At 43.8% G+C, this 66,697-nt stretch overlaps 1 protein-coding gene across 3 annotated transcripts; it reads right to left on the bottom strand.

Annotated features, from left to right (window-relative positions):
- Positions 1-21,388: 21,388 nt before the first annotated feature.
- Positions 21,389-53,477, bottom strand: sys1 (SYS1 golgi trafficking protein). 3 transcript variants are annotated; one of them, XR_011954617.1, is made up of 6 exons: positions 53,202-53,474; positions 49,389-49,706; positions 42,511-42,578; positions 32,436-33,046; positions 31,786-31,914; positions 21,389-22,340 (listed from the first exon to the last, which is right to left on the bottom strand). XR_011954617.1 is itself a non-coding variant. In XM_072556889.1 (4 exons), exons 2-4 carry the CDS (start codon positions 49,548-49,550, stop codon positions 32,806-32,808), a joined length of 471 nt encoding a protein of 156 aa, XP_072412990.1. In that variant the 5' UTR covers positions 49,551-49,706; positions 53,202-53,474; the 3' UTR covers positions 31,994-32,805. The 3 variants fall into 3 exon arrangements, 2 of the variants coding, with proteins under 2 accessions (XP_072412990.1, XP_072412991.1); XM_072556889.1 differs by lacking the exons at positions 21,389-22,340; positions 31,786-31,914 and having other exon boundaries at positions 31,994-33,046; XM_072556890.1 differs by lacking the exons at positions 21,389-22,340; positions 31,786-31,914; positions 32,436-33,046 and adding an exon at positions 40,819-40,928 and having other exon boundaries at positions 53,202-53,477.
- Between the last annotated feature and the right edge of the window lie 13,220 nt (positions 53,478-66,697).

Raw genomic sequence — 66,697 nt, 5'->3', positions numbered from 1 at the left:
AATCTTCAGGCAGGCTTAAAGTCTGAAATGCTAGATCAATAACTGGAAGACATTGAGTTCAGTTTAAAGCATTTTATTTTACACCATAATGTGAAGTCTACTTGTACTAATATAACTGGACACCTATATTTCAAGACCAAATAAATTGATGCTTTATTTTCAATTCCTGTGCAACTTAATGATTAGCATAAAGCTTTATCAGTAAAGGATTGGCAAGGTTTACCAGCAAGGTTGCACTTGGGGGGGTGGGATGCTCTTCAGTGGATCAGTGCAGACTCGACGGACTGAATGGCCTGTATCTGCACTGTAGAGAGTTTATGATTCTATAAATCCAGCTGTTATAGTTTTGCCCATTCAATGAGTTTATCAATATCTCTTCATTATTAAGCCTATCTTTCCTTTATTGGTCAGAGTATTGAGTACGGGAGTTGGGAGATCATGTTACAGCTGTACAGGATGTTGGTTAGGCCACTGATGGAATATCGCGTGCCATTAGGAAGGATATTGTAAAACTTGAAAGGGTTCAGAAAAAATTTACAAGGATGTTGCCAGGGTTGGAGGATTTGAACAAGAGGGAGAGGTTGAATAGGCTGGAGCTGTTTTCCCTGGAGCATCGGAAGCTGAAGGGTGACCTTACAGAGGTTTATAAAATCATGAAGGGCATGGATAGGGTAAATAGACAAGGTCTTTTCCCTGGGGTTGAGGGAGTCCCGGACTTGAGGGCATAGGTTTAGGGTGAGAGGAAAAAGATATAAAGGAGACCTAAGGGGCGACTTTCTCATGCAGAGGCTGGTATGTGTATGGAATGAGCTGCCAGAGGAAGTGGTGGAGGCTAGTACAATTGCAACATTTAAAAGGCAGCTGGATTGGGTAAATGAATATGAAGAGTTTGGAGGAATATGGGCCAGGTGCAGGCATGTGGGACTAGATTAGGTTGGGATATCTGGTCGGCATGGACGAGTTGGACCGAGTTGCTGTACATCTCTATGACTATCTACACTGTCTATAATGCCACCTAGTATGTGTCACCAGCAAATTCAGATATGTATATGACTTTCTATGTCATTATATAGAGTTCTTTCTGGAAATCAGAGTTTGAGAGAGATTGTGATCTGAGGCAGGTGATATTTAAGCCTACTTTGCTGTTTTCTCTTTTGATGTTAGATACAGACTGAGGAGAGTTGAAAAGTGTAGCGCTGGAAAAGCACAGCAGGTCAGGCAGCATCTGAGGAGCAGGAGAGTCGCTGTTTCAGGCACAAGCCTGATGAAGAACTTATGCCCGAAACGTTGATTCTCCTGCTCCCTGCTTGCTGCCAGACCTGCTGTGCTTTTTTTCCAGTGCCACACTGTTCAACTCTGATCTCCAGCATCTGCAGTCCTCACTTTCTCTCAGACTGTAGAGAGAAATCTAAAACTGTATGATTAAGAGTGATTCAAACAAACCAGCATCTTCAGTTATGTGTTTAGGGTAATGGGATTGCTTTGATGAACCCTTGTCCAGCCTCATTGTGTGCTGTTGAAGATAACTGAGGAATTTTTGGCACCACATTAAGTATAAAGGGTTTCAACAGCTACTCTCAAACCAGTAGCAGTTGTGAAGACACATTGCTGGGTTTCCTTTGTGTTAGCTTGATAGGAATGTTCGTACAAATGGGAAGTGTGATATCTAAAAAAGAAGACAGAAGGAAGTGATGGCATAGAAACACTGATAATAGGTGCAGGAGTAGACCATTCGGCCCTTCGAGCCAACACCCCCATTCAATACGATCATGGCTGATCATGCAATCTCAGTATCCTGCCCTATCCTCATACCCCTTGATCCCTTTAGTTGCAAGGACCACATCCAGATCCCTTTGAATATATTTAATGAACTAGCCACAACAGCTTTCTTTGGGAGAGAATTCCACAGGTTCCCAACTCGCTGAGTGAAGACGTTCTTCCTCACCTCAGTCCTGAATGGCTAACCCCTTATTCTTAGGCTGTGACCCCTTGTTCTGGACTTCCCCAACATTGGGAATATCCTTCCCGCATCTGTCCAGTCCCATTAGGATTTCGTATGTTTCTATATGAAATCCCACCTCATTCTTCTAAATTCCAGTGAATATAAGCACAGTTGATCCAGTCTTTCCTTATTTGTCAGTCCTGTTATCCTGGGAATCAGTCTGGTGAACTTTGCTGGACTCCCTCAATAGTAAGAATGTCCTTTCGCAGACTGGGAGACCAAAACTGCAGACAATACTCAAGATGTGGCCTCATCAAGGTTATGTATAACTGCAGAAAGACATCCTTATTCCAATACTCAAATCCTCTTGCTGTGAAGGTCAGTATGTCATTAGTTTTCCTCACTGCCTGCTGCACCTGCATGCCAACTTTCAGCAACTGTTTCACCATGATACCCAGGTCTTGTTGCACCTCACCTTTCCGAAACTGTCACCATTCAGATAATAACCTGCCTTCCTGTTTTTGTGATCAAAGTGGATAACCTCACATTTATCTGCAATATATTGTGTTTGCCAAGTATCTGCCCACTCAGCCAGTCTGTCCAAGTCACCCTGCAGCCTCTTAGCATCCTCCTCACAGCACACACTGCCATGCAGCTCAGTGTCATCAACAAATCTGGAGATATTGCATTCAAATCCTTCATCTAAATCATTAAATCATTATATTGTGAGCAACTGAGGTCCCAGCATTGAACTCTGCAGCACCCCAGTCATCACTGCCAGCCATTCTGAAAAGAACCTGTTTATTCTAACTCTCTGCTTCCTGTCTGCTAACCAGTTCTCTATCTATGTCAATACATTACCTCTGATATCATGAACTTTAATTTTCCTTTCTAATCTCTTATGTGAAACCTTGTTAAAATCCTTTTGAAAGTCCAGATACACAACATCTACCGATTCACCATTGTGTCCTCTACTGGTCACATCCTTAAAATGTTGCAGAATATATTTGTCAAGCAGGATTTCTGAGTGAATCCATGCTAACTAGAACCAATTCTGTCACTGCTTTCCAAATGCTTAGTTATTACATCATTAGTAATTGACTCCAGCATTTTCCCAACCACCAACGTCAGGCTAACTGGCCCATAATTTCCCATTTTCTCTCTTCCTCCTTTTTTAAAGAGTGGAGTTACATCAGCTGCCCTCCAGTTCATTGGAGTCTACAGAACGCTAGAAAATTATCACTAATGCATCTGGTATTTTTAGGGCCACTTCCTTAAGTACTCTGGGATGCATGGAGGTATTGTTGCTGGATTAGCAATCTGGAGACACATTAATGATCTGGTATCTGGGGTCTGAATCCCACCATGGCAGGTGGTGGCAATTCAGTTAAAACAAAATCTGGAATGAAGAGTCTAATGATGACCATGTTAATTGTTGTTTAAAAAAAACTTTGACTCACTAATGCCTGTTGGGGAAGGAAATCTGTCCTTATCTGGTCTGACCTTCAGGACATCTGGTCCAAGATGGCGGCAGAGTTACTTTCCTCTAGTTACCCTAGTCCTGAGCTTGGACAGCATTAGCAACGATGAGAGCACAGTGTACAGACCTCAGGTGGAGGCAGGGTGCAGACTTCGAACAGGCTAACCCCAGACCTCAAGTGGTGTCAAGCTGCGCCCAGGGCATGGATCTTTTGTGAACCCAACACAGAGAACAGTGAGCCCCTAATTATTTTTCTGGAGCAAGTAGAGGACCTAGAATCGGCAGCTGCTACTTTGGCAGAGATGACATCGGCGAGGTAGACCCAGCAGCAAAGATGGCGTCTGAGGATTGGCGACTTCAATGTTGGTTGGATCCAGCATAGACGGTAGGGAAGCAATGGATGAGGGATAACTGTGCGGGCACTGTTGGTGGTGATGAGCTGGCTCAGGACTGATAGACTCTTCAAGCTATATCTTTCTTTTTCCTGATTCTTAAATTATTCAAAATGGCACAATTTCATGGCTACAAATGAAAGCTTTTCACTGTATTTTATTGCATTTGTACTGTAAAACATACATGACAGTAAAATCAACATCCTACCAAAATGTATTTCAAAACAAGGAATGAAACTGTACTTGCCAACTGGCATCAACCCAAAACCACAAGAGCAAATACAGCCCTAAGCATTCCTGCAAAGTCATCCTCATCAGCATCTGGGACTGGTGCCAAACTTGGGAGAGCTTTTTCACAGATATGCAAAACAACAGCCTGACATTTCCAGTAAGGTATGATTCAGTGAGTATGATTCTATCCTAGACAACAATGGTGGTTAACTGGGGGTAGAGGAGGAAGCTCCACAAAATTCCCCATTCTCAATGATGCAAGAGCCCAGCATGTCAGATTTGCAAAAGCTTCAGGCAGAAGTGCTGAGTGCATGATCCATCCGAGCCCCCTCTGGAGCAGCATCATAGATGCCAGTCTTCAGCCAATTTGATTCCACTCCATGTCATGTGAAGAAACAGATTAGAGCCACCGGTTCTGCAAAGGCTGTGGGGCATGACAACATTGGCTGCAGGTTCCTCTCCAAACTGCTCATCATTCAGACATCGAACTCTGGCCTGGATTTTCTGATGGCCAAATCGACGTTTTGCGGGGTAGAGTGGAGTTATGTATCAGGAGCCTGTGGAATTCCTGACATTGCAGATTCCAAGGGAATTGAAGATTCAGATGGACAATTCCTTTGTGCCTGAAATGATGTGAGGGAATTGAGGGAATTCAGAGGCTTCTGCTGCAGGTAAGTAGTTACGCAGGAAAAGCTACACTCTTAAAAGTCGGGTCTAACTCCTGGGCAACTATTAAACTGACCTCCCTACTTACCACACACGCTCCCAACAACTTCCCCAGACCTCTTACACTCTTTCCATCCCCCCAATTCCATGTTGGCAATATTACCCCCACCCGCACCTGAGACCTGACAACCTATGGTATGAGTATCCACCCACGACCTGAACCTTCTCTTCCCCATGGGACATAATGCTTCCTTACCCCTCCACCACCTTTGGGACTTGACACCCTCCTATTGGCCCAAGACCAAACAACCCTCCCTGCTTCTTCACCTGAGACAGAAAACTCCTTGTCCTGACACCCCCCTGCACTTCTCCTCCCCGGCAACACCTGATCATATATCTCCCACCCTCCTTGACCTATGCTACACACTCCACTAACTTCCTGGCCCCTTTCCCACCTTACATCCTCCCTACCTGGCACACTAACCCTTACACATCTGGCACCATATCCATCTGGCACCATATCCATGTGACACCATACTTACCTGGAATCCTTCCCCTACTCACATGGCTGTGTCCTACCTCCCTTTACCCACCTGGCACATTGCCAACCAACTATCCTGGCTCCTTGACCTCACACTTACCCATTTTCAGGATCTGTCAAAGTGGCTTTGGGTGGTGCTGGATGAACCACAAAATACAGTAACTGACCACTGTGAAAAAGCATCATAGAGGTCTACAGCACAGAGAAAGGCCTGTTTGATGCCACTGACAATGAGTCTTTTGATCACTTCACTGATGGTTGAAAGTAGCCTAATGAGGCAGTGGTGTTCGGATTCTATAGGCTTCTGACTAAATAGCATCGGTTCTAGTTAATGAATACAGAGGTTTGGTCTGTCTCTAATCATCTCCTATGTGGTCCATATCTTTCAGTGATCTTTTAGCTGTTCAGCTGTTAATCCTGACATGTTGAATTTAGGTCGTTCCACCTTAATTCCTAATTGCTAAACAAATGTTAATGGTTTGCCTTTTTGCAGCAACCCCAATAAAACCAAGAAACCATGCTCTGAATAGTGTTTATAAACATTTTTAATTCTGTTGGGACATTTGTTGTGTTCCAATTTAAGCTCAGGAATTTTGTGGTCACTCAAAAATATGTCTTTGACCTACACTTGTTTGTTATTGATCCAGTCCACATTCCAGTCACTTGCTTTTCTCAAGTAAGTTAGGCTTACCATTGGATCGGGATTTGTCAGCTTACCATCAAGCTGTGTTTTCAATGTTCTCTCCAACGTTATACTGAACAAAGACATTGGGTGTTGTCTCAGACACTTCAACATAACTTAGAGTCATAGAGATGTACAACACAGAAACAGACCCTTTGGTCCAACTCGTCCATACCAACCAGATATCCCAACCCAGTCTAGTCCCACCTGCCAGCACCCGGCCCATATCCCTCCAAACCCTTCCTATTCATATACCCATCCAAATGCCTCTTAAATGTTGCAATTGTACCAGCCTCCACCACATCCTCTGGCAGCTCATTCCATACACATACCACCCTCTGTGTGAAAACGTTGCCCCTTAGGTCTCTTTTATATCTTTCCCCTCTCACCTGAACCTATGCCCTCTAGTTCTGGACTCCCCGACCCCAGGGAAAAGACTTTGTCTATTTATCCTATCCATGTCCCTCATAATTTTGTAAACCTCTATAAGGTCAACCCTCAGCCTCCGACAGTCCAGGGAAAACAGCCCCAGCCTGTTGAGCCTCTCCCTGTAGCTCAAATCCTCCACCCTGGCAACATCCTTGTAAATCTTTTCTGAACCCTTTCAAGTTTCACAACATCTTTCCGATAGGAAGGAGACCAGAATTGCACGCAATATTCCAACAGTGGCCTAACCAATGTCCTGTACAGCCGCAACATGACCTCCCAACTCCTGTACTCAATACTCTGAGCAATAAAGGAAAGCATACCAAACACCTTCTTCACTATCCTATCTACCTGTGACTCCACTTTCAAGGAGCTATGAACCTGCACTCCAAGGTCTCTTTGTTCAGCAACACTCCCGAGGACCTTTCCATTAAGTGTATAAGTCCTGCTAAGATTTGCTTTCCCAAAATGCAGTACCTCATATTTATCTGAATTAAACTCCATCTGCCACTTCTCAGCCCATTGGCACATCTGGTCCAGATCCTGTTGTAATCTGAGGTAACCCTCTTCGCTGTCCACTACACCTCCAATTTTGGTGTTATCTGCAAACTTACTAACTATACCTCTTATGTTCGCATCCAAATCATTTATGTAAATGACAAAACGTAGAGGGCCCAGCACCGATCCTTGTAGCACTCCACTGGTCACAGGCCTCCAGTCTGAAAAACAACCCTCTGTCTTCTACCTTTGAGCCAGTTCTGTATCCAAATGGCTAGTTCTCCCTGTATTCCATGCGATCTAACCTTGCTAATCAGTCTCCCATAGGGAACCTTGTTGAACGCCTTACTGAAGTCCATATAGATCACATCTACTGCTCTGCCCTCATCAATCCTTTTTGTTACTTCTTCAAAAAACTCAATCATGTTTGTGAGACATGATTTCCCACGCACAAAGCCATGTTGACTATCCCAAATCAGTCCTTGCCTTTCCAAATACATATACATCCTGTCCCTCAGGATTCCCTCCAACAACTTGCCCACCACCGAGGTCAGGCTCACCGGTCTATAGTTCCCTGGCTTGTTTTTACTGCCCTTCTTAAACAGTGGCACCACGTTTGCCAACTGCCAGTCCTCTGGCACTTCACCTGTGACTATCGATGATACAAATATCTCAGCAAGAGGCCCAGCAATCACTTCTCTGGCTTCCCACAGAGTTCTCGGGTACACCTGATCAGTTCCTGGGGATTTATCCACCTTTAACCGTTTCAAGACATCCAGCATTTCCTCCTCTGTAATCTGGACATTTTACAAGATGTCACCATCTATTTCCCTACAGTCTATATCTTCCATATCCTTTTCCACAGTAAATACTGATGCAAAATATTCATTTAGTATCTCCCTCATTTTCTGTGGCTCTACACAAAGGCCGCCTTGCTGATCTTTGAGGGGCCCAATCTCTCCCTAGTTACCCTTTTGTCCTTAATATATTTGTAAAAACCCTTTGGATTCTCCTTAATTCTACTTGCCAAAGCTATCTCATGTTTTGCCCTCCTGATTTCCCTCTTAAGTATACTCCTACTTTCTTTATACTCTATCTATCCTGTCTGTACCTGACATATGCTTCTTTCTTTTTCTTAACCAAACCCTGAATTTCTTTAGTCATCCAACATTCCCTATACCTACCAGCCTTTCCTTTCACTCTGACAGGAATATACTTTCTCTGGATTCTCGATATCTCATTTCTGAAGGCTTCCCATTTTCCAGCTGTCCCTTTTACCTGCGGACATCTGCGCCCAATCACCTTTCGAAAGTTCTTGCCTAATACTGTCAAAATTGGCCTTTCTCCAATTTAGAACTTCAACTTTTAGATCTGGTCTATCCTTTTCCATCATTATTTTAAAACGAATAGAATTATGGTCGCTGACCCCAAAGTGCTCCCCTACTGACACCTCAGTCACCTGCCCTGCCTTATTTCCCAAGAGTAGGTCAAATTTTGCACCTTCTCTTTGCACCTTGAACATACACATACTGAATCAGAAAATTGTCTTGTACACACTTAACAAATTCCTCTCCATCTAAACCTTTAACACTATAGCAGTCCCAGTTGATGTTTGGAAAGTTAAAATCCCCTACCACAACTACCCTATTATTCTTACAGATAGCTGAGATCTCCTTACAAGTTTGTTTCTCAATTTCCCTCTGACTATTGGGGGGTCTATAATACAATCCCAATAAGGTGATCATTCCTTTCTTATTTCTCAGTTCCACCCAAATAACTTCCCTGGAAGTATTTCTAGGAATATCCTCCCTCAGCACAGCTGTAATGCTATCCCTTATCAAAAACACCACTCCCCCTCCTCTCTTGCCTCCCTTTCTGTAGCATTTGTATCCTGGAACATTAAGCTGCCAGTCCTGCCCATCCTGGAGTCATGTTTCTGTAATTGCTATGATATCCCAGTCCCATGTTCCTAACCATGCCCTGAGTTCATCTGCCTTCCCTGTTCAAGCCCCTTGCATTGAAATAAATGCAGTTTAACTTATTAGTCCTACCTTGTCCGTGCCTACCTATTTCGAAATACATGTACATCCTATCCCTCAGGATTCCCTCCAACAACTTGCCCACCACCGAGAGCAGGCTCACTGGTCTACAGTTCCCTGGCTTGTCCTTGCCAGCTTTCTTAGATAGTGGCACCACCTTAGCCAACCTCCAGTCTTTGGCATCTCACCTGTGACTATCAATGATACAGATATCTCAGCAAGAGGCCCAGAAATCACTTCTCCAGCTTCCCAAAGAGTTCTAGGGTACACCTGCTCAGGTCCTGATCAGGTCCTGATTATCCACTTTTATGCATTTCATGACATCCAACATTTCCTCCTCTGTAATATGGACATTTTTCAAGATGTCACCGTCTATTTCCCTACATTCTATATCTTCCGTGTCCTTTTCCACAATAAATACTGATGCAAAATACTCATTTAGTATCTGCCCCATCTCCTGTGGCTCCACACAAAGGCCGCCTTGTTGATCTTTGAGGGGCCTTATTCTCTCCCTAGTTACCCTTTTGTCATTAATGTATTTGTAAAAACCCTTTGGATTCTCCTTAACTCTATTTGCCAAAGCTGTCTCATGTCCCCTTTTTGCCCTCCTGATTTCTCTCAAGTATACTCCTACTGCCTTTACACTCTTCTAAGGATTCACTCGATCTCTCCTATGCTGTGGTTGTACTGGAACAGCTAGTTGTAGAATTAGAGAGATCTACAGATGTTCAAGGCTGCAATGAGGTCAGGAGCTGAGACACCCTGGGGCATCCCAAACTAAATATCAGTGAGCACATAAATGCAGAGAAAATATGGCAGCACTGTCAATGACCCTTTCCCTCACTTTGGTGAAAGAATGATAAGGTGCTATCTTACCAGGTTGAAGTTGTCATTTTTTTTTAAACAGACAGAACATAGCTGGGCATTTTTCCACATTGCTGGGTGTTGGGTAGATGCCAATGCTGTGGTTGTACTCGAACAGCTAGTCGTAGAATCAGAGATATCTGGAGCCCAAAAAAATGCCTTTCAACCCATCTAGCCTATCCAGTCAAAACCAAGCACCTGACATGTGCTTCCTTCTTTTTCTCAACCAAACCCTCAATTTCTTTAGTCATCCAGCATTCCCTATACCGACCAGCCTTCCCTTTCACCCTGACAGGAATATACTTTCTCTGGATTCTCGTTGTCTCATTTCTGAAGGCTTCCCATTTTCCAGCTGTCCCTTTACCTGCGAACATCTGCCTCCAATCAGCTTTTGAAAGTTCTTGCCTAATCCCGTCAAAATTGACCTTCCTCCAATTTAGAACTTCAACTTTTAGATCTGTTCTATCTTTTCCATCACTATTTTAAAGCCAATAGAATTGTGGTCGCTGGCCCCAAAGTGCTCCCCCACTGACACCTCAGTCACCTGTCCTGCCTTATTTCCCAAGAGTAGGTCAAGTTTTGCACCTTCTCCAGTAGGTACATCCACATACTGAATCAGAAAATTGTCTTGTACACATTTAACAAATTCCTCTCCATCTAATCCTTTAACACTATGGCAGTCCCAGTCTACGTTTGGAAAGTTAAAATCCCCTACCATAACTACCCTATTATTCCTCCAGATAACTGAGATGTCCTTACAAATTTGTTTCTCAATTCCCCTCTTACTATTAGGGGGTCTATAATACAATCCCAATAAGGTGATCATCCCTTTATTATTTCTCAGTTCCACCCAAATAACTTGCCTGGATGTATTTCTGGGAATATCCTCCCTCAGTACAGCTGTAATACTATCCCTTATCAAAAACACCACGCCCCCTCCTCTCTTGCCTCCCTTTCTGTCCTTCCTGTAGCATTTGTATCCTGGAACATTAAGCTGCCAGTCATGTCCATCCCTGAGCCATGTTTCTGTAATTGCTATGATATATCAGTCCCATATTCCTAACCATGCCCTGAGTTCATCAGTCCTAGCTTGGTCTCTGTTTTGTCCCTGCCTGCCCTGACTGTTTGACTCGCCTTTGTTCTCAACAGTACCAGTCTCAGATTGAAATCTTTCCTCACTATCTCTCTGGTTTAGTGCTGTTAACCCTATATGTCAACTGTAGTCTAACTTGCTGACTGTTCAGCACATTAGTTTTCAGCACAATGTTTTCCACCACTGGTCACCATGTCATGTTAATGATAATGGACTAATAAATCACTCATCAGCAATTAATGAGTGATTTATCAGTCTGTGGGTTAGTTTATTTAAAATAGTAAAACACTAAGTAATGAAAGCGTAAGTATAGCAAACCAATCTATTTGTATATGTACAGATCTGCTGCAGACGAACCAAAAGATACAGATGCAACTTTAAATGCACACTAAGTTCTTAATGGTGAATTCTCTTGAAGGCAAGATACACAGAGAAAAATAACTAATCTGAGGAAGCCCTGCACTAATGTTCTGGGACTGAGATAATTGCCCTCCAACAGAGAACTATCTTCCTTTGTGCAAGGTTTGACTCCAGTCAGTGACTCCCCCTGGTGATTCTAGTTTTGCTAAGGCTTCTTGACGCCATAAACTGTCATGCCAGACCTCAGTTCAAGGCTGCAATGAGGTCAGGAGCTGAGACACCCTGAGGCATCAAAAACTAAGTATCAGTGAGCACATAAATGCAGTGAAAATATGGCAGCACTGTCAATGACCCTTTCCCTCACTTTGGTGAAAGAATGATAAGGTGGTATTTGACCAGGTTGAAGTTGTCATTTTGCTTTAAAACAGACAGAACATAGCTGGGCATTTTTCCACATTGGCATCTACCCAACACCCAGCAATGCTGTGGTTGTACTAGAACAGCTAGTCGTAGACTCAGAGAGATCTACAACACAAAAAAAAATGTCTTTCAACCCATCTAGCCTATCCAGTCAAAACCAAGCACCCATCTATTCTGATTCCAATTTCCAGCACTTAGTCATGTATGCCTTGGGATCACAAGTATTCATTTAAATATTTCTAGAATGTGATGATGGTTTTTGCCCCTACCACCCTCACAGGCAAGGGTTCCAGATTCCCACCACTCTCTGGGTCAAAAAGCTTTTCCTCAAATCTCCGGCCCTTTACCTTAAATCTATGCCTTCTGGTCACTAATCCCTCCATTAAGGGGAAAGGTTTCTTCCTATCTCCACTGTCTATACCCCTCATAATTTTATAAATGGCTTGCAGACATTTCGTCCTCTTTCTAGGTGAAAAACCAACTTCCCAGCTCGGCAAACATACCCACAACTCTTGCATCTCAATCATGTCGGCCCTCAGTCTTCACTGCTCCAAGGAAAACAGCTCCAGACTGATCAATCTCGCTACATCAGTGAAACTTTCCAGCCCAGGCGATATCCTGGTAAATCTCCTCTCACCCTTTCCAGTGCCATCACACCCCTTCTATAATGTGGATTCCAGAACTGCACACAATACTCCATCTGTAGCCTAACTAACATTTTATACAGTTCCAGCACAGTCTTCCTGCTCTTAAACTCCATGCATCAGCTAATAAAGACAAGAATCCCATATGCCTTTTAAACCTCTTTGACCACCTCCTTGCTACCTTCAGAGGCTGGTAGACATGCACACCAAGTTCCCTCTGATCCTTGGTGCTTCCCCGGTCCCACTATTCATCATGTACTCATTGCCTTGCTTGTCCTGTGCCACCTCATTCTTATCCAGATTGAATTTCATTTGCCACTGATCAGCTCATCTGTATCCTATTGCAATCTAAAGTTATTCTCCTCATTATTTACCACCCCACCAATTTTTGTACCATCCCTTAATTTACTGATCAATATATACCACAAATAGCAAGAGCTCCAAAACTGATATCTATAGAACCCCAGAGGACACTGGCTTCCAGTCACAAAAACATGCCTCAACCATTACCCTCTACTTCCTGCCACTCATCCAATTCTGGATTCAATGAGCCAAATTTCTTTGGATCCCACTGGCTCTCACCTTTGCTATCAGTCTAGGAGAAAGTGAGGACTGCAGATCCGAGTCGAGAGTTTGGTGCTGGAAAAGCACAGCAGGTCAGTCAGCATCATGACTCATTCCTGATGAAGGGCTTATGCCTGAAACATCGATTCCCCTGCTCCTCAGATGCTGCCTGACCTGCTGTGTTTTTCCAGCACCCCACTCTCGAAGTTGCTATCAGTCTCCCATGTGGGATCTGATCAAAAGCCTTGCTGAAAACCAAGGTGACTACATTGAGTGCACTGGCCTCGTCTACACGTCTGTTCAACTCTTTGAAAAATTCAGTTAACTTGGTCAGACATGACTCACCTTTTAACAAAACCGTACTGACTGTTTTCGATTAATTCCTGCCTCTCCAAATGCAGATATTTCTGTCCTTCAGAATGGGTTCCAATAGTTTCCTCAGCAATGGGAATAGACTGACTGGCTTGTAGTTTCCTGCTTTATCCCTTGCTCCCATTCTTGAATTATCTGTGAGGGATCTGTCATATTTAAAGTGCATTTATGAAGAACAAATCTCAAAAACATTACAGGTGGGCAATAAGTACTGATCCAGCTAGGGAGCTCATGCGCTGTGAATGAATAAAAATGAAAAGAATTCCTGGGGAGGTTTGATCATGTGACATTCTGACCACATGATACCTTCTGATATTTGGTCATGAGATTTGATAGTGGTGACATTTTGTCACACAACTTCCCAAAATGTTAATGGATATCCATTGTTGTTCTCCTATAGTTAGCTACATTCACTTCTGCTCAGTAATTGTTGGTATTATTTCCTCCCGCAGGCCACTCCTGAGAAGTTCCCCTCCATGCTCACTTTTTATAATGGGCCTACAGTTCTGAATGCGTATTTGGTATGGACCCTGCAAGTAAACGCACACATCCAGCACTCCAACAGAGTCAACTCCAAAACAAGGAGTGGTACAACAAAGGTGTCTTTCAGCTCTTTGCTTGAGCTATTAAATTAGTCTTTCTCCCCTGCTCTTCCTCCGTACCCTATCATTATTTCCCCTGCTGTACCTCTTCAACTTACTTCTCAAAGTTCTTATTGAACATACTGCAATCCTCTTTCAGGCACTCCATTCCCAATGACAGTCAGTCATTCACTGCGAAAAAAAAGGTATTCACTTCTGGTTGATTAGATCAGGCAGCCTCTGAAGAGAGAAGCAGAGTTAACATTTCAGATTAATAATAATTCTTCACCAGAATTGAGGAGAGGTAGAAATCTGTTCTGCTGTAGGGTAGTTAGCAACTTGAAACATTAACTTTGTTGCACTCCATAGATGCCTGCTGAGTATTTAAAGCATTTCCTGTTTTTATTTCAGATCTTCAATTGTTTCCTTTTGCCTTGGCTACATTATCTCTGGTTCATTTGCCAATTGCCTTGAATTGGTGTCTTCTGGTTAATAACAACACTTCTGGCACTGGAAACAGTTTCTTCTTATTCACTTTTTTTTAAAAAAAGATTTTTTTTTCTAATCAATCTGTTCAGAGATGTTGTTACACACTTCTGTCTGACTTGAACTTAGGCCTCCTGGCTCACAGATATTAGCGCTACCACTGTGCCATACAGAATCCATTAGTGCTCTTACATACAACTGAACTTTTCCCGTCACCAAATCACCCATCACCTATTAACCATCACGAGTTCATATTTACTTTCTTTTTAAATCAACCTATTCAGAATGTTCTTACACACCTCTGGAGTGGGTGGGACTTGAACCCGGGCCTCTTGGCTCAGAGATAGGAGCACTACCACTGGGCCACGATAGCCCCATGTTTTTTTAAACTAATAACAACCACTGTATAAACACTCACGTAGCCAAATCGATATGCAAAGCCCGTTAAGGCAATACTAACAATCACTTACTTAATTTATTTTATATTATATAGGGCCAAATAGTACTTCTTACTTTAGTTCCAAACCACCCTTATATATATATATTCCATATTGTGAGGCAGAAAGAAAAAGACCGTTGTGAACAGGAAAACACCCATGTAGCCAATTCAATGTTTGCATGCAAAGTCCATTAAAGGCGTTGCTAATCATCATTTATTTACTTTATCTACTCTGGACACATTAGTTTCAGTACAGATAATGTGCTAGCAAGTTCTTCCATTCAGAAATTTTGTGACTTCAGAACCTCTTTACAACAACATGGACATTTGTTAAATTCTTCTTTTGCTGACACAACGTTATTCCATTAACTTCTCAGAACAATTAAGAGCACATGTCCTTTGCACCAATTACACTGACACAAATCAGTTTCTGGATCAAGTTGATGTTCCAGTCTGAGAATAACTTTAGTTTCAGACTTTTGTCAAAATATCTTTTAATCACAATCCTCCTGTTATATCCCATCTCTGGTTAGGTGCAATTTGACCTCCAAACTTCCAGTTCAAGAGGTAGGGACACTACCACTGCATTACAAGACTCTTCAGTCTTTTCTAAAACATATTTTTTACAATATTCAGGTGTGTTATGACTTAATTCCGGAGCAGGTGAGCCCTGAACCCAGGCCTCTTGGCTTAGAGATAGGGTCACAACCACTGCATTACAAGAGCCCCTAAGGGCATCAGTGAACCAGTAGAGTTTTTAGATATTTCTATTCAACTTGTTCAGTTATGTTGTTACAAACCTCCAGAAAAGGTGGGAGTTGAACCTTGTCCTAGTGGTTCAGAGGTATGGACATTGCCATTGCACCACAAGCATCCTCCAGTCTTTCCTGCACCTCAAACTTAAGACAGCTGTCACCTGTGGCTCAGTGGCAACACTTTCACTTCAAGCCCTCTGCTAGGAACCAGACCACAAATTCTGGACTGACACTCCACTGTGGTGCTGAGGGATGCTTATCCTATTGCAGGTGCTGTATTTCAGAAGAGACAGCCAACAGTAGACATTAAAGAGCACATGGAATCCTGTCCAACAATTATCCTGCAAGTAACATCACTATAGTGTCCAACTGTGTACTGAATTATTTCAAAGTTTTGCTTTCACTGCTTTACCTGACAGTCCATGCCCAGTGCTGGTGCCTCTTCCTGTGAATAAGAATCTGCCCGTATTAATCTGTAAATCTACCATTTACTAATTTCTGTTGTTCTACTCACACAATTTAAAAACAATTTCCAAATTCACCTTTTGCTGGCCTTCAACTCCTACGTCTCGATCAGTAACCTCACTTCCTAAATACCCCCTTTTACATATTAAAAAAAATCCAATCTCTCCAGTCTCACCTCATTCGTCAGCATAGCTCCCCTCTGCACTGCCTTCAACACTTGAAGATCTTCCTCAAGTCTTGCTCACCGGAACTGCTCCAGGTCCCGAAATTGCAGTGTGAAAAAGGCACTGTTCCATTTGACTGCTGTTTCATCTGGCTAGTATCTACTGTTTCTCATTTTTCACCACCAGTGGCAAGGCAAACAGAATCTCGGTCAAATCCAAGATTGGATTTCAGTCAGTCTCATCAGAGTGAACAACGTTACAGTGGTAGCAGGACTAGGTAAGGAAAGCTGATTTCCTTAGTGAAATTATTGAACCAGATGGATTTTTTACAACAATTGATAATATTTTGGTCATCATTACTTAAGACTACCTTTCAATTCCAGATTTTATGAATTGAATTTAAGCTGTTGGCTACCTGCAGCACATAGACTACAGTACGGCTCACCAACACTGTCTCAAGGGCAACTAGGGATGGGCAATAAACACTGGCCAGGTGGCTGGATGACCTAACAATGAACCTTAAATTTAACAGTGTAAAATTTGCTTCGGCCGACTGCAAACACAGACCCCTCGAGGACCTTTCTATTTCTGTCTGCTTACACTTTCAACCAATGCTTTGCATTTAAGGTCTTAAATATCATATGTTAGTTTTCTGCCAATTGTATAACTCACTTCAACCATTTCAGGAGAAAGTGAGACTGCAGATGCTGGAGATCAGAGCTGAAAAATGTGTTGCTGGAAAAGCGCAGCAGGTCAGGCAGCATCAAAGGAGCAGGAGAATCGACATTTCGGGCATAAGCCCTTCTTCAACCATTTCACCCCTGCTGTACTTGCTATTTTCATCTTTGAAAACTGGAACCTTTACATCCTGGTCACTAAAGTCATTGAGTGCGCCGTACTGTCATCTCCGAAACCAACGTCTATTTTATTCCTAGCACATCATGATTGAATCCCTTCAATTACATTTATGCCCGATTACAGGAGCACAATGACTTTGTTAAAGTCACATGATAACCTGTGTGACTGAGTGAAATGTAATCTATCCCACCTGGTCATTCTTGACCTATCAGCAGCTTCTGACTTATTTGGCTGCATCATCCTTCTCCAAAACCTCTCCACAGCAGTACAACTTGGGCCATTTCTATCGATCCAGTTGTAGCCAAAGATTTTTTTGCAAAGGGTTCACTTCTTGCTCCCATAACATGGCTACAAGGCATATGTTTAAAGTATGAGGAGAAAGATTTAAAAGAACATGTGGGGCAACTTCTTTTTACAGTATGTGGTTAGTGTGTAGAATGAACTGCCAGAGAAAGTTGCGGATGCAGGTACAGTTACAATGTTTAAAAGACATTTGGATAAATTCACGAATTAAAAAGGTTGGGATGGATATGGGCCAAGTGCAGGCAGGTGGGACTAGTTTAGTTTTGGAACATGATCGGCGTGGACTGGTTGGACTGATGGGCCTGTTTTTGTGCTGCATGACTCTATGATCTCTAACGTCCCCCAAGAATCTGGTCTGAATCTCCTTGTATTTCTCATCTACATGCTCACCTTGGTAACGCTATATGAAAATTAGATTAGATTCCCTACAGTGTGGAAACAGGTCCTTCAGCCCTACCAGTCCACACCATCTCTCTGAAGAGTAACCCACCCAGAACCATTTCCCTCTGATTAATGCACCTAGCACTATGGGCAATTTAGCATGGCCAATTGACCTGCACATCTTTGGATTGTGGGAAGAAACCCATGCAGACACGGGGAAAATGTGCAACTTCCACACTGACAGTTGCCAGAGGCTGGAATCGAACCTGGGACCCTGGTGCTGAGAGGCAGCAATGTGAGGCACTGAGCCACCATGCCACCCTTTTTTTTTTAAAAGTGTGGAAACAGGCTCTTCAGCCCAACAAGTCCACACCGACCCGCCAAAGTGCAACCCATCCAGACCCATTCCCTTACATTTAGCCCCTTCACCTCACACTATAGGCAATTTAGCATGGCCAATTCACCTAACCTGCATATTTTTGGATTGTGGGAGGAAACCCACGCAGACACGGGGAGAATGTGCAAACTCCACACAGAGAGTTGCCTGAGGCGGGAATTGAACCTGGATCTCTGGCGCTGTGAGGCAGCAGTGCTAACCACTGTGCCACCACGCCGCCTAGAAAATACAGTATCTCAGAATATATGCTAAAACATCCAGCTCCACCTCACAGCCAGCTGTCTCAAACTGCTTGTCCAACATCCAATAGTGGACGGTCAAACAGTTAAATATTGGGAACACCTGAACCATTGTCTGCAGTATTCACTACAATATCCATTTCCTATGTAGAAACGCCACCCTATCCTTGGCCACTGTCAGCAGAGTGGAGTCATCAAGATTTGCTCAGCCAAATACCTGTACCATCCCCAATACCACCATTCCCAACTTCTTTATTCATTCATAGGATGTGGATGTCATGGTTAAACAGCATTTATTGCCAATCTTTAATTTCCCAGGGGCCAGTTAAGAGACAACCATATTGCTATGGGTCTGGAGTCACATGTAGTCGAGAGCAGGTAAAGATGGCAGTTTCCTTCCCTAAAGGACAATAGTGAATCAGATTTTTTTTTTCCCCCAACAACTGACAACAGTTTCATGGCCATCATTAGAATCTTAATTCCAGATTTCTTATTGAATTCAACTTCCACCATCTGCCATGATGGGATTTGAAATCAATTCACATGTCCCTGGAACATTACTGGCTCTCTGGATTAATAATCTAGCGATATTACCACCTCTCCACAACGCCTCAAAATGTTTTGACTTCACCCCTGATTCAGCTCAGAGGCACTGAAACCCTCAGCTATGACTTCGATACTTCTAAACTTGGCTTTTACAAAGCACTGACCTCCCAGGTTCTAAAGGATTAGCACATCAATGTGGCGATTCAGTACCTCAGACAGTAGAAGGAACACAAGGTAACCAGTGGATAGGAACAAAACCAGACAGGCTCTGAAAAAATACTTATGTATAACCACAGGGACTATTGAAAAGGACCCTTGATTACTAATGACAGGTTGATCCTCATATTCTTATAATCACATATACCATTTGTGGGTGGCACAGAGGTTCAGTGGTTAGCACTGCTGCCTCACAGCCCCAGGGACCCAGGGTCGATTCCTGCCTGTGTGGGGGCGGCACGGTGGCACAGTGGTTAGCACTGCTGCCTCGCAGCGCCGGAGACCCGGGTTCAATTCCCGCCTTAGGCGACTGACTGTGTGGAGTTTGCACGTTCTCCCCGTGTCTGCGTGGGTTTTCTCCGGGTGCTCCGGTTTCCTCCCACAGTCCAAAGATGTGCAGGTCAGGTGAATTGGCCATGCTAAATTGCCCGTAGTGTTAGGTAAGGGGTAGATGTAGATGTAGGGGTATGGGTGGGCTACGCTTCGGCGGGGCGGTGCGGACTTGTTGGGCCGGAGGGCCTGTTTCCACACTGTAAGTAATCTAATCTAATCTAATTCTCCCTGTGTCTGGATGGGTTTCCTCCCACAATCCAAAGGTGTGCAGGTTAGGTGAATTGGCTGTGCTAAATTGCCCATAGTGTTAGTTGCATTAGTCAGGGGTAAATATGGGGGGGAGAGGAGGAGGAGAATGGGTCTGGTGGGTTGCTCTTTGGAGGGTCGTTGTGGACTTGTTGGGCTGAACGGCCTGTTTCCATACTGTAGGGAATCTAATCATATCATCAAACCAACATGTTTCTTTCCATTAAGCACACATCTAAAAGAAGTTCTTTGAACATGTACACTTTCCCAATTTGTGTAGCTCCTCCAGTTCTTCTAACTAGATAATATTCATTGTAGGAAAAACACTAAATAAAATGCTATATAAAACAGTCTTAACATAAGGGGCAGATAGCAGCATTACTTCTGTCTCGCTGTATTAGTAGTCCAGAGGGCTCGAATTGTTTTTGATCACTTGTGGGATGTGGGCATTGCTGATAGCCAGCATTTATTGTCCATTCTTAGCTGCCCTTGAGAAGATGGTGATGAGCTACCTTCTTGAATCGCTGTAGTAACCACTATAGGGAGACAACAACTGGGTGGAATTTAAATTCAATTCATAAAATCTGGAATGTTGAATTTGAATTCAATAAAAGAATCTTGGGTGGCATGGTGGCTCAATGGTTACAGCACTAGGGACCCGGGTTTGATTCCAGCCTCAGGCATTTGTGTGGAGCTTGCACATTCTCTCAGTGTCTGCGTGGGTTTCCTCCCATAATCCAAAGACTGGCAAGTTAGGTGAATTAGCCATGCTAAACTGCCATAGTATTTAGGGATGCCTAGGTTAGGTGCACTAGTTCTGAGGAAATGTCACTAGACTAGAAATGTTAACTCTGATATCTCTCCACTGATGCTGCCAGACCTGTTGCGCTTTTCCAGCAATTTCTGTTTTTGTTGCTCACTTATCTTTTCTCTACAATGGCCTAGCAAGACAGTTCAAGGAAAGTTAGGGATTGGCAAAAATTGGTGGCCTTGTCCTATGAAAGAAGGGGGAAAAAAGAACTTGCCTGTCCAACAGGGTCTTGTTGATAAAAAAAATTTAAGTTACTCATAAAATGTGGGCATCTCTGGTCTAGGCTGGCATTTATTGCCCATAGAGCAGTTAAGATTCAACCACATTGCTATGGGTCTGGAGTCACATGTTGGCCAGACCAGGTTTCCTCTCTTAAAAGGACATTAGTGAACCAGATGGGTTTTTCCAACAATTGGCAATGGTTTCATGGTCATCATTAGACCAGATTCATACACTCAGAATCCCTACAGTGTGGAATCAGGCCCGTTGGCCCGACAAGTCCACACCGAGCCTCGAGTAACCCATCCCGCTATACTATTATCCTATATTTACCCCTGACTAATGCACGTAACCTTGGCATCCCTGAACATCATGGGAAATTTAGTATGGCTAATTCATCTAACTCACACATCTTTGGATTGTGGGATGAAACCCACATTGAGTCGAGGAGAGTGTACAAACTCCACACAGTAACGAAAAGCTGGAATCGAACCCAGGTCCCTAGCACTGTAAGACAGCAGTGCTAACCAGCCACCGTGCCACCCAAGATTCTTTATTGAATTCAAATTCAACCATCTACATGGCAGGATTTAAACCAGAGTCTCCAGAACATTAGCTGAGTTTCTCGATTAATAATCTAGAAACAATAGCTTGAAGCCGTTGCCTCCTCATATGAAACAAATCCTGAAATTTAAGGAAGATAAACTTCAGAATGAAAAATAAGCTGGAAACATAATGGTCAGATTTATTGAGAGGGATATTTGGTACATTACAAAACTGGCATGTGTTCCTCACACAAAGGGTGCATTGTGCAGATTAACAATCATAGCAATCAAACAGAATATCAAGATAAAAGTGCAGGGTTTCAGAGATAAATGGAAATTCAGCAATAGGGAGAGCAAGAAACAGATCAAGGCAATAAAAAGCATGTGTTTCTTTTTGCAAAGGTTGTCAAAGCAAACAGAAAACATTTTTACTAAGAGACAGGATGTTAATATGAAGCCATAAAGTGAGGCTGCAGGCGACAGTAATAAAGCAAAGAAATGGCAAACTTGTCAAAGGGAATACGTTGTATCTGTTTTCACAAGTGAAGATGACAAAACACTAGCTTAAAAATAGATCTACTCAATTACTCCCATTGATTTATTAGCTTAAAAAGTAATGGAGATGATAATAGAACTTTAACACATCTCCAGGATCCAACAGTTTTCAGCTGAGGGTATTAAACAGAAATTACAGGTGTTAATCATAATTTTACAGCAGATTCGGGAATTGTGCTAATGGGATTGCAAAACTGCAAATGTTTTTTCACCAAGACTGAGGGGGAGGAAACAAGTAACTGAATAACTGCCAGTTTATCAAGCTGGAAAAAAAACTATTGAAATACCATACAGGATACATATTGACCCCATTAGACTGTCTGCCTTGGGTTGTGCCATATGGAAGGTATCAAACTAATACGTTTTCAGAATCTCATGACCATTAGTCGATCAGGAACTAGTTTATATGGTGTATCAGCAGACATTTGACAAGGTTCCACACTAGACATTAATGTGAGCACAATGACTCAGAGCTAACCTCCTGAGGAGCTGGTAATTGACTTGGAGGTGGGAGATGACCGAGATGAAGGAATGTTCTTTAAATGGTGGGATGAACATATGTTGTTTGCAGGGACGCCAACTTTTCGCTACAAAACAGGAAAAATAGACTATATTAGAAGGAGGAACAGAGAGTTGTATTTCAAATTTGCAAATGGCATTGTGTTAAGTAAACAGTACATTCCTTTGTTTGGATGGGAGCAGCAAGTTATAAAGGGATCTAAACAGACTGAATGAACTCCATCTTTCATTTTACTCAATGTTGACATCTGAAGATCATCTGCTTACAGTCTCAGAAAGACCAAGTAGCATATTTTCTGAATGGCAAGAAACTAGAAGATGTGGAGGAAGCCCATGCCATTGAAAGGCAATTACAAAAAGCATTTTAAAATGATGTTGGAATGTTAGGCTTTTCTGAAGGAGTTGGAATTAAAGTATGATATGCAATTCAAGAATGAGGCTCCAAGTGTTTACAATCTTGGTTGGAACCCACTTGGAGTACTGTTTTCAATATACACAATTGGAAACGTATGTCGATCATGGGATAGGTGCAGTTCAGATTCAACAGAACTATCCAAGGACTTGAGCTCAGTAATGAGGGCAGATTACATGAATCTGGTGTGTATTCTCAAGAGTACAGATGGACAAAGTGGTTAAAATGATTAAGCCGTGGATATTTAACACAAAAACAGAAGTTGTTGGAAAAGCTCAGCAGATCTAGCAGCATCTGTGAAGAGAAATCAGAGTTAAATCTAGATTCTCTAAATCTACTAGGTACGGAATTCAACAACAGCGGGGCCAACTCTTAAAATCAGACCTTGTTCACCTAGGAGTGAGTCAGGAACTGAAAACAAAAAATTATGGAAATCACAGCAGTTCAGGCAGCAATCATGGGGAGAGAGCAAGCTCATGTTTCAAGTCTAGACAACTCTTTAGCAGAGATGATGTGAAGTGCGTGGAGGGGGCAGCATTTATGCAACAGTGAGGGGATGGAGTGCTGGGGGAGAAAGGGTGCTGACTGTCAGAGCAAGGGATTGGAATGTGAGAATGGCAGAAGAATGGTATGTCTAACTGCCAGATGGTTCCACTGGAGTGGGGGGAAAGAGGAGAAAGGATATGGTGACAGAGAATGCAAGAAGCTAAAAGAAAAGGGAAGAAATGGGAATGAACTCACAATAGTTTGAGTGCGAGCAGCAGCTGAGTTTAAACGAACCCGGAAGGCTACAGCTAAGGTAAGACAGTTTGTTTTAAAATTACTTACCGGTAGCGGGCAGTGGTGATTTTTTTTTCTCTTCACAGAAAGAGCAGGAGCAGCAGGGGGAAGTGACGACGACCAGAGGGGCAGCCGGGACCCGAAAGCTGGTGTAGCGCAAGCTTAACTGGGTAGGTTTTTTTCCTATAAAAGCGCGCAGGAGAGGAACCCGAGGCACTATAGAAGTAGTGTCTCCCACCCACCCTCCTCCTCTAACCTAATAATAAGACCCGTTGTGGTAAGTAGGTAAGTGCTGCATTTTGCTTGTTTTATTGTTTAGACCTAGTTTTTTTTTAAAAAGGTTACTTTTAGAGGGATGGCAGTGAAGGCAGTGCAATGTTCCTCTTGCAATATGTTTGAGGTGAGGGATGCCATGGTCGTCCCTGCTGATTACACTTGCAGGAAGTGCACCCATCTCCAGCTCCTCCAAGACCGTGTTCGGGAACTGGAGCTGGAGTTGGATGAACTTAGGATCATTCAGGAGGCAGAGGGGGTCATAGATCGGAGCTTGAGGGAAGTAGTAACTCCAAAGATTGCAGACAGATGGGTGACAGTGAGGGGGACTGGGAGGAAGCAGCCAGTGCAGGGACCCCCTGCGGCCGTTCCCCTCAAGAACAAGTATACCGTTTTGGATACTTGTGGGGGGGGGGGGGGGGGGGGGGGACGACTTACCAGGGGTAAGCAATGGGGTTCAGGCTTCTGGCACGGAGCCTGTCCCTGTTGCTCAGAAGGGAAGGGTAGAGAAGAGCAGAGCAATAGTTATTGGGGACTCAACAGTTCGAGGCACAGATAGGCGGTTTTGTGGGGGCGAGAGAGACTCACGTTTGGTATGTTGCCTCCAGGTGCAAGGGTACGTGACGTCTCTGATCATGTTTTCCGGGTCCTTAAGGGGGAGGGGAAGCAGCCCGAAGTCGTGGTCCACATTGGCACCAACGACATAGGTAGGAGGAGGGCTGAGGATATTAGGCAGGCTTTCAGGGAGCTAGGTTGGAAGCTCAGAGTTAGAACAAACAGAGTTGTTGTCTCTGGTTTGTTACCCATGCCACGTGATAGAGTCGAGGAATAGGGAGAGAGAGCAGTTAAATGCGTGGCTACAGGGATGGTGCAGGAGGGAGGGATTCCGGTATCTGGATAATCGGGGTTCTTTCTGGGGAAGGTGGGACCTCTATAAACAGGATGGTCTACACCTGAACCTGAGGGCACCAGTATCCTTGGGGGGAGGTTTGCTAGTGCTCTTGGGGGGGGGGTTTAAACTAACTCTGCAGGGCATGGGAACCTAGACTGTAGCTTTAGGGTGCAGGACCTGGAGTGTAGGGAGGTTAGGAACATGGCATCAATCTCAAAGGAGGGTGCCTGTAAACAGGAAGGTGGCTTGAAGTGTGTATACTTCAATGCGAGATGTATACGAAATAAGGTAGATGAACTTGCAGCGTGGGTTGGTACCTGGGATTTCGATGTTGTGGCTATTACGGAGACATGGGTAGAACAGGGACAGGATTGGCTGTTGCAGGTTCCAGGTTTAAATGTTTTAGTAGGGTCAGAGGTGGGGGTAAAAGAGGGGGAGATGTGGCATTGCTTGTCAAAGATAGTATTACAGCGGTGGAAAGGACGATGGATGAAGACTCGCCATCTGAGGTAGTTTGGGCTGAGGTTAGGATTAGGAAAGGTGAGGTCACCCTGTTAGGAATTTTCTACAGGCCTCCGAATAGTCCTAGAGACGTAGAAGAAAGGATTGCGAGGATGATTCAGGAGAAGAGTGAAAGTAATAGGGTGGTTGTTATGGGGGACTTTAACTTTCCAGATATTGACTGGGAAAGCTATAGCTTGAGTTCATTAGATGGATCAGTGTTTGTCCAATGTGTGCAGGAGGGTTTCCTGACACAATATGTAGACAGGCCAACAAGAGGTGAGGCCATACCGGATTTGGTTCTGGGTAACGAACCAGGCCAGGTGTTAGAATTGGAGGTAGGTGAGTACTTTGGAGACAGTGACACAATTTGGTGACTTTTACTCTAGTGATGGAGAGGGATAAGTGTGCACTGCAGGGCAAGAGTTATAGCTAGGGGCAAGAAAATTATGATGCGGTGAGGCACGACTTAGGATGCGTGGCTTAGAAAAGTAGGCTTCAAGGGAAGGGCGCAATCGATATGTGGAGTTTGTTCAAGGATCAACTATTGAGTGTCCTTGATAAGTATGTACCTGTCAGGCAGGGAGGACAGGGTCGTGTGAGGGAGCCGTGGTTTAAGAAGGAATTGGAATCCCTTGTTAAAGGGAAGAGGGCGGCCTATGTAAAGATGAGGCGTGAAGGTTCAATTGGGGCGATTGAGAGTTATAAGGTAGCCAGGAAGGATCCGAAGAGAGAGCTAAGAACAGCAAGGAGGGGACACGAAAAGTCCTTAGTTGGTAGAATTAGGGAAAACCCAAAGGCTTTCTATATGTATGTCAGGAATAAAAGAATGACCAGGGTAGGAATAGGTCCAGTCAAGGATAGTAGTGGGAAGTTGCGAGTGGAGGCTGAAGAGATTGGGGAGACACTGAATGAATACTTTTCGTCAGTATTCACTCATGAACAGGACATTGTTGCCGATGTGAATACTGAGTGACAATTAATTAGAATGGATGGCTTTGAGGTATGTAGGGAAAAGGTGTTGGAAATTCTGGAAAGGGTGAAAATAGATAAGTCCCCTGGGCCTGATGGCATTTATCCTAGGATTCTCTGGGAAGCAAGGGAGGAGATTGCAGAGCCATTGGCCTTGTCATTGTTGTCTACAGGAATAGTGCCAGAAGACTGGAGGATAGCAAATGTGGTTCCCTTGTTGAAGGGGAGTAGGGATAACCCTAGTAACTATAGGCCGGTGAGTCTCACTTCTGTTGTGGGCAAAGTCTTAGAGAGAATTGTAAGGGATAGGATTTATGAACATCTGGATAGGAATAATGTGATCAAGGATAGTCAGCATGGTTTTGTGAAGGGCAGGTCGTGCCTCACAAACCTTATTGAGTTCTTTGAGAAGGTGACTAAGGAGGTGGACGAGGGTAAAGCGGTAGATGTGGTGTATATGGATTTTAGTAAGGCGTTTGATAAAGTTCCCCATGGTAGGCTACTGCAAAAAATACGGAGGTATGGCATTGACGGTGAGTTGGAGGTTTGGATTAGGAATTGGCTGGCTGGAAGACAGAGGGTAGCAGTTGATGGTGAAGGCTCATCTTGGAGTGCAGTTACTAGCGGTGTTCCGCAAGGATCTGTTTTGGGGCCATTGCTGTTTGTCATTTTTATAAATGACCTGGAGGAGGGGCTAGAAGGTTGGGTGAGCAAGTTTGCGGATGATACGAAAGTCGGTAGAGTTGTTGACAGTGAGGAAGGATGTGGCAGGTTACAGCGGGATATAGATAAGCTGCAGAGCTGGGCAGAAAGGTGGCAAATGGAGTTCAATGTGGGTAAGTGTGAAGTGATTCACTTTGGTATGAGTAACAAAAAGATGGGGTACAGGGCTAATGGTCGGATACTTGGTAGTGTGGATGAGCAGAGGGATCTTGGTGTCCATGTACACAGATCTCTGAAAGTTGCCACCCAGGTAAATAGTGCAGTGAAGAAGGCGTACTGGCTTTTATTGGTAGAGGAATTGAGTTCCGGAGTCCTGAGGTCACGTTGCAGTTGTATAAGACTCTGGTGCAGCCTCACCTGGAGTATTGTGCGCAGTTTTGGTCGCCATACTATAGGAAGGATGTGGAGGCACTGGAACGGGTGCAGAGGAGGTTTACCAGGATGTTGCCTGGTATGGTAGGAAGATCGTATGAGGAAAGGCTGAGGCACTTGGGGCTGTTTTCATTGGAGAAAAGAAGGTTTAGGGGTGACTTGATAGAGGTGTACAAGATGATTAGGGGTTTAGATAGGGTTGACCATGAGAACCTTTTTTCACGTATGGAGTCAGCTATTACAAGGGGACAAGCTTTAAATTAAGGGGTGGTAGGTATAGGACAGATGTTAGGGGTAGATTCTTTACTCAGCGAGTCGTGAGTTCGTGGAATTCCCTGCCAGTAGCAGTGGTGGACTCTCCCTCTTTATGGGCATTTAAATGGGCATTGGATAGGCATATGGAGGATAGTGGGCTAGTGTAGGTTAGGTGGGCTTGGATCGGCGCAACATCGAGGGCCAAAGGGCCTGTACTGCGCTGTACTTTTCTATGTTCTATGTTCTGTCTAAAAGGTACTGAACTTAATATTAAGTCCAAAAATCATGAATCAGGAACACCTTATCACATTTATGGAAATGTAAAATCTGGAATATGAACTACAAAAGTGGTAGATGCTGGATGAATTAAAATTTTCAAGAACAGGAGATAGCTTTTTAATCAGGTAAAGCTAACAAAAGATCTGGAGAATAGGTAGGCAAACGGTGTTAAACAGTAGTCATAATTTGGAGATGCCGATGTTGGACTGGTGTGTACAAAGTTAAAAATCACACAACACCAGGTTATAGTCCAACAGGTTTAATTGGAAGCACATTAGCTTTCAGAGCGATGCTATCACACTATCACCTGATGAAGGAGCGTTGCTCCGAAAGCTAGTGTGCTTCCAATTAAACCTGTTGGACTATAACCTGGTGTTGTGTGATTTTTAACTGCGTTAAACAGGTCCTTGATATTACCTCCAAAAGTATTTTACAATTTGTTTTCCATTATTCACTCTTTCACCATACCAGGTGTTAAGTTCCATAAACCTAAATCTTCTACATCCAGTTTCAAAAAGTCTTAATTATTTCCATTAGCATTAGTTCTACACTTTGAGTGCTCTCTAATGAGTAATTCATGAAACGGAATGATCCAAGGCAGAAACATAAACATGCTCGTTTTACACAACAAATTTTAAAATCTATTGAACAGACTTTGGTATAGCTGAAAGACAATGCTTTAAATTGGAGAAATAATTAGTATCATCATTTTTTAAAAAAAAAAATCACAATTCCATTAGATGCTGACTTTCAGGAAGCGCTAAAGGTGGAAAAATGAAAATTATATTTAGCAATAAACTGGAACTTTTATAATTAAAGTAATTTCTCAACATGGGGTGGCATGGTGGCTCAGAGGTTAGCACTGCTGCCTCACAGCACCAGGGACCCAGGTTTGATTCCAGTCTCAGGAGAAAGTGAGGATTGCAGTTGCTGGAGATCAGAGCTGAAAATTTGTTGCTGGAAAAGTGCAGCAGGTCAGGCAGCATCCAAGGAGGAGAATCAACGTTTCGGGCATGAGCCCTGAAGAAGGGCTCATGCCCGAAACGTTGATTCTCCTGCTCCTTGGATGCTGCCTGACCTGCTGCGCTTTACCAACAACACATTTTCAGCTTTGATTCCAGTCTCCGGTGACTATCTATCTGTGTGGAGTTTGCACGGTCTTCCCATGTCTGTGTGGGTTTCCTCTGGGTGCTTTGGTTTCCTCCCACAAGCCAGGTGAATTGGCCATGCTAAATTGCCCATAGTGTTAGGTGAATTAGTGAGAGGGAAATGGGTCTGGATGGGTTACTGTTTGGAGGGTTGGTGTGGACGTTTCGGCCAAAGGGCCTGTTTCCCACTGTAGGGGAATGAAATCTAAATCTCAATGAGAATCCCCATGGTTACAGCTCAAGGGGAAGCCATACAATTCTATCATGTCCCTTGGCTCAGGGTAAGCCCTTACACACATAGTGTGTGGGGGTTCCCCCTGCAGTTGTGGCATCAAACAGCATTTCAGATCCATCTTAAATGTTTCACATTCAGTTAAAAATCGCCCAACAGGTTTATTTGGAAGCACTAGATTTCGGAGCATTGCTCCTTTATCAGGTAACTGTTGAGCAGGACTATAAGACACAGAATTTATAGCGAATGATTAATGTCATGCAACTGAAATGATTATATATTGAACCTAGACTGCTGTTAAGTCTAGGTTTGTTCAATGTCATTTCAGTTGCATGACACTAATCTTTTGTTATAAATTCTGTGATGTATGGTCCTGCTCCACAGCTACCTGATGAAGGAGCAGCATTTAAAAGCTGGTTTTGAGATCGGTGTGACTTCTTCCAAACTGAAGTGCGTTGGAAAATGGCTATTTTTAAACTTTAGACTGGGTAGGGAGGGGGGAGAGAGAAATGGGGCAAATGGTGTAAAGTCCAGTGCAAAATACTGTATAGAGTTTGTTAATAAGATCAAAAGCTATCTGTAAAATGGGCATAAATTAAGGTGTGAAAGGAAGAAAATTGACCCACTCTACTGAGACAAAGAAAACAGCACACCAACAAGACAAGGCTGTGGAGAGAGGAGGGAGAATGGAAGAAAATTGAGCAACAGACATAATGCAGTCAGTTTCTGAAGTTGTGGAAGTTGTTGAGATCTCGAGGCTGCAAAATCAAGTGGCGTTCATTGAGCTTAGAACAGAACTTTGCGGCACGGTGGCACAGTGGTTAGCACTGCTGCCTCCCAGCGCCAGAGACCCGGGTTCAATTCCCGCCTCAGGCGACTGACTGTGTGGAGTTTGCACGTTCTCCCCGTGTCTGCGTGGGTTTCCTCCGGGTGCTCCGGTTTCCTCCCACACTCCAAAGATGTGCAGGTCAGGTGAATTGGCCATGGTAAATTGCCCGTAGTCTTACGTAAGAGGTAGATGTAGATGTAGGGGTATGGGTGGGTTACGCTTCGGCGGGGCGGTGTGGACTTGTTGGGCCGAAGGGCCTGTTTCCACACTGTAAATAATCTAATCTAATCTAATCTAAACTTTACAGCGCAGTACAGGCCCTTCGGCCTTCAAAGTTGCGCAGCCTGCAAAATTAATCTGATGCCCATCTATAACCTTTCCCATTCCATTATTATTCATATGTATGTTCAACGCCCATTTAAATACTCTTAACGTCAGCGAGTCTACTACTGTTGTAGGCAGGCCGTTCTACACCCCTACTACTCTCTGAGTAAAGAAACTATTCCAGGTATTTGCCCTAAACCCATCACCCCTCAATTTAAAGCTATGTCTCCTCGTGTTAGTCTTCACCATTCGAGGAAAAAGGCTCTCACTGCCCACCCTATCTAACCCTCTGATTATCTTATATGCCACGATTAAGTCACCTGTCAACCTTCTTCTCTCCAATGAAAACAGCTTCAGTTCCATCAGCCTTTCCTCATAAGACCTTCCTTCCTTCCCAGGCAACATCCTAGTAAATCTCCTCTGAATGGAAACCCATGGAAACCCACTTCTGCCATGGGTTTCTTCCAAGTCCAAAGATGTGCAGTTTAGGTGGATTAGCCATGTTATATTGCCCAGGATTCAGGGAGATGCAGAGTAGGTGGATTAGCCTTCGGAAATGCAGGATTACAGGGATGGGGGTGGGGGGGGATGCTCTTCAGAGTCGGTGAAGCCTTGACGGCCTGAATGGCTTGCTTCCACACTGTAGGGATTCTATGAAGTCATTATAAGACCCTAAGATAGAGTACGCCATTCAACCCATCAAGTCTTATCTACCATCATTCAAAACAGATCCTTATTTCGCTTACTCTCTGAAACTATCACAGCATTAAATATTTAACAACCCAGCCTCAGCAGCCTTCAGTGGTAAAGAATTCCACAGATTCACTACCCTCAAAAAAACTCCTCCTAATTTGTCTTAAATGGGTGACCCCTTATAGTTACCAGGAAGAGTCAGAGTTTCAATTGAGCTCTGTAGACCTCCACTACAAACCTTCCTCCAGCCCACACCAATATCCATTAACTACTACTGTTTCCTGGACCTCTGGGGCGGCACGGTGGCTAGCACTGCTGCCTCACAGCGGCAGGGACCCAGATTTCATTCCTGCCTCAGGCGACTGCCTGTGTGGAGTTTGCACATTCTCCCAGTGTCTGTATGGGTTTCCTCCAGGTGCTCTGGTTGTGCAGTTTTGGTCAATTGGCCATGCTAAATTGCCCATAGGGATGTGTAGGTCAGATGCATTAGTCAGGGGCAAATGTAGGGGAATGGGTCTGGGTGGGTGACTCTTCGGAGGGTCGGTGTGGACTTGGGCCGAAGGGCCTGTTTCCACACTATATGGATTCGAATTCTCAGTCAAATTTGTATCAGTGCGACTACTATCCTTTTTATTCTATGAGTCGTCACTTGTTCACAACTCTGTTGTGCAGCACTCTACAAAATGCCTTTAGAAGACCACGCACCCCACATCAACCGCACTGCTCGCCAACCTTCTGTGTTGCCTCAAGAAACGCCAGCAAGTTAGCCAAACAGAATCTTCCCGTACTCATCTGTGATTCTATTCCATTTATCAATGTTTTACTTACAGGATGCCTGAAAGTTGTTGGAACAGGTCTGTAATGGTGCCACGACTTTCATCATGAATCAGGCTGAGATACTGGAGGTGGACTATTGACCCAGAAAAAAAAAATCACTGCTTTGAGGAGAGGTGAAAACTGAAACAGAGAGAAGGGGAATACCATATAGTGACGGAATAGATAGAGAAAAATATGAATCAAGAGCTAAACCATCAACTTTCAACACTTCAATAAATTTATTCCTCAGTGAGTTTTAAACAAAATAGAGATTAAGCTGTGTTCCCTGCCAATAAAAAATGGCACAAGGGTCATGGACTGCGTCCACAGGTCAGTCCCTCAAGTCTAGGTCCAGCCTTTAGTTTCAAAGTGCTTTTTATCATTCATTACTAAACTATTTTACACCAGATATATTTCAATATCAAAACAATGGTGCTTAATCTTTGCTTAAAAATCACAGAAAACTGTGCGGATATACCCAGTGTTAGAACAGGCTCTAGGTCTCACATTTGAGAATGACAACATTCCTTAAATTTCCAAGTGCTGAGCACTTCTGAGGGTAATTTAGATTCAGAAATGAAGATTGGTGTAAACGCTGGGAAACATTCCAGCTTGACTGCAATGAGTGAAGACACTGGGCAGATCAGATGACAAGTTCTTACCACTGAGGAGACGTTAAAGCAGAATTCTGCAACAATTCCAGCATGCTGCATTCTTAGCAAGTCTGAAAAGCTCATTCAATCCATATCCAGCCACAGGTGTCTTCCAGTTTGAACTCGGTTCACTAACTCCCAGCCAACCAGATTTTGAATAGATACATGCTTAGAAAGGCTTATCCTTAAATAAAGATGCAGTTTACAAACAGTTTTCACTTTACACAAGTTATATTATAGTGGCCAAAATAAGGATTCAACGTTATTGCATTGTGTAGAGAAGTCTTGTTAACATTGAAATTAAATATTTAACACTGGTCATTTCATTCACAATTGGACAAATCTGAGGTGCTGAGTGCTCAGGATTCTGCACAACGTGTCACAGGTTAGATTTGGGTCCAGTGTTCACAGGAATGGCCCTCAGTTCTGTCCGCATGCACAAGTACTCTCCTATCACAGCCATCAATGCAATGCACACAATGTTCACCAGCCACCAGCTCAGTGCTGTGGGAAAGTGTAAGTTGTAGATCCAGCAGCCCATGAAGTGGAAGATATGGATGGTCACAGTAAAATCCAAACACTGCTTTCCTCTTCGGATGAAATACCACAATCCAAGGGCGCTGGAGAAGAAAAGAGGAATAGATCATAGATGTACCTTTTAACAGAGCAGACTTTAACATATACTCTGGAGTCCTCAGCATTACATTTACACTGAACTCCAGAGCAATATGAAGGGATAGCTGCACTTTCAAGAGTGTGCTCACTTGGTTGGTTGTAAAATATCTCCTCCAATCACCAGCATGTTATTACACAGTATCCTTATGCAGATTTGTATAGATTGTCAACCCAGAGTTCTGTACAACTCATTTGTATTCTCTGGCAACTACCTAGTCACTGTCAAATTCATTTCAGGTCGCATTGTATAAACTGAAACGAAAGGAAAGCTATCCCTGTATCTCAGCCTGGGGTGATTTCAAACCCAGAGTGGCACTGAAAGAATAGTTTTATTTTACACCATCCCATCATTCCCCTTTTCTGAGCTCTCAAGTGATATAACACCAAGTTCATGAAGCTATCCACAACTAGCTGGAGAACAGCAGCATAAAGGTAATGTCACTGGAGACCTAAATAACACTACAAAAGCTGAATGTTTAAATTTAATTAACAAACCTGAAATAAAAACATTAATCTCATAAATAACAATCAATTGCATGACTATAAAAGCTAATGCCTTTTAGGGAAGGAAATCTGCAATCAATACAGAGCCTGGCCTACATGCAATTCTAGACCCACAGAAGTTGACTCTTCACTTCCCTCTGAAATGGCCTGGCGAGCCAGTTATAGGTTGCTCACCACCACCCACTCAAGAACAATTAGTGATGGACCACAGGCGTTAGCCTAATCACTGCCACTTGAAAAGTTGTATTCCTTTTGGATAATGCTGTCCTCCTGAGTATTTCACAGGTAATTAAACATATGAGCATAGGAGCAAAGTAGCAAAAATGAGCTTTTTTGGCAAAAGTAATTATCCTGTTTTTGGTTTAACCATCTTGCACTTCTCATTCGCATTAGAAGGCATATATAGGGCCTGCAAATATGCGACTTTATATTTGGTGTCATTGTCTTGTTACATAATGAATTTACAAATGAGACTAAAAGGTACAAAAGAGTGGTATTGATATAGCCCTTTCATGACATCAGAATAGCCATTGCATTTCATAGCCAATGATATATATTTTAAGTACACATTGTTGTAATATGACAACCGTGGTCCAATTTAAGCAAGTACAACTCCACAAACAACAATGTTTAAATTATGTTCAGCCTTAATGAGATAGGAACTCATGATGTTGGGTTAGTATATTAGAAGACAGAGTTGGGAGAAAGAGCATTTTTAGGATGACAACACATAACTAATGGACTGTCATAGATCAATGATGGGCTGCAACTATTTACAAAATATATTAATGACTTGTATGACAGACATGAACTGGCTGTAGCCAAGTTTGCAGATGACAAAAAAAAAGACAGAAAGGCAAGGAGTAAGCATGACACAAGTAGTCTACAGAGGGTTATTGACAGGTTAAATGACTGGGAAAAAAAATTGATGGATTGAATTGAATGCGAGAATATCGGAGATGATACACAGTGTAAGAATAGAAAAACCAAGTATTAACTTAACTGGTGAAAGATAAAGAACAAAGAAACTTTACAGCCCAGGAACAGGCCCTTCGGCCATCCAAGCCTGAGCCGATCCAAATGTACTGTCTAAACCTGTCGGTCATTTCCTAAGCATCTGTATCCCTCTGCTCCCCACCTACTCATGCATCTGTCCAGATGCATCTTAAATGAATCTACCGTGCCTGCCTCTACCACCTCTGCTGGCAACGGGTTCCAAACACCCACCACCCTCTGTGTGAAGTACTTACTGCGTGTATCCCCCTTAAACTTTCCACTTCTCATTTTGAAAGCATGACCTCTCATTATTGGATCTTTCACCTTGGGAAAAAGCTTGTCTCTATCCACCCTGTCTATACCCTTCATGATTTTGTAAACCTCAATCAAGTCCCCCTGCAATCTCCTTTATTCTAGTGAAAATAAACCTAACCTATTCAACCTCTCTTCATAGCTCGCACTATGGCACTAGTCAGACCAAAGGTGGAATACTATGAACAGTTCTGGTCCCTTTATTGGAGAAAAGCTATACTGGCATTGGAAGCAGTCCAGAGAAGGTTCATTAGGTTTATCTTGGTATTGAATGGTTTTCTTAGAAGAGGTTCAGTAGCTTGGACTTACACTTATTGAAGTTTGGAAGGGGACTAATAACATTAATGCAGAGAGATTGGTTTTCCCTTATTGGGAGTCAAGGACCAGAGGGCATAATCTGAGTACGAAATCACCCATTTAAGACAGAGAATCAAGCAGTACAGAAGAAGTCCTTCAGCCCATTAAGTCTGTACACCAAAAATAAGCTATCATCTACACTACTCCCACTTTCCCACAGTTGGCCCATAAACCTGAATGTTATGACATTTCAAGTGTTCAATACATTTTAAAAGGTGGCGATCTCCTGCCTTAACTATCCTCAAAGATAATACTTTCCAGACATTTGGGCATCTTAACTGCAAAAACAATTATATCATTAGGAGCCACAATTAGGTATAAACTAATCAACGAATTGGTATACCTTAAAAAAAAATGAAGCAACACATCCAAACAAAAACAGAATCAGGTAGAGTACAGATGACAGACTACTGGGAAATTTGAGCTAACTACTTTTTAAAATCAACTACTGCCTATGATCCTGGAGCTGTAACATCTGAGCCACATTTCACAATTTAAATTTGATATCCTAAAGGTTTCCAATTTCAGTGACTGTCGGCATACTGGCCGGTGACATTCATTAAAATGTACAAAATAAGGACCCAGGGTAGACCCTATTTTGATAAGAGGTTGCTCATGGCAACTCAACTATGTTGCTTTATAAGGACAAGGGCAGTTTTAAAAATATCATATTTATAGATACCAATTGATGCAGCAATATTACATGAATGCTTCATAGGAAACTTATTAGTCAAAAGTTGACATCAAGCAATATCAAGCCACATTAGAACAGATGGCCAAAAGCTTGTGCAAAGAGGTAAATATTAAGGATCAGCTGACAGAGAGATAGGGAGATAGAGATGTCTAAGACAGGGGTTTTCAGAGCTTTGTGTCCAGGCAGCAAATAGCAGGGCTGCCAGTGACGAAATGTTGAAAATAATAGGATGCAGAAGAGGCCAGAATTGGAGGAGCATGAAAATATCACAGGGGTACAGGGTGGAGGTGGTTCGAGATTGGATCAGCAAGGCCACAGGGAGATTTGAAGGATAAGAATTTTAAAACTGGGGTGTTATCAAACCAAGTGAGAACAGGGCTGATGGGTGAATAGAACATAGGTACCATGCCTGGTATTACAGATCTTACATATTGCTAAAAGGAGACTAAAAGTCGAAGCTTTTCATCTTGTACTCATCAAAATAGGACACAAGAACAGTATTGTAAAAGAGACACTGTTTTATACAGAAGGAGAAGAGGGTGCTTGATTGGTTGGGCCATCATTACCATGGAGATGCAGCAACAGTTAACTGTCAATCTTAATTCTCAGGTAGATTCTGATCAGTTAGGATGCTGTCATGTGGGTACAGCAGAATTTGACTGTCTCTCTCACCCTTTTTTGGGAAGATGTGTGTGTAAATTCCTTTTGCCTACTTTAAGCAGGTCATGAATATTTATGTATGTAACTTTTAGCATATGCACACTGCAGGCCCAATGACAGTATTCAATTGGCTTCCAGTTTAACTCAACACAGTTCAGATTGTTTAACAAATGATTTACAAAATCAGAATCACATGTAATGGCGGATATATTTTTCTGAAACTTGCAAACACGGGTGTTTTGGTGCGAGCTACGAATGGTCAACAGGGCATCTTATTTCATACAGTCAACCAATCATAGGGAAGTACAGCCAACACACCTGGCATCACACCAGCACTGAAACTTGGATTACTCATTTGAGGGGTATGCAAAATTTGCTTTGGCTTGGTGGCATCACAAGTTAGTGAAGAAAACAACTTGTGGATTTAATGTTTAGTTGCAGCGTGAGACAGCTAGTTTTGTCTGTTGTGCAAAGTTTTTAGACACCTTTCCCTGTCAAGGTAATGAGGTAGACCAGGCACCATTCAGAGCCAAAAGTGGTGATTGTAGGCCCTTTCATGAGTTTGTGTGATACAGCAAGTGGTGATTTGATCAGATTATCTCACACAATCGTTTTAATTTGCCTTATTTCAGTGTTAAACCTACATGGTGAGCAGATGGCTACAAGTCCTATTCACATGATTGTCAATAAAATTGATATTGTAGAATGTAGGATTGCTTCTCATGATAATCAACAAAGATGTTAGCAACAGCTGAACCTAGGAGTGATCCCATGGCAATGCCACCTAGGAGTGTAAATTAGTGTAACTAAAATGGAATTCAAATGCATAAGTTGCCAAGTTCATGAGTCTGATGAACAGAGATTCAGATGCAGGCAGTATATCTAGACTACCATGAAATAGTGACAGTGCAGAAGTCAATGGCTCCTTTAAGTAGTATATTGGTAAATAAGCTAGCAATGACAAAACAGCACATGGACATACTATTATTCTCAATATGTAGGTTTTGTATGATCTTAAACATTAAGGAATCCTTCACAGTATACGTGGAAAACTCATTCGGAACAGGTTGCAACAGCAGGCATAGCCACTAACAGATACAACAAGACCTTGTGTGTCTTGGGTAACCCGTACATATGTAGATGGACTAAGCCATGCAGGTTACCAACCTTACCAACAAACGTCTCTTCAGCTTGTTCTCAAATGATGCCCTCCAACGCATCTCATCCATATCACGCACCTCCGCCCTCAGACCCCACCACTTCAACCGTAACAAGGACAGAACGCCCCTGGTGCTCACCTTCCACCCTACCAACCTTTGCATCAACCAAATCATCCATCGACATTTCCGCCACCTCCAAAAACAGACCCCACCACCAGGGATATATATTCCTTCCCCACCCCTTTCCGCCTTCCGCAAAGACCGTTCCCTCCGTGACTACCTGGTCAGGTCCACGCCTCCCCCCCACTACAACCCACCCTCCCATCCTGGCATCTTCCCCTGCCACCGCAGGAATTGCAAAACCTGCGCCCAACACCTCCTCCCTCACCTCCATCCAAGGCCCTAAAGGAGCCTTCCACATCCAAAGTTTTAGCCTGCACATACACCAATATCATTTATTGTATCCTTGCTCCTGATGCGGTCTCCTCTACATTGGGGAGACTGGACGCCTCCTAGCAGAGCACTTTAGGGAACATCTCCGGGACACCAGCACCAATCAACCACACCGCCCTGTGGCCCAACATTTCAACCCCCCCTCCCACTCTGCTGAGGACATCGAGGTCCTGAGCCTCCTTCACCGCCACTCCCTCACCACCAGACGCCTGGAGGAAGAACGCCTCATCTCTGCCTCAGAACACTTCAACCCCAGGGCATCAATGTGGACTTCAACAGTTTCCTCATTTCCCCTTCCCCCATCTTACCCTAGTCCCAAACTTCCAGCTCAGAAATGTCCCCATGACTTGTTTTACCTGCCTATCTTCTTTTCCACCTATCTACTCCACCCTCTTCCCTGACCTATCACCTTCATCCCCTCCCCCAGTCATCTATTGTACTCTATGCTATTTTCTTCCCACACCCAACCTCCTCTCATTTATCTCTCCACCCTTCAGACACTCTGCCTGTATTCCTGATGATGAAGGGCTTTTGCCCGAAATGTCAATTTTACTGCTCCTCGGATGCTGCCTGAACTGCTGTGCTTTTCCAGCACCACTCTAATCTAGACTCTCAAATGTGGATGTTAAGTCATAACCACAGAACCAGCCACTAGCCACAAGTTTGGATACAACTTTGAGGATAGTGTGCATTTCCTGAATATAATCACTTTTGTTGACTATGACTTCACTTGGCAGATAATTAAGTACTCCTCAGTATACATGTACTGTACCTAGTCCGCCCCACGTGCTTTCAGTGCTTCAGCATCATTGGTGTATGCTGATTTATGAGATGGTAACTGGGTAGTATGGTCTCCTTCAAGTTTGTTTTTGCATCCTAGCTCCAATGAACACAAGATGAAAAATTTCAACTTCAAGTCTCCTTTTAATAATGTGTTAGAACAGTATTTCTCAACCTTTCCGTATTCAACACCCCTTTCTTATCCTTGAAATCGTGCAATGCCCCCAAATCACCGAAGTCTGTTTTTGCACATATAACTGCAATACACTGCAGTGCTGAAAACTTTTGTGAAATATGTTTTATATGCAACAAAAACCAAAATGTTATCATTTATTACTGTTCTTACTGTCCACCTACTTTTGGCACACTCTGCATAAAATTTATTCTCTGATAGCAAAATAGTCAATGCAATCCTTGTGGTTCATGTTGTCTTGCTAAATCATATGAATCTGGTTCAATTTTTGTCAAAAGCAATCTCAGGTCACCACACTGAACAACATCCATGCGATTGCGGGTCTTATCTTGTATTCTGGCGACGGCACTGAATCCTTTCTCAACCAAATAAGAGGTAGGAAATGGTCATGCAAACCGCTTTGCCTCTTCACTTAATAGCGGGAAACGATATCGGGTGGCATCTTGAATCCAAAAAAGGGGCTCACCCATTTGTGAAAACCGAATTTTCATTGCAGTGTCATTTTGAAGCTCTATCATTTCTTCCTGAAGGCAAATATCCATTTCTTCTGCACATGAGATAAAGGGGTCAGTCAGCCATGTAGTGATCTCCATCTCGATAAGATCAGCAAATCATATTTTCATATCATCCTGCAGTGCACGAATGTGAGCTGAGTAGATAAGTAATTGATCAGTAACACGCTCCGCGATATTGTTTAAACTCGGGAACTGGTAAAACTCACAATGACTGATATTCCGATGAAAGAGATCAAGTTTCGCAATAAAGGATGTAACAGCATTCCTTGCTTTTATGAAACTCTCATTATCTCCTTGTATCTGCATGATCAGCGAATTGCACTTATCGAATATATCCGTGAGATATGCACACAGTCGTGTTTTTTATGGTTTCTGCTTTCATACAAAGGTTTTCATTATTTCTGTGTAGGAATTCAATGACAGAATCGAACAGTTCATGGAAACGATTGAGGCATTTTCGTGAGCCATCTCACTTCTGTGTGTAGCAGCAATGGCAGAAATTCATCTTCATTATCTTTACAGAGTTGGCGGAGAAGTTGTTCATTCAGAGCATGTCTCTTTATATAATTTACCACATCTATCATCACTTGTAGAGAATGGTGAAGGGCGTCACTAAATTTCTTTGAAGCCAGATGCTGCCGATGGATAATGCAGTGTACTGTGAAAACACATGGCACTTCGCTCTTTAATAGTGTGACAAATCCCTGATGTTGACCAGTCATAGTACGCGTGCCATCCATAGCACAAGCAACAATGTTTGAGGGGAACAGACTTTTTATCAAAATAATCCTTGACGTAGTCGAAGATAGTCTTACCTTTGGTATCTGTTGATAGATCCAGAGCAAAAAAAAAGTGCTTCTCATGTTTCATTTTTGTCGATGAAACGTACGTACCCCAAAAGTTAGCTTGATTTCTGCATATAGTACTTTCATCAATTTGTAAGGCGATTTCTTTCGATATCAGAAGGGAACATAATTTATCAACATTTGAGGCAATTTCATCGATGCGTCTTCTCACGGAATCGTTGCTAAGAGGAATACGCTTGATAGTCATTGATGGTTCCTGATGTAGCACAGTTGATAATACTTCGGCAATAGCTGGAAGCACCAACGATTCACCCACGGAATGAGGTTTACCACATTTTTCAATTAGCTTCGCTATGTTGTATGATGCCACAAGGCCATCCACATTTGTGGCTCCCATCTTTGAAAAAAGCAGTGGAAATCATTGGTCGCTGATTGAATTTATTCTTTAATGTTTGAAAATATGCCAAATCTTTGTCCTTTTTGTCACTGTGCTGCATTTTCAAATGTTTAATAAGACGGGAAGGCTTCATGGCCTCGTTGGAAAAACTTTGTTCACAGACCAAGCACACAGTGTTAACTGCTTATTAGACAGAGATTGAATAAAGCCATATCGCAAATAGTCCATGCTATACTGCCTGCTCTTTTTCTTACTTGATGAGGCCATTTCTACACTGTCGCTCGAATACCCTGATGGAATCATGGGTATTACCTTATAACGATAATTGTAAGATGCTCAGACAAGTGGCAAAATTTGATTGGCTAATTAGCTGTAAGGTGCATTCATTCTGCCACCCGGTAGAACAGTTGAAAAGCTGCATTTTGTCTTCCTAGAAGCAACACGAGTTAGGTGATATTGATCTCGGCAGCAGAATCAGTGCCAAATGCGAACGAGTTCAAGTGGTTTGCCATTCACAGAGAAGAGTATCAATAATAGCGCAGCAACCAGAGCACAGGCCTCCATGGATGCAGGGAAAATAATACTTGTGTTATGTGGTGTGCAGATGGATAGTCGCAATGTCCTTCAAGGACACGGCAGTCTTCCAAGTGATTGGTAAGCTCTCTACAAAGTCGTTCAGTGCCCCCTTTGACTTCAACACCCACCGAAGGAAGGCAAACGCCCCTCAGGGGGCGCTTCCACCGCCATTGAGAAACACTGTTTTAGAACATAGTGAGGTAGGACACAAAGTGTTTTAACTTTGTGGAATAACATTATTAAGCATTATTTTGTTGCTCGTCATCTGAAGGCCACTGGATTTCAATGAATTGCCAGTTAGAGACTAATGGCTTTGTATAGTTCAGGACAGCAGTTAGAGACCTGACTTGTTTTCCATTTACTTTTCAAATTATATTACATTCTCTGCAGGTTGAAAAACTTCTCTAAGTTGGCACATAAGGAAACCCAGTTAGAAGGCTATGTTGAAAAAGTTAATGAAATACAAACAAATGGCAGCTGGTTTAACTGGTAATTCTAGTGATCATTTGATTTCCCCCCCCCACCGGTCAAGATTTACATAGGAAGGAAATGGCAGAAGATAAACTGCTTCTTCAGAGAACCAGTGCAAAACTGCAGCTTACTGTGCTGCAACAATTCCATAAATCTGCACTGTGATGTCCAATATTTGGAATTAAATTAATTAAATCTGGGGTAGGTGCACGAAGAATTGGTCAGAGAGGGAGATAAGATAATGTTATGCAATTGATATCTTCTAAATTACATTCGGCAGGAAGTCACAACACTAGGTTTTGGTCCAAAAGGTTGATTTGAAATCACAAGCTTTCGGATGTGAAGCGACTTCACCTGACAAAGTAGCAGCGCTCTGCAAGTTTGTGATTTTAAATAAACCTGTTAGACTACAACCTGAGGTCATGAGACTCTTAACTTTGTCCACCACAATCCAACAGCAACATTTCCACATCATTACATTAAGTAGTCTGCAAACTGCTACGGTCTCTTTTTCAACAGTTGTGTATGTACTCACCATGTGAGTGAATTGAGGACAAATGCCATCATCGATAGCCTTCCCTGAGCTGTGGAAAATCCCAGCACCTAAGTTACAAACAGGACCAATATAAACAGAATTTTTTTTAAAAACACACGCAAAGACCAAACCACTATTGAGATACCATCAAATACAACACAAACAGATTCTGCTTGAAGCTGGTAACAAGGTATACCACAGAGTATATCCACTGTGTTGCAAAAGACAATTGAAATTTAAAAAGAAATGTGGTGTTTGAAGAGGAACACGCAGTTCACATACTACTCCCTCCAGGCTCCAGTTGGCATAATTCAATCCTGTATGCTGCATGTAGTGATGCAGGCTTATCTGGGTTGGAGAATTATTCAGAGCAAAGGCTTAACAACAAATTAAAACCTAGTTAAGTATTTCAGATGCATAGGCAATTTAATTCTTTTGCTGTTCGTGACCAGTTTTAAATTATAAAATATAAGAGTAGGGGAACGCACAAACATCTAGAGATATTCAACTTAGATACTTCACTTAAATGTAGATACATATGACCATTCAATACAAATAGATCACTGAATCTTTCAATGCCTTTGTTCTCAGGTTACAGTGCTGCCACTGGGATTTCAGTTATGCATGATGGAGGCATGTGAAGTTAACAAGCATTTCTGTTTAATGACACCAATTGATCTACTGAGCATTATTTAAGTTAACAGTATTTTTGAAACAGTAACAAGTAGCATCAGGAATTGTGGACTGTGTGTGCACGATACATTACACTGTTGGAAAGCGGAGAGAAAAAGTTTAAGCAACCTTGTCTCCTTAAAAGATACAAGTTTTAATTGCTTTAGATTAGCACAGCTCAAGGTCAGACAGCTATTACTGTTAGGTAACAAAAAAATGGATAACAAAGAATTATTGAATTTGCTGCTTAGAGGAAAAATGAACTTTATTCAAGAAAAAAATATATACCTCTGATAGTGTAAAGTAGAAGAACCTCTCAAAGTTTGATATGGATTAGGTATTGCAATGTCATTATGACTTTTACTGCAAACCTCCCACACAATACAAAATGGATAGCTGTTCAGTGCTAAGCCTCTGCTTTCTGTATTCTGCTATCATAACTGACCCATATGGTGCCACAAAAGCTTGAGTTCTAATAGTTACATTACTGCCCAAAAGACAACTTATGAATTTTCATCAGTTATGTTTCAGTAATCTCTCTAGATCAGAAGAAACAAAAAGGCTATTTCAAAAACTACTAAAAAGTGCAATTATACCTTGCAAATGATCAGACTACTGAAGGAAGCACTTAATGGACAAAAAAAAAATCAATGGATATTTCTCACATCCTTCTCACCAACATGCCCACTCCCTGTCAAAGAGAGAAAACATCCTTCCATAATTCTATTAGTGCTTGGGAGATTTGCCTTTGAGAGACTTGCCTCATATGATCTTTGCCCTTTCATGAAATATCTAGAATGCGTTACAAATACTGGAGATGCAAGTTAGAGTTGCTTTTCATGATAGCTGCAAGTTGGCCAGCACATCCTCAGATGCCAGGTTGATGTTATTGCATGAATATTGAGGATTAGCCAAAGGCGGTAACAAATTTCATTACGCACACATCAAATTCTGCATCAAGACAGATTGCTTGTCAACATTAAATATAGCAGTTGGGACATGTTGCAGTTGTACAGGATATTGGTGAAGCGACCTTTGGGAGTACTCTATACAGCTCTGGTCGCCCTGCTATTGAACAGAATGATTTACCAGGATGCTGGGGACTGGATGGTTTAAGTTATAAAGATAAGCTGGGATAGTTTCACTGGAGTGTAGGAGGTTGACGGGTGACCTTATAGGTTTATAAAATCATGAGAGGCATAGATGAGGTGAATAGCAAAGGTCAGTTCCCTAGGGTGGGGGAGGAGTTCAAACTAGGGAGTATACTTTTAAGGGCAGCGGAGAAAGATTTTAGAAGGGACCCGAGGGGAAACATTTTGACACAGAGGGTGGTTTGTATGTGGAATGAATTGCCAGGCGGAGTGGTCGATGCAGGTACAATTACAACATTTAAAAGACAGGTCATGTTGCGGCTGTACAGGACGTTGGTTAGGCCACTTTTGGAATATTGTGTACAATTCTGGTCTCCTTCCTATTGGAAGGATGTTGTAAAACTTGAAAGGGTTCAGAAAAGATTTACAAGGATGTTGCCAGGGTTGGAGGATTTGAGCTACAGGGAGAGGTTTAATAGGCTTGGGCTGTTTTCCCTGAAGCGAAGGCTGAGGGGTGACCTCAAAGGTTTATGAAATCATGAGGGGCATGGATAGGGTAAACAGATAAGGTCTTTTCCCCGAGGTGAAGGAGTCCAGAACTAGAGGGTATAGGCTTAGGGTGAGAGGGGAAGATATAAAAGGGACCTAAGGGACAATGTTTTCACGCAGAGGGTGGTCCGCGTATGGAATGAGCTGCCAGAGGAAGTGGTGGAGGCTGGTACAACTGCAACATGTTAGAATGTTTAACTAAGGTTGTGGTGAGAGGATATTGAGGGAGATTTAAGGTGAAGTTAAGTCTAGTTGAGTGTCATGACTGTTACCAGAGTTTAGTGATGGAGGTGTGGTAGGTAGTTGGAAGGTTGTTCACTCAGGGAATGAGCTGACAACTTGGGCAATGACATTCAACACTGGAGCAGGTTGCGAGGTAGCCTTCAATTAATTTTATACATTTTTTTTTCTCTGATCCATGATGTTAATGATTTGGACCCTGCTGGATGGCTTAATATTAACATTGAACATTGAAAAAGCATCTGGATGGGTATATGAATAGGAAGGTTGAGAAGGACCTGGGCCGGGTGCTGGCAAATGGGACTAGATTAGGTTGGGATATCTGGTCGGCATGGACTAGTTGGATCGAAGGGTCTGTTTCCATGCTGTACATCTCTATGACTCTATGACATTTGAATTGCTACATGAATAGGAAAGGTTTAGAGGAATACTGGCAAAATGCATGCAAGTGCGACTAGTTTAGTTTGGAAAACTTGGTCGCGTGGACTAGTTGGACTGAAGGATTTGTTTTCATGCTGAATGACTCTATGAACCCAAAGTAACAGAATTTGCTCACCACTTTCAGAGGGATGTAATTAAGGGTGAAAATGTTACCATCCAATCACAATCACGGTTTTGTTGGTGATACTTTCAGACTGGACAGATTGTCAAACTTTGCCAGCTGATCCAAAATGCAGATAAACTTTATGAATGTGCAAAGAAGGCAGGGTCATAGATATCGAAGAGTAGGGTATAGGGCATCATCCTTTCATGCCATTCTTCATTCTGCAAGTGTCAGAAGTGAAGCATCAAACTGCACAGTGTGCATTCACTGTCAGGAAAGAAGTAGATAAGATAGTGTTCTGTCATGTACACACTACCTGTGGAATTGTGGTCATTGTTCATGGCAGGACACATCATACTGACCTTTTACCTTCCAAGCTAGAAAACTTCTTTCTTTGTTGGGAGCATAGCCTAAACATTATTTTGAGAATGCAAATTTACCTAACATCTGAACCCTCTTTGTAGGCTAATAATCAAAGGAAAAATGAAAAGCTAAACATCTACACCTTGTCAGTTACAAAGTTGCTTGCATGAATGAAACACAAATTCCTTAAGGGGACTGACTCTATTCCTGATTTTGTGTCAAGTTTACTCCTGAGCCTTTAACTCTCAAAAATTGTTAATATTAAGCCATCCAGCAGGGTCCAAATCATTAACATCATGGATCAGAGAAAAAAAAATGTATAAAATTAATTGAAGGCTACCTCGCAACCTGCTCCAGTGTTGAATGTCATTGCCCAAGTTGTCAGCTCATTCCCTGAGTGAACAACCTTCCAACTACCTACCACACCTCCATCACTAAACTCTGGTAACAGTCATGACACTCAACTAGACTTAACTTCACCTTAAATCTCCCTCAATATCCTCTCACCACAACCTTAGTTAAACATTCTAAAAAAAACGCACATCTAAACTTAAACCTGTCAATAAAACTTGGCTCCCATCAGCCTCCCAAAATCACTTACATTTTCTTGTCATAGTGACACAAATTTCTAATTCCTCTCTGGCCACAGGGGAAGTGCCAGGGGACTGGGGGACAGCTAATATGGTTTCACTTTTTAGGAGAGGTGGTAGAGATGAACGAGGAAATTACAGACTAGTGAGTCTCACATCTGTGTAGGGAAACTACTGGAGAAAATTCTGGAGGAGTGATCAACACCCACTTGGAAAGACACAGGTTAATTAGGGATAGTCAGCATGGTTTTGACAGAGTGAGACCATGCCTAACAAATCTGTAAGAAATTTTTTTTGAAAATGTAATCAAGGGTGTGGATGAGAGAAGTCCAGTTGACATAGTTTATATGAATTGTATCAAATCCTTTGACAAGGTCCCACATGGGAGACTGATCGAGACCGTTAATGCATATGGAATTGAGAGAAACGTGGCAAGATGGATCAGAAACTGATTTAGTAATAGGACACAAAGGGTAGTGGTAGAAGGCTGTTTGAGTGATTGGAGGCTGGGGACCTGGCCGTGTACCACAAGGATCAGTACTAGGGCTCTTACTGTTGGTTATATACATAAATTACAGAGATGAAAATGTGGGTGGAATGTTTGGCAAGTTTGCGGATGACACCAAGATTGGTAGAGTGGAAGATAGTTTTAAGTTTCAGGAAGACATAGATGGGTTAGCCAGATGGGCAGAGCAACACTGGTTAAGTACAAGGTAATGTACTTTGGAAGAAACAACAAGATCTAAAATCCCTTCAGCCCAAAAAGTCCACACCGATCTTCCGAAGACTAACCCACCCAGATCCATTCCCTTACCCTATATTTATCCCTGACTAATAACCTACACTATGGGTAATTTAGCGTGACCAATTCACTAAACCTCCACATCTTTGGATTGTGGGAGGAAACCGGAGCACATGGAGGAAACCCATGCAGACATGGGGAGAATGTGCAAACTGCACGTAGACAGTCGCCCGAGGATGGAATTGAACCCAGGTCCCCAGCGCTGTGAGGCAGCAGTGCTAACCACTGATTAGAGTGGTGCTGGAAAAGCACAGCAGGTCATGCAGCATCCGAGGAGCAGGAAAATTGATGTTTCGGGCAAAATCCCTTCATTAGGAACGAGGCCTCATTTCTGAGAAGGGTTTTTGCCTGAAACATTGATTTTCCTGCTCCTCAGATGCTGCGATATGCTATGCATTTCCAGCACCAATCTAATCTGGAGTCTAATCTCCAGCATCTGCAGTCCTCACTTTCGCCCAGTGCTAACCACTGAGCCACCGTGCCATCCATGACCAAGTTGAGGTAGTTTATTTTCCCTTTTGTTAATTCATGGGATGAGGGCATCACTGACCAGGAAGCAATTTATTGTCCATCCCTAACTGCCCAGAGGGAATTAAGAGTCAAGCACATTGCTGTGGGTCTGCAATCACATGTAGGCCATATGAACTAAGAATGGCAGTTTCCTTCCCTAAGGATAGTAGCGAGCCAGATGGGTTTTTCCTGACAACTGACAATGGATTCATGGCCATCATTAGATTCTTAATTCCAGATATTTATTGAATTCAAATTCCACCATTTGCCTGACGGGATTCAAACCTAGATCCCCAGAACATTATCTGGATCTCTGGGTTAACAGAGTTTAGATTAGAGTGGTGCTGGAAAAGCACAGCAGGTCAGGCAGCATCTGAGGAGCAGGAAAATAGACGTTACAGGCAAAAGCCCTTCATCAGGAATCATTCCTGCTCCTCAGGATGCTGCCTGACCTGCTGTGCTTTTCCAGCACCACTCTAATCTAAACTCTGGTTTCCAGCATTTGCAGTCCTCACTTTTGCTTCTCTGGGTTAACAGTCCAGTGACAATACCACTAGGCCATCACCTCCCCATATTTAATGAATGGAAGGACACTGGAGAGCTTAGAGGAACAGAGAGACTTTGGGTTAATTATTCATAGATACCTGAAGTCAGCAGAACACGTGAATAGGATAGTTAAAGGCAGCACATGGAACACTTGCTTTCATCAGTCATGACAGAGCACAAGAGCAAGGAGTTAATGTTGAACGTAGAGTATTATTGATGCCCTAACTGGAATACTGTGTGCAGTTCTGTCACCTCATGACAGGAAGGATGCGATAGCAATAGAGGGGGTACAGAAGAGATTCACCAGGATATTGCATAGCATGGAGAAATTGAGCTATAAGGACAGTCTAGGTAGGTTTATATTTTTCTTTAGAGCTGAGAATATGGGGGGGGGGGGGGGGGGGAGAAGAGAGCAGGAGGGGGTGTGTGAGGAACATGATTAAGCTGTATAATATTGGATGGAGAGAGAGCAGTTGTTCCTCTTGGTTAAGTGATCAATCACAAAAGGGCTGAGTTTTAGAGTGAGGGGCAGGAGACTCAGAGGGGACTTGGGAAAAAACCTTTTAACTCAGTGGGTGATGGGAATCAGGGATGTATTGCCTGGGAAGATAGTGAAAGCTGGATAACTTACAAACTTTAAAAAATATTTGGATGAGTATTTCAAATATCTTAAATTGAAGGATATGGGACAAGAACAGGAAATTGGGATTAGTGCACCTTCAGTGGTAGTTATGTTGTTGCAGGCACAATGGGTCGAAGGGCCTTTTCTGCACTGTATACATCTATGAATCTATAAAGCACTACAGCAAAAAAAAAGTCTGAACAACTCATCCATAGTATGTTTCATTTTACCTCCTTCCCAGAAAATAGGATAAATCCACCGGTTCAAACCCCTCCAAAAAGAGAGATTTTTTTGAAGAGCTGCTAGTGTAAACAAAAAGCACACTTCAAAAGCTTTAATTTTTGTTTACCTCATAACTAAATACTTGATCGAGTGAGCGACTGTTCTGCACCAGGCTGTCCACCACAGCCAACCAAATGCCGAGGAAACTGTAATAGATGCATTGCATCAGGATAATCTGAGATATGATAAGAATGGGATCCCATACGTAGCTGCGGAAGTGCCCGGCCATTCCCACCGCACACTTTGTGAACCACAACCAGCAACAAGAATAATCACTTTCAGTCTTTAGTCATTCGGAACATGATGCTTCCTGGGGCTAAATGCCAGCAGAAAGATTCAAAATGCCACAGCTGCAAAATCCAGGAGAGAGATGCATTCACCACACCTGAAGGGGAAAGAGAAACAAATACTTTTGTGGCAAAATAACATTTAACATATTATTCAGTAGCCACCATGAATTCATAGCTCCTTTGAGAGAATATTAAGAGACGTTAGTTAAAAAAAACTAATTTCTGTGCAAAACACAGAAACTTCTAACAATCAGTAGTATTAGGATAGCTACAAGCCATTCAGCCCCCTCAAACACATGCTACAATTCAACTTCATCAAGGCTGATCAGTACCTCAACCCCATTTACTTGTCTTTCATATTTTCATGTCCTTAGCCCCCTCCCCTCCCCTAAAAAATCTATTAAGCCTGGACATAAATTTCAGTATTCTCAGCATTTTGGGAATGGGAAGGGGAGAAGTAGGTTTACAAGCCTCATTTCTAACTGGCATAGCTTTAACATCTTAAAAGTATTTTATCCTGGATATTCTACAAGGGCCAGTAGATTAATTATAGTAACAATGAGAAACATTTTAAACACCTCAATTAGGTCACCCCTCAACTTTTTAAACTCAACTGTACTTAAACCAAAATGTAACAAAAATTCAATGCAACACTCCTTACCACTGTAATGAATCTGCACTGTAAACCAAGACCAATATTAACTCAACATTGTTTCATGACTTTGGTTTTGCACAGAGTTTTGACCTGCATATTCATGCTAAAGCATCTGGTATGGACTTTAATCCATATCCTTGTAACCCCGAAAGAGCAATGCTACCAATCAAGTCACAGCTGACAAAAAAGTATGCAGAGAAAGATTTGGTCAGTCATAACTGCAATATACACACGAAACAGATTTACAAATTTTCAAGTTATACTTGGTTTGAATCTACTGAAACATGCTCTTTTGCACATGTTCAACAAGGCTGCTGTATTATTGATAAACTAGATGCTGCCTATATTTCATGACAGTAAAACATGAGGAAGAACAAACGTCATACACCATCCCGAAGATGACCAATAGATACAGGAACAGAAGCACACTGACTGGCCCATTGAGTATTCCACCATTCAGCTAAATCATGGCTGATCTGATCATGCTCAACTCTACTTTCTTGCCCTTTTCCCTATAATCTTGGATTCCATTAAAGATTAAAAATCTATCTCAGCCTAAAATATTCTTAGCAACGCACCCTCTACCGCGCTCCATAATAAAGAATTCTATATGATTCACTGTCGCCAGAAGAATTCCCTCTCATCTGTGTTAAATGGAAGACCCTTACTCTGAGACAATGTCCCCTGCTCTTAGGCTCTGCCAGGGGGAAACAAACTCTCAACATCTATCCTGTCAGGTCAAGAATTTAACTGTTTCACATAAGAGCACCTCTCTGTACCCAGGATACAGGAGGCGATGGGCCAGCAGTGTTATCGCTGGACTGAATCTAAAGACCCAAGTAATGTTCTGGGGACTCTGGCTTGAACCCACTAGCGTAGATGGTAGAATTTAATTCAGTAAAAATCTGGAATTAGGAGCCTAATGATGGCCTTGAATCCACTGTTGATTGTTAGGGAAAGACCATCTGATTCACTGATGTCCTTTTAGGAGGGAAGACAGACGAGGGGGGGGGGGGGGGGGAGAGAGGAGATGGGGACAGATGGGGGGGGGGTGCGCTGGATGGGGACAGACGGGGGGGGGGTGGGGGGGGAGTGTGCGGGATGGGGACAGACGGGGGGGTGTGCGCGCGGGATGGGGACATACGGGGGGGGGGGGGTGCGCGGGATGGGGACATACGGGGGGGGGTGCGCGGGATGGGGACAGACGGAGGGGGGTGCGCGGGATGGGGACAGACGGGGGGGTGCGCGGGATGGGGACAGACGGGGGGGGGTGCGCGGGATGGGGACAGACGGGGGGGTGCGCGGGATGGGGACAGACGGGGGGGGTGCGCGGGATGGGAACAGACGGGGGGGGTGCGCGGGATGGGGACAGACGGGGGGGTGAGCGGGATGGGGACAGACGGGGGGGGGGGGGGGATGGGGACAGACGGGGGGGTGAGCGGGATGGGGACAGACGGGGGGGGGGTGAGCGGGATGGGGACAGACGGGGGGGGTGAGCGGGATGGGGACAGACGGGGGGGGGTGAGCGGGATGGGGACAGACGGGGGGGGGTGAGCGGGATGGGGACAGACGGGGGGGGTGAGCGGGATGGGGACAGACGGGGGGGGTGAGCGGGATGGGGACAGACGGGGGGGGTGAGCGGGATGGGGACAGACGGGGGGGGTGAGCGGGATGGGGACAGACGGGGGGGGGTGAGCGGGATGGGGACAGACGGGGGGGGGTGAGCGGGATGGGGACAGACGGGGGGGTGAGCGGGATGGGGACAGACGGGGGGGGGTGCGCGGGATGGGGACAGACGGGGGGGGTGAGCGGGATGGGGACAGACGGGGGGGGGGGGTGAGCGGGATGGGGACAGACGGGGGGGGAGGGGTGCGCGGGATGGGGACAGACGGGGGGGTGAGCGGGATGGGGACAGACGGGGGGTGGGAGGGGTGCGCGGGATGGGGACAGACGGGGGGGAGGGGTGCGCGGGATGGGGACAGACGGGGGGGGGGTGAGCGGGATGGGGACAGACGGGGGGGGCGTTTGTGGGATGGGGACAGACGGGGGGTGGGAGGGGTGCGCGGGATGGGGACAGACGGGGGGGGTGAGCGGGATGGGGACAGACGGGGGGGTGGGTGCGCGGGATGGGGACAGACGGGGGGGTGGGTGTGCGGGATGGGGACAGACGGGGGGGGGGGTGTGCGGGATGGGGACAGACGGGGGGGGGGGGTGTGCGGGATGGGGACAGACGGGGGGGGGGTGTGCGGGATGGGGACAGACGGGGGGGGTGCGCGGGATGGGGACAGACGGGGGGGGAGGGGTGCGCGGGATGGGGACAGACGGGGGGGTGGGTGCGGGATGGGGACAGACGGGGGGGGGGGTGTGCGGGATGGGGACAGACGGGGGGGGGGTGTGCGGGATGGGGACTGACGGGGGGGGGGGGTGTGCGGGATGGGGACAGACGGGGGGGGGGGTGTGCGGGATGGGGACAGACGGGGGGGGGGTGTGCGGGATGGGGACAGACGGGGGGGGGTGTGCGGGATGGGGACAGACGGGGGGGGGGGGGTGTGCGGGATGGGGACAGACGGGGGGGGGGGTGTGCGGGATGGGGACAGACGGGGGGGGGGTGTGCGGGATGGGGACAGACGGGGGGGGGTGTGCGGGATGGGGACAGACGGGGGGGGGTGTGCGGGATGGGGACAGACGGGGGGGGGTGTGCGGGATGGGGACAGACGGGGGGGGGGTGTGCGGGATGGGGACAGACGGGGGGGGCGCGCGGAGGGATCGAGGGTGACGGTTAGAAGCTGAAAGGGTGTTGGGACGGGGTGGTGTTGGGACGGGGTGGTGTTGGGACGGGGTGGTGTTGAAAGCCCTGATCTCGTGGCTGCGCTGCAGGCCCCTGTCACCGGAGGCGCCCTCCAACACCCGAGAACCCCCGAGAAATAGCACCTACCTGGGCAGGCCCCGTGTGAAACGGCAGGTCAGCGGAGCCCCTTCACGGCCGGGGGCCGGGGGCCGGGGGCCGGGGGCCGGGGGCTGGGGGCCGGGGGGTGTCCTGTCGGGTGAAGGGACCCTGTCACATTGCCGCCCCCAGGGTGGGGTGTGGGGGTCCTGTCAGTGCGGTCCCGGTGAGGGGGTGGGGAGCCTCTCTGTCGGTGGGCACCGCGGGTGGGGGGGGAGGGGTGAAGACAAACAGCAAGCGACGCAGCTCGATCCGGGTCCTCCAGGATCACCGGAAACACGCGCCCGTCTGACGTCACTTCCGTCCCCTCCCTCAGGTGATGGACGGTTGGTGCCTTCTCCTTCGTGTGAAGCTGCTTTACCCCCACACCACGTGAGCTCTCTAACACACCGACGGTCTTTACTGCAGCGATCCTGTTACTAATCTGTTCCAGTTCTGTCTCCAGTATTTGTTGTTCTCAGTACAGATTCCAGCCTCTGCAGTTATTTGCTCCGATACCGTCAAACGGTGTAAATTTACAATGGCGTCTATCGGGTACCATGGCAACGCATTTAAACCAACGTAAATTAATCCAAAATATTGCAGGAGTGGAAACAAGTGCAACTCTACAATACACACATAGCATTGACTCAATCCTATCTTTATTTCGCTAAGGAATGAGTTGTGTTGAGCTTTTTTTAGAGAGATTTTCTTCCTTATCAATTTGGGACCTTTCCAGTGACAGAATAGTAGCAGAGTAGCATCTATCTCTGGTAAAGACAAATGCAAAATATTCATTTCATACATCCTGACCCCTTCCTCTATGTAGAAATTAGCTGTATCCCTTTTATCAATCTGACTATTTGCATGCCTCAAGAAGACTTTGGGATTTCCTTTATGTTGACTCCCAATTTTTAAAAAATCATTATACCTCTTCACTTTAATATGTTTTTTCACCTCACCCCGAACCTTGTGTTCCTCTTGGTTCTCATTTGTAATTTCTACCTGACACCTTTTGTAAGCAAACTTTTGCTTTATTTTACTTGCTATCTCCTTTGATTATCTACAAAAGTTCTGGAATTGATTGTTCTGCCTTTCCCTCTTTAATAATATGGATTTGGCTGTAACTGAACCATCTCTGTTTTGAAAGTAGACCATTGCTCATTTGCAATTTTTGCCACCAAACTTTCAGTCCAGTCTGTTCTGCTCAGCTCTGATCTTGCCTCTTTGAAGTCAGCTTCCCCCGACCATTGATTTTTCTTGTGCTGAATCTGCTATTGTCATTTTCCACCATCATCCTAAACTTAAGACAAACTGACTACTGTCTAATCAAATATTTCCCTGTAATATGATCCACTTAACACACCTTATTCTCAAGAACCACGTTTAATAGTGCATTATGTCTTCTTGGAATTGACGCATGCTGCTGAATGAAATTATCCTGAACACAATCACTGCCCTTTAACATGACCAATATTTCAGCCTATGTTATGGTAATTAAAGTCCCTCGTCATGGCTATTCTATAATGTTTCTCTACAATTTTTCTACTAATTTGTCCTTCTGCATCCTTTCATTAAATCAGTAGTCCATTGACTACACCGAACAATGTAGTTGCACTCATTTTGCTCTTTAGCTCCAGCCAAATTGATTCTGTTTTCCAATTCCCAAAAGGTCGACAGGCAGGAGGCTGGAAGAAGACAGCAAGCCAGAGAGCATCAGGTGGTTCGACAGTTCAGGTGTAACCCTTCTTCAGGACTGGGTGTGAGTGTAGGGGGACCTGCAGATAAAGGGGGTGACAGGGGCAGGGTGGTGAGGTGGGGACAGGTGATGACAGGTAGAGGGTAATGGGAGGAATGAATCCGGTAGGTGGCTGGGAGGACTGGAAGGGAGGGGGAACAGGTTGGGAAGGGAGTTGGAGGAAGGGAAGGAAGGTTATTTGAATTTGAAGAACTCAATATTGAGTCTTCCAGGCTATGGGCTGTCCCAGCAGAAGATGAGATGTTGTCCCTCCAGTTCGCAGTTTGGTTTGTTGTGGCAATGGAGGAGGCCAAGAATGGTCATGTCAGAAAGGCAGTGGGAAGCGGAGTTAAAATTGACGGTGACTGGGAGGTCTGGTCTGCCCCTGTGGACTCAGTGGTTAGCACTACTGCCTGACAGTGGCAGGGACCTGAATTTGATTTCACTGTGGGTGACTGTGTGGAGTTTGCACATTCTCCTGTGACCACTCGGGTTTCCTCCCACAGTCTAAAGATGTGCTGGTTAGGTGGATTGGCCATGCTGAATTGCCCATAGTGTCCAGGGATGTGTAGGTGAGGTAGATTAGCCAGGGGAAATGCAGGCTCACAGGGATAAGGTAAAGGGGGAATGGGTCAGGGTGGTATGCTTTACAGAGGGTTAGTATGGACTCAATGGGCCGAATGGCCTGCTTACACACTGTTGGAATTCTATGATACATATTTCCCCCACTATTACCATTACATTTTTCTTCCTCCCCCTCCTGTAGAGCTGAAATATTCATCATGACAATAACATGGCTCTGACTGCTTTCACGAGATAATAGGTGTCCTCATGAGCTTCCAAAATGGGAAACTGATTTGGGACCCTAGGAAACTCCTGCGCAACCTGCCTTGTTTCTGTTGGACAGCCTGGTGGTCACCCATTCCCTTTCTGACTCCAGGTCCTTAAACTGCAATGTGCTCACCCCTCTAAATATGCTGTCATTGTAATTCTCATCCTTGTGGATGTGCCACAATATCTCCAGTTATCGCTCAAGATCTGAAACTGGAACTCATGCTTCTGCAGCTGATTTGATTTGATTTGATTTGGTTTATTATTGTTACATGTACCTAATTACAGTGAAAGTTTTTGTTTTGCATGCAGTACAGGTAGATCATACCACACAAAGTGCATTAGAGTAATAGAAAAGAGCAAAGCATACAATGTTATGACTGCAGAGAAGGTGCACAGAAAGTGAGATCAACATTAAATTTAAAATTTGGGAGGTCCATTCGGAAGTATAATAATCTTGATGAAGAAGCTGTTCTTAAATCTGTTCACAGGTATATAAAAACATCTATAACTTCTGCAGGATAGAAGAGAGTATAAGCAGGGTGGGAGGGGATATTTGATTATGTTGGTTACCGGCAGCACTTCCTGCACGTGTGATCATCTGGCATGCCGGCAGGATCAATGACCTCCCACATAATGCATACATGTATACATTCCAATCGATCAAGCTGAGCTGCCATATTTTAATTTTAGTTCACTTGTGTTAACCTTATCCTGTTTTGGATTACTTTTTTTATTTTATGGAATTGTTCCTAACTTCTCTTATTTCTTGTTTTTCTCAGTTAATCCAAATATAATTACTTTTCCAAAAAAAATTAGTTTTTCTAATTTATAAAAATTTAAAGACAGTCCCTAAAAGTAGTTTCTAACCAAATAATGAACTGATTGTGGAAAGTAGAAGAAAAATGTACCACCTCCCCATACTTCAAACTCTCTGCTTCTCACAATTTACTTCTTGCAGTGCACTATATTTAAAGCCCTTGACTTCCCTCTCCACCAACCTCGGGTTATGTGGACAGCACATTTTTAAGTGTGGTCATCCCGCAACTTAAGGAAGTGCAGTTACAAAGGGAATGAGTGACCATGAGACAGAAGAAGGATCATAAGCAGATAGTCAGGAAAGCCCCAGAATACATCTCACCAGAGAACAGGTTTTGTGTGTTGGAAATTGGTGATAGTGACGCTGCCTCTGCAGAGTGCAACCAAGCCCATCTACAAAAGGAGGGAGCAGAAAGAGAGAGTGAACAACAGTGATTGGAGACTCAGTAGTGAGGGGCACAGTCAGATATTTCTGCAGCCACAGACATGATTTCAGGATCATGTGTTGCCTCCCTGGGGCCAGGGTGAAGGGTACGTTTGAACAGATATAGGGCATTCTGAAGGGTGAGGTGAACAGTCATGGTTCAAATTGTAACATACAACATGAGTAAAAAGAAGGATGAGGTCCTGCAGCAGGAATTCAAGGAGATAAGTAGTAACTGAAAAATAGGACTCAAAAGTTGTCATCTCCAGATACTCCTGGCGCCATACACTGGTGAACATACAGTAATAAAGTCTAATGGCAAGGAAGCAGACCCTTCGGTGCAACTCCTCCATGCCGATCAAGTTTTCAGAGCTAAACTAGTTCCACTTGCTTTATCCTTCTAAACCTTTCCTATTCATGTACCTATCCAAATGTCTTTTAAATGTTATAATTATACCTGCATCTACTAAGATTCTTAAGGGGGAGGGTGAGCAACCAGAAGTTGTGGTACACATCGGTACCAATGACATAGCTAGGAAAAGGAATAAGGACCTGAAAAGTGAATATAGGGAGTTAGGTTGGAAGCTAAAAGGCAGGACGAGTAGAGTAGTAATCTCAGGATTGTTACGAGTGCCATAGGCTTGTGAGGCAAGGAACAAAGAGCAAGTGCAGCTGAACATGTGGCTACAGAGCTGGTGCAGGAGCAAGGGCTTCAGAGATGTGGATCATTGGGATACCTTCTGGGGAAGGTGGGACCTGTACAAGGAGGACAGGTTGCACCAGAACTGAAGGGATACCAATATCAGAGGCGGGAGTTTTGCTAGAGCTCTCTGGGAGAGTTTAAACTAGTTTGGCAGGTGGCTAGCAACCAGAGGTATGGATCAGAGGATGGACTAGGTGGTAAACAGACAGATACAGCATGCAGAGAGTCTGTGAGGAAGGACAGACAGTTGATAGGGCAAAGTTGCAGTCAGTGTGATGGGTTGAAGTGTGTCTATTGTTATGAAGATGTGGGTGTACTGTTCCTTTAAGAGAGTTAAAAGCTAGCAGAACTATCTGATACAGCACCAAGTGTTCTGACAAGACATAGTGTAACATTTGGCTAAACAATTCGATTAGCTGGTTGCCTGGAGGTAACAAAACAAATTCGAATTAGGCCAATCAGTTTAAATTATACCCCAAAAGTACCAAACACCAATTAAGTTTGAATTTCGTATACTGACAATCTTAAAAGCCAATGACACAACTCAAAGCTTTGGGGGTATAAGACTGGTGAAAATTGACCATTTGGGAGGAGAACTGCCAAGCCAACACGATATAGAGACTGCCTGAAAAATAACTTTCTTAAAGGTACCTTTATCAATCAGTAACCTAAGAAGAAAGGAAGACATAAAGAGAAGATTCGACATCTGGCTGGTTTTGAAAAATTGAATTTTGGTAAATCTTAATTAGTGGTTTTATCAAACTAGTATTGTAGAAGGAGAAAGTAAAAGATAGATTAGAGGAAGGAGTTGTAAATAGTTGTTAGTTAATTACTCTCTTATACTTTAAGAAATAAAGTTGTTAATTTTTACTTAAAATAGTTCTTGGCCTCTTGAATTTCCACAGATTACTGCACGGGATAAATATTTTCTGTGTTGCTGGTTTAAATTAAGCAGGAGGGTTTATCCTGTGTTGTAACACTGTTTTAGTGCAAGAAGTGCGCTCAGGAGTTCCTTCCCTAAAATTCTTGGCCTCTCAAACTCATTTTTTTCTTTTAAGACCACCCTAAACCTATACCTTCTAGTGCTGGACTCCCCAACCCCAGGGAAAAGACTTTGTCTATTTACCCTATCCATGCCCCTCATGATTTTGTAAATCTCTATAAGGTCACCCATCAGCCAGGAAAAATATCCCCAACCTATCAGCCTCTCCCTATATTTAATAGGGACCTAAGGGGCAACTTTTTCTTGCAGAGAGTGGTTGGTGTATGGAATGAGCTACCAGAGGAAGTGGTGGAGGCTGGTACAATTCCAACATTTGAAAGGCATCTGGATAGGTTTATGAATAGGACAGGTTTAGAGTGATAAGGGTCAAGTGCTGGCAAATGGGACTACATTTGGTTAGGATATCTGGTTGGCATGGACGAATTGGACCTGTATGTGCTGTATATTTCTATAACTCGATGACTAAGTGTCAGGAATAAGGGTGATGAACTTAGGGCATGGATCAGTACTTGGAGGTACGATGTTGTGGACATTACAGGGACTTGGATATCGTAGGGGCAGGAATGGTTATTGGGTGTTCTTGAATTCATATGTTTCAAAAGGAATAGGGAGGGAGATAACAGAGGTGGGTGGGGGGTAGGGTGGGCGGGTGGCGGTGGGTGGTGGTGGCATGGCATAACTAATATAACAGCTGCGGAAAGGGAGGTCATTGAGGAGGGGTTGTTTACTGTGTCATTTTGGGTGGAAGTCAGAAACAAGAGAGGAGCAGTCACTTTATTGGGAGTTTTCTGTAGACCCTTCCAATAGCAACAGAGACACGGAGGAGCAGATTGGGAGGCAGACTTTGGAAAGGTGCAGAAGTAACAGGGTTGTTGTCATGGGTGACATCAACTTCTCTAATATTGATTGGAACCTCCTTACTGCCAACAGTTTGGATAGAGCAGATTTTTGTCAGGTATGTCCAGGAAGGATTCCTGACTCAGTATGTAGATAAGCTGGCTAGAGAGGAGGCTGTATTGGATTTGGTGCTTGGCAACAAACCAGGTCAGGTGTTAGATCTCTCAGTGGGAGAGCATTGTGATAAGCATCACAACTCCCTGACCTTTGCTATAGTCATGGAGAGGGATCAGAGCAGACGGTATGGGAAAGTATTTAACTGGGGGAGGGGGAATTACAATGTTATTTGGCAAGAACTCTGGAGCATAAATTGGGAGCAGATATTCTCAGGGAAATGCACAACAGAAATTTGGAGGTTGTTTAGGGAGCACTTGCTGCGAGTGTTGGAGAGGTTTACCCCACTGAGGCAAGGAAGGGATGATAGGGTGAAGGAACCTTGGATGACAAAAGATGTTGGACATCTAGTCAAGAGGAAGAAGGAAGCTTGAGGAAGCAAGGATCAGACAGGGCTGTAGAGGGTTACAAGGTAGCCAGGAAGGAACTGAAGAGTGAACTTAGGAGAGCTAAAAGGGGGCATGAAAAAGCCTTGGCGGGTAGGATTAAGAAAAACCCCAAGGTGTTCTACACTTATGTGAAGAGCAACAGAATGGACAGAGTGAGGGTAAGGTCAACAGGGATAGTGGAGGGAACTTGTGCCTTGAGTCATAGGATGTAGGGGAGGTCCTTAATGAATACTTTGCTTCTGTATTCACTAGTGAGAGGGACCTTGTCATTTGTGAGGACAGCATGAAGCAGACTGATATGCACAAACAGGTTGATGTTAAGAAGGATGATGTGCTGGAAATTTTGAAAAACCTGAGGATAGATAAATCCCTTGGGCCAGATGGGATGTACCCAAGGTTAGCAAGGGAAGAGATTGCTGTGCCTTAGGCAATGATCTTTGTGTCCTCATTTCCACTGGAGTAGTACCAGATGATTGGAGGGTAGCAAATTTACTCTCTTGTTCAAGAAAGGGAATAGGAATAACTCTGGGAATTACAGACCAGCAGTCTTCTGTTGATGGTGGGCAAATTATTAGAGAGGATTCTGAGAGACAGGATTTATAATTATTTGGAAAGGCGTAGCTTGACTAGAGATAATCAGCATGGCTTTGTGAGGGGCAGGTCATGCCTCACAAGCCTTATTGAATTCTTTGAGGATGTGCCAAAACACATTGACGATAGAGCAGTGGGTGTGGTGTATATGGATTTTAGTAGGACTTTTGATAAGGTTCCCTCATAAGCACATTCAGAAAGTAAGGAGGCATAGTGTACAAAGAAGTGTGGTTGTCTGGATACGGAATTGGCTGGACCATAGAAGACAGGGGGTAGTAGTAGATGGAAAGTATTCAGCCTGGAGCTTGGTAGCTTGGTGACCAGTGGTGTTCCACAAGGATCTGTTCTGGGACCTCTGCTCTTTGTTATTTTTATAAATAACTTGGATGCAGAAGTGGAAGAGTGGGTTAGTAAGTTTGCCAATGACAGGAAGGTTGGTGCAGTTGTGGGTTGTGTGGAGAGCAATTATAGGTTGCAATGGGACACTGACAGGATGCGGAGCTGTGCTGATAAGTGGCAGATGGAGTTCAACTTGGAAAAGTGTGAAGTGATTTATTTTAGAAGTTGGAATTTGCAGAATAAGGGTTAAAGGCAGGATTCTTGGCAGTGTGGAGGAACAGAGGGATCTTGGGGTTCAAGTCCATTGATCCCTCAAGGTTGCCACCCAGGTTGATAGGGTTGTTAAGAAGGCATATGGTGTATTGGCTTTCATTAGGAGGGGGATTGAGTTTAAGAGCCGCAAGGTTATGCTGCAGCTCTCTATAGCCCTGGTGAGATCACACTTTGAGTATTATGTTCACTTCTGGTCCCCTCATTATAGGAAGGATGTGGAAGCTTTAGAGAGGATGCGGAGGAGATTTCCAGGATGCTGCCTGAACTGGAGGGCATGTCTTATGAAGCAAGATTGAGGGAGCTAGGGCTTTTCTCATTGAAGCGAAGCAAAATGAAAGGTGATGACAGAGGTGTCCAAGATGATGAGAGACAGGTAGAGTGGATAGCCAGAGACTTTTTCTCAGGGTGGAAATGGCTGTCATGGCGGGGGGGGGGCATAATTTTAAGATGATTGAAGGAAGGTTTAGGGGAGATGTCAGAGGTAGGTTCTTTACACAGAGAATGGTGGGTGTGTGGAATGCACTGACAGGAGTGACAGTAGAGTCAAACACATTAGGGAAATTTAAGCAACTCTTGGAAAGGCACATGGATAACAGTAAAATGTAGGGTAAGTAGGTTAGGTTGATCTTAAAACAGTATAAAAGGCTGGCACAACTTTGAGGACTGATGGGCCTGTACTGTGCTGTGCTGTTTTATGTTCTACCAGTTCCTCTGGCAGTTCATTCCACAAACAAACCACTCTCTGTGTGAAAAAGTTGCCCCAGAGGTTCTTTTTAAATATTTCTCCTCTCACCTTAAAAATATGCCCCCTAGTCATAAAGTTATACAGCATAGAAACAGATGCTTTGGTCCAACTTGTCTATGTCAACCATGTTCCCAAACTAAACTAATTCCCACTTACCTGCATTTGGCCCATATCCCTCCAAACCTTTCCTATTCATGTACTTATCCACGTGTTGTAACTGTACCAGCATTCACCACTTCCTCTGTCAGTTCATTCCACATATGAACCACTCTATGTAAAGTATCTGTCCTTCACGTCCTTTTTAAACCTTTCTCCTTTCGCCTTAAAATATGTCCCTTAGTTCTGGACTCCCCCACACTAGGGAAAAGACCCTTGCTATTCACCTTGTTTATGCCTCTGATGACTGTATAAAACTCTAAGATCACCCCTCAACCTCCTACACTCTACTAAAATAAGTCCCAGCCTATTTTTATAACTCAAACCCTCCATTCCCAGTGACATCCTGGTAAATCTTTTTTGAACCCTCTCCAATTTAATAATATCCTGCATATAGCAGGGAGACCAGAACTGTGCACAGTATTTCAGAAGAGGCCTCACCAACATCCTGTACAACCTCAACATAATGTTCCAACTCTTATATTCAATGGTCTGAGCAATGAAGGTAAGCATGCCTTCTTAACCATCCTGTCCACCTGTGATGCAAATTTCAATGAATTATGTACCTGAACCCCAAGGTCTCTCTGGTCTACGACACTACCCAGAGCCCTATCAAATAAGTCCTGCCTTGTTTGTTTTTATCAAAATGCAATACCTCACATTTATCCAAATTAAACTCCATCTGCTACTCCTCAGCCCATTGGTCCGTTTGATCAAAATCTCTTTGAAACCTTAGATAACCTCCTTTACTATCCACTATACCACCAATTTTCGGGTCATCCGCAAGCTTACTAACCATGCCTCCTATATTCTTATCCAAATCGTTTATATAAATGCCAAACAAAAGTGGACTCAATATCGATCCCTGTGGAACACTGCTGGTCGCAGGCGTCCTGTCTGAAAAACAACCCTCCACCATCACCCTCGGTATCATATTGCCAAGCCAATTTTATATCCAATTTGGTTTGAATTCACTCCAGCCTAGGCGAGGCCAATTTAATATCCAATTTAGTTTTGAATTCTCCCACCTTATCAATGCTCCTCATGTTTGTATAACCTCTGTAAGGTTACCCTTCAACCTCCTACGTTCCAGTGAAAAAAGTCCCAGCCTATCCTTATGACTCAAACCCTCCCGTTCCAGCAACATTCAGATAAATCTTTTCTGAACTCTGTCCAATTTAGTAATATTACTCCTGTGTCAGGGTGATTAGAACTCTACACAGTACTCCAAATGTGGTCTCACCAACATCGTGTACAACAGATAAATGTGTAGCTGAAGAGTTGGAGCAGGAAGGAAATTGTTAGATTCTTGAGTCACTGGGTTCATTTCCAAGGAAGGTGGGGCTTGTGAAAGTCTGAGAGGTTGCACCTCAACTGGATTGGCACCAACATATTTGGGGGTAGGATTCAACTCATTTGGTGGGGATGGGATATAGGTGGTGGTACAGTAAGGGATGAAACATAGACAAGTACAGGACAAGTACAGTACTGAGTAATTCTAGAAGGCAGTATAAATATAGTGAAGGCAAGGCTGGATGACATTTATTGTGAGCATGGCAGATGGGTTGAGGGTGTTGATTAAAGCGTGGGATGTGATATCATTGCTGTTCTGGTGACATGGCTGAGAGATGGACAGGACTGGCAGCGCAATATTTCAGGATATGGAATCTTTACATAAGATGGGGGAGCTGTAAAAGAGGAGGTGGTATCACAATATTGATCAAGGAATCAATTACTGTAATACTCAACACCATTTGTACAATCTTTGATCTCTCTGCCTATACATTCTGTGCCTATGTGCTTTTCTTCACTTTACCTGATGAAGGAGCAGCAGTCCAAAAGTTTGAAATTTCAAATAAACCTGTTGGACCATAACATGGTGTCGTGTGACTTCTGACCTTGTCCACCCTAATAAATGGCACCTCAACATCACGCAATAAGGAGGGACAATATGTCAGAAGTTTCCTCAAATGAGGCCATACGGGTAGAAACTAAAAACAAAAAGGAGACAATCATATTGCTGGGAGTGTACTAAAGACTCTCAAAAAGTCAGGGAGAGATAGAAAGATAGATATGTAGACAAACCTCAGGGGAGTGTAAATATAGAAGGGGAATTTCAACTTTCCCAGTATTAATTGGGATTAAAAAAAAAGTGAAAGATTTAGAACGGACAGATTCTTAAAATGTATCTAGGAAGAGTCTTTAAAGCCACTCAGGAAAAATCTACAAGGGAAGAGGTGGTGCTGTACCTAATTTTGGGAAATGAAGCCAGGCAAGTGGTAGATGTGGCAGTCGAGACCATTTTGCTGCTGGTGACTGTAATTCAGTGAGATTAAGGTTGTTATGGATAGGGACAAAGATGGACTGGAAATGAAATCTAATCTTGAGGAATGGCTGATTTTAAATAAAATAGGCCAGGATATGTCCAAAATGGACTGGGAGAAACTATTTGCAGGAAAATGCACATTAGTGTAGTGGGAAATATTCAAAAGAGTAGTAATGAGAGGACAGGGCTATATGCTCCCTGAAAGGTGAGGCTGGGCTTAACAAAGGGATGAACAGGATTGAGTCGTGAGAAAAAGAAGGGTATGGTAGGCTTGAAACAGCAGGTTCCCTAGACGAGTAGAGAAAGTGCAAGTTATCACTTTAAAAAAATAAATTAGCAGAGAACAAAGAAAATTACGATACGAGGATAGGCCCTTCAGCCCTCCAAGCTTGCGCCAATCCACATCCTCGATCTAAACCTGTTGCCTATGTTCTAAGGGTCTGTATCCCTTGGTCCCTGCCTATTCATGTATCTGTCTAGATACATCTGAAAAGAGAACAAATAAAAAAAATCTTAAAAGAGCAAGAGGGGAAAAAACACTTGATGGGTAACATGAGAGAAAATCTGAAGGATTTTTATAACTGTGTTTGCAGCATGAGAATAACCAGGAAAAGAGTAGGGACCACTGGCAACCTAAGTGACATTGTGTACAGAGCCAGAAGACATAGCTGAGATTTTAAATACGTACTTTGCATCTAAATTCAGTGCAGAGAAGAATGATGTAGGTATAGAAATCAGGGAGGGGATATGTGATATTTGAATGAATTAATATTGAGAGGGAGGATGTTTTAATGGTTTTAGCAGGCTTGAAATTGGATAAATCCCAGGTCCAGATGAGATGTATCTAAGGCTGCTGTGGGAGGCAAAGGAGGAGATTGCAGGGGCTTGGACATTAATTTTCGATTCCTGTGGCCACTGGAGGGGTGCCAGAGGACTGGGGTAACTGCTAATGATTTAGAGTACTTCCTAATTCAAGAAGGGTAGTGGGGATAAACCAGCAAATGGCAGGCTGGTGAGTATAATATCTTTTGAACGGAAACTTGTAAAAAAAATTCTGAGGGACAGACTTAGCCTTCACTGCAGAGGCAAGGATTAATCGAGGATAGTCAGCACAGCTTTATATGGGGAATATCATGTTTGACGGATTTGATTGAATTTTTTAAGCAGGTGACTAGATGTGTCAATGAGGGTAATGCAGTTGATGTAGTTTACATGGATTTCAGTAGAGCTTTTGACAAGGTCTAACATGGCGGAAACTAAAAACTAAGAGCTTGGGGGATTCAAGATGGCGGTGATCCAGTAGGTCAGCCCTGCCGAACTCTTCACCAGAACCCAGACAAAGTGGTGCACTCACCCTCCCTTTATTAGCCATTGTTGTAGAAATTGTTTGTTTTTGACCCCCAGAATTGTTCTATGTTAGTTAAAAATAGTTAGAAAAATGACTAGAGGGAAGGGACCATGAGGATCGCAGCAAGCAAGGCAGTCCCTTGCACTCCCCTTGTGAAACTCCAAGAGAAGCTTGATTCAGCGATGGAGGAGGCCCAGACCAGGCTGGAACCGATCTCGGTCATGCTGCAGTAGCATGACCAGGAGATCCAACATCTCGGGCAGTGTGTCGTGGAGGTGGAGCAACGAACCGCGGCTCCAAAACCGCAGTAGAATCCTTGGCGAGTCAGGTCCTTGCCCTAAAACGGCAGGGACGGGCCTTAGAAGAGCAGGTCAATGACCTCAAACATTGAGGTTGTCAGAAGAACATCCTTCTGGTGGGTCTGCTAAAATGGGAGGAAGAACGCCAGCTTCTTGGAGCAATGGCTCCCACAGTTTCTGAAGCTGGAAGTCGGGACAGGCTGGGTGCGGGTTGATTGGGCTCACCATGTTGCAGTGCACAGGCCTGGATCAGACCAGTGCCCCTGCCTGATCCTAGTGTGACTCCAGCATTACAGAGATAAACAAATGGTGCCGGAAGCTTCTAGAGCACTGGGGAAGGACTCACAGGCTCTGATATACAGAGGATCACAAATTATATTTTTCCAAAATGTTTCTGCAGCCGTGACAAGAGGAAGCTCTTTGAAGAGGTAAAAAGGCAGCTGATGGACTTGAATATCCAGTATTCTGTACGATATTCGGCAATATTACGTTTTAGCCACAGAGGGTCCGTGT

Source organism: Chiloscyllium punctatum, chromosome 37 (genome assembly GCF_047496795.1).
Source record: "Chiloscyllium punctatum isolate Juve2018m chromosome 37, sChiPun1.3, whole genome shotgun sequence".
NCBI classification, from domain to species: domain Eukaryota; kingdom Metazoa; phylum Chordata; class Chondrichthyes; order Orectolobiformes; family Hemiscylliidae; genus Chiloscyllium; species Chiloscyllium punctatum.
This window is presented reverse-complemented; position numbering and strand designations above follow the sequence as displayed.

What these genes read in the sequence shown, in the direction of transcription:
- sys1 (XM_072556889.1), bottom strand. Translation starts at nt 49,550, where the DNA reads ATGGCCGGGCACTTCCGCAGCTACGTATGGGATCCCATTCTTATCATA. An exon ending in ATCAAGTATTTAGTTATGAG is followed by an intron (nt 42,579 to 49,388) that starts GTAAACAAAAAT and finishes TTTGTAACTTAG; the next exon opens with GTGCTGGGATTTTCCACAGC. An exon ending in GTCCTCAATTCACTCACATG is followed by an intron (nt 33,047 to 42,510) that starts GTGAGTACATAC and finishes TTTCTTCTCCAG; the next exon opens with CGCCCTTGGATTGTGGTATT.